At 40.4% G+C, this 72,089-nt stretch overlaps 2 protein-coding genes, 1 long non-coding RNA gene and 1 pseudogene across 8 annotated transcripts in view; 3 read left to right on the top strand and 1 right to left on the bottom strand.

Moving 5' to 3' along the window:
• The first annotated feature begins 6,623 nt into the window (after nt 1–6,623).
• LOC148995884 (uncharacterized) lies at nt 6,624–7,836 on the top strand. Its single transcript, XM_089119163.1, has 4 exons — nt 6,624–7,148; nt 7,263–7,398; nt 7,481–7,713; nt 7,826–7,836. Exons 1-4 carry the CDS (start codon nt 6,998–7,000, stop codon nt 7,834–7,836), a joined length of 531 nt encoding a protein of 176 aa, XP_088975289.1. The 5' UTR covers nt 6,624–6,997.
• Nucleotides 7,837–17,906: 10,070 nt separating this feature from the next.
• Nucleotides 17,907–31,618, top strand: LOC120490937 (NACHT, LRR and PYD domains-containing protein 3). Of its 5 annotated transcripts, none has more exons than XM_089118414.1 (10): nt 17,910–17,973; nt 18,249–18,362; nt 20,364–20,478; nt 20,734–20,988; nt 21,109–21,216; nt 22,459–24,372; nt 25,575–25,748; nt 26,089–26,259; nt 30,041–30,087; nt 30,164–31,618. In XM_089118414.1, exons 4-10 carry the CDS (start codon nt 20,786–20,788, stop codon nt 30,694–30,696), a joined length of 3,150 nt encoding a protein of 1,049 aa, XP_088974540.1. In that variant the 5' UTR covers nt 17,910–17,973; nt 18,249–18,362; nt 20,364–20,478; nt 20,734–20,785; the 3' UTR covers nt 30,697–31,618. The 5 variants fall into 5 exon arrangements, with proteins under 5 accessions (XP_088974519.1, XP_088974540.1, XP_088974517.1 ...); XM_089118391.1 differs by having other exon boundaries at nt 21,106–21,216; XM_089118393.1 differs by lacking the exon at nt 18,249–18,362 and having other exon boundaries at nt 17,907–17,973; nt 21,106–21,216.
• Nucleotides 31,619–34,893: 3,275 nt separating this feature from the next.
• LOC148995883 (methylcrotonoyl-CoA carboxylase subunit alpha, mitochondrial-like) lies at nt 34,894–50,119 on the bottom strand (annotated as a pseudogene). Its single transcript, XR_016146403.1, has 18 exons — nt 49,838–50,119; nt 49,358–49,401; nt 49,144–49,277; nt 48,383–48,478; nt 48,174–48,286; nt 46,871–47,018; nt 46,679–46,801; nt 46,491–46,602; nt 42,954–43,005; nt 42,685–42,812; nt 42,005–42,188; nt 40,072–40,181; nt 38,286–38,452; nt 37,154–37,203; nt 36,864–37,001; nt 36,677–36,784; nt 35,409–35,480; nt 34,894–35,330 (listed from the first exon to the last, which is right to left on the bottom strand). The product of XR_016146403.1 is annotated as a methylcrotonoyl-CoA carboxylase subunit alpha, mitochondrial-like (transcript).
• Nucleotides 50,120–70,661: 20,542 nt separating this feature from the next.
• The window catches only part of LOC120467797 (uncharacterized), a 2,369-nt gene continuing 941 nt past the window's right edge, over nt 70,662–72,089 (top strand). The window contains exons 1-6 of the long non-coding RNA XR_016145972.1: nt 70,662–70,783; nt 71,290–71,344; nt 71,447–71,498; nt 71,598–71,641; nt 71,769–71,829; nt 71,933–72,089. The exon at nt 71,933–72,089 is cut by the window's right edge and continues 941 nt beyond it. This is a non-coding gene — a long non-coding RNA (uncharacterized LOC120467797). The remainder of the gene's footprint in view (nt 70,784–71,289; nt 71,345–71,446; nt 71,499–71,597; nt 71,642–71,768; nt 71,830–71,932) is intronic.

Below are 72,089 nucleotides of genomic sequence, written 5' to 3'. Positions count from 1 at the left end.
TTTTTCTTGAACTCATTAGTTTATTGTACGTACAGTAAAGGAGTTGTTGTCAAAATTTCACCTGAATTAGGTCAGCGTGGTCACTGGGAAAGCACTACAGCCCTTGGAATGGGAAAAAATAGTTCAGCGGAATTACTGTATTTTTTTCTTGAACTCATTAGTTTATTGTACGTACAGTAAAGGGGTTATTGTCAAAATTTCACCTGTAGTAAGTCAGTCTGATCAATAGAAAAGGACTACAGCCTTTGAAACGGGAAAAAATACGTTAGGGGAATTACAGTAATTTTTTCTTTAACTTATTAGTTGATTGTACGTACAGTAAATGAATTATTGTCAAAATTTCACCTGAAGTACGTCAGCGTGGTCACTGGGAAAGCACTACAGCCCTTGGAATGGGAAAAAATAGTTCAGCGGAATTACTGTATTTTTTTCTTGAACTCATTAGTCTATTGTACGTACAGTAAAGGGGTTATTGTCAAAATTTCACCTGTAGTAAGTCAGTCTGATCAATAGAAAAGGACTACAGCCTTTGAAACGTGAAAAAATACGTTAGGGGAATTACAGTAATTTTTTCTTTAACTTATTAGTTGATTGTACGTACAGTAAATGAATTATTGTCAAAATTTCACCTGAAGTACGTCAGCGTGATCACTGGGAAAGCACTACAGCCCTTGGAACGGGAAAAAATTGTTCAGGGGAATTACTGTAATTTTTTCTTGAACTCATTAGTTTATTGTACGTACAGTAAAGGAGTTGTTGTCAAAATTTCACCTGAATTAGGTCAGCGTGGTCACTGGGAAAGCACTACAGCCCTTGGAACGGGAAAAAATTGTTCAGGGGAATTACTGTAATTTTTTCTTGAACTCATTAGTTTATTGTACGTACAGTAAAGGAGTTATTGTGAAAATTTCACCTGAATTAGGTCAGCGTGGTCACTGGGAAAGCACTACAGCCCTTGGAACGGGAAAAAATTGTTCAGCGGAATTACTGTAATTTTTTCTTGAACTCATTAGTTTATTGTACGTACAGTAAAGGAGTTATTGTCAAAATTTCACCTGAATTAGGTCAGCGTGATCACTGGGAAAGCACTACAGCCCTTGGAACGGGAAAAAAATTGTTCAGGGGAATTACTGTAATTTTTTCTTGAACTCATTAGTTTATTGTACGTACAGTAAAGGAGTTATTGTCAAAATTTCACCTGAATTAGGTCAGCGTGGTCACTGGAAAAGCACTACAGCCCTTGGAACAGGAAAAAATTGTTCAGGGGAATTACTGTAATTTTTTCTTGAACTCATTAGTTTATTGTACGTACATTAAAGGAGTTATTGTCAAAATTTCACCTGAAGTACGTCAGCGTGGTCACTGGGAAAGCACTACAGTCCTTGGAACAGGAAAAAATAGTTCAGCGGAATTACAGTTTTTTTTTCTTGAACTTATTAGTTTATTGTACGTACAGTAAAGGGGTTATTGTCCAAATTTCACCTGTAGTAAGTCAGTCTGATCATTAGAAAAGGACTGCAGCCTTTGAAATGGGAAAAAATACGTTAGGGGAATTACAGTAATTTTTTCTTTAACTTATTAGTTTATTGTACGTACAGTAAATGAATTATTGTCCAAATTTCACCTGAAGTACGTCAGCGTGGTCACTGGAAAAGCACTACAGCCCTTGGAACAGGAAAAAATTGTTCAGGGGAATTACTGTAATTTTTTCTTGAACTCATTAGTTTATTGTACGTACAGTAAAGGAGTTATTGTCAAAATTTCACCTGAATTAGGTCAGCGTGGTCACTGGGAAAGCACTACAGCCCTTGGAACGGGAAAAAATTGTTCAGCGGAATTACTGTAATTTTTTCTTGAACTCATTAGTTTATTGTACGTACAGTAAAGGAGTTATTGTGAAAATTTCACCTGAATTAGGTCAGCGTGGTCACTGGGAAAGCACTACAGCCCTTGGAACAGGAAAAAATAGTTCAGCGGAATTACAGTTTTTTTTTCTTGAACTTATTAGTTTATTGTACGTACAGTAAAGGGGTTATTGTCCAAATTTCACCTGTAGTAAGTCAGTCTGATCATTAGAAAAGGACTGCAGCCTTTGAAATGGGAAAAAATACGTTAGGGGAATTACAGTAATTTTTTCTTTAACTTATTAGTTTATTGTACGTACAGTAAATGAATTATTGTCCAAATTTCACCTGAAGTACGTCAGCGTGGTCACTGGAAAAGCACTACAGCCCTTGGAACAGGAAAAAATTGTTCAGGGGAATTACTGTAATTTTTTCTTGAACTCATTAGTTTATTGTACGTACAGTAAAGGAGTTATTGTCAAAATTTCACCTGAAGTACGTCAGCGTGGTCACTGGGAAAGCACTACAGCCCTTGGAACAGGAAAAAGTACTTTAGGGGAATTACTGTAATTTTTTCTTGAACTCATTAGTTTATTGTACGTACAGTAAAGGAGTTATTGTCAAAATTTCACCTGAAGTACGTCAGCGTGGTCACTGGGAAAGCACTACAGCCCTTGGAACAGGAAAAAATAGTTCAGCGGAATTACTGTTTTTTTTCTTGAACTTATTAGTTTATTGTACGTACAGTAAAGGGGTTATTGTCCAAATTTCACCTGTAGTAAGTCAGTCTGATCAGTAGAAAAGACTACAGCCTTTGAAATGGGAAAAAATACGTTAGGGGAATTACAGTAATTTTTTCTTTAACTTATTAGTTTATTGTACGTACAGTAAATGAATTATTGTCCAAATTTCACCTGAAGTACGTCAGCGTGGTCACTGGGAAAGCACTACAGCCCTTGGAACGGGAAAAAATAGTTCAGCGGAATTACTGTTTTTTTTTCTTGAACTTATTAGTTTATTGTACGTACAGTAAAGGGGTTATTGTCCAAATGTCACCTGTAGTAAGTCAGTCTGATCAGTAGAAAAGGACTACAGCCTTTGAAATGGGAAAAAATACGTTAGGGGAATTACAGTAATTTTTTCTTTAACTTATTAGTTTATTGTACGTACAGTAAATGAATTATTGTCCAAATTTCACCTGAAGTACGTCAGCGTGGTCACTGGGAAAGCACTACAGCCCTTGGAACAGGAAAAAATAGTTCAGCGGAATTACTGTTTTTTTTTCTTGAACTCATTAGTTTATTGTACATACAGTAAAGGGTTTATTGTCCAAATTTCACCTGTAGTAGGTCAGTGTGGTCAGTAGGAAACGACTACAGCCTTTAAAACGGGAAAAAGTACTTTAGGGGAATTACAGTAATTTTTTCTTGAACTTATTAGTTTATTGTACATACGGTAAAGGGTTTATTGTCCAAATTTCACCTGTAGTAGGTCAGTCTGATCAGTAGGAAAGGACTACAGCCTTTGGGAACGTGAAAAAATACTTTAGGGGAATTACAGTAATTTTTTCTTGAACTTATTATTTTTATTGTATGTACAGTAAAGGGGTTATTGTCCAAATTTCACCTGTAGTAGGTCAGTGTGGTCAGTAGGAAAGGACTACAGCCTTTAAAACGGGAAAAAATACTTCAGGGGGGATTACAGTAATTTGTTCTTGAACTTATTCGTGTATTGTACGTACAGTAAGGGAGTTATTGTCCAAATTTCACCTGTAGTGAGTCAGTGTGGTCACTAGGAAAGCACTACAGCCTTTGAAACACACAAAAAAGAATACTTTAGGGGAATTACAGTATTTTTTAAATAAACATTTGATAATTGTACGAACAGTAAGGGAGATATATTGTCAAACTGTACTTTTGTTTCAATGTTCTTTTAAAGCAAATCATTCTTCTTTAAATACATCCATGAAGTAGAGAAGTTACTGTTTTCTGCCATTACAGTGATAGATATATTTAGATAATGTAATATTTTTTTGATGGAAGATGTGCTATTGAAGAACCCCATAGGAGTTATACTACTTTTTTAAATGTTCACCTGTTAGGGGCGCACAGTCAAAGACCCAGAACCAGATATGATGAATGAAGAGCAGGAGTCAGAATTATAATAAATTAAAGATTTACTTAAGATAGTTTTTAATTTCAACAACAGAAGTCAGCTTCAAGACTCTCACAGGAGTTTGTAGGCCATTACAAAGATCACAGAACCACTAAATGAGCAAGCACTGTTACTACATTCAGATATCAAATACAGACAAAAAAACATGAAACAAACATTTAAGTAATCATACTGGTAACTTCTATAAGTAAAATCTAATATGCCTATGTAAGTCATTCCAATCATGTGATATTTAGAAGGAAATCTTTGATTATAATCAGTCAAAATATACATGAAGCAGCAGTTTATTCCAAAATCCACACCCTTCACACCCAAAACAACATCATGTTTGCTTTCATGCTTTCCCTTTCTGAGTACTTGTCAATAATCTGATGGATTCAGTACCATGGACAGTGATATTTCTGCAGGACTGTAAACATCAATCAATGCAAACGAATTGTGTTATTGTGAGAGTTTAATGTTAACTGAAGATGCTAAACAACAGGAAAGAATAAAAAACTGTTGGGCTTTTCTTTTTATTCAGCACCTGGAGAACACTGTCACACTGTAAAGTCTTTATTACACTTAAAAACAGAACATCAGAGGTGGATAAAACAGAAAGACATGGGCTGTAGTAGTATGTTCTTTAGGGTCCAGACAAGACGATCCAACTTGCTTAGGACATAGCTGTCAACATTGAACATTGAAAATAAGGGAGTTTTCCCGGAATCCATCCCCAAAATAAGGGATTTTTTTTTTTGCACGATTCTCACCCACAAACTTTAAAAAATAAAGCACAATCCTTAAAAGTCTAAAGGTGTTCATAACTAGCCTATGTGTGAGAGAGAAAGAGACAGTGTCATTTAAAGGGGAAAAAATCTACATTTGGATTAGCATGTGTTGCTCTAGCATTTGGACAACAATTTCAACATTTAGCCTATCACACATCTTCCAAAATCCGCAAAATAGGGAAGTGGGCTGTGTTTATTTTAATTACATTTACACATTTTGTGTAGCTTTAAAGAGCCTATTTAGCCTGATGGTGGACCATCACTCAGAAGACACACTATCTTTATATCCTCCTGAGGCCCAGAACGTTTTTTTTTTTTCAAGTTTTTTTTTCTTCTTCATGTAATCACATTGTTAAGAGCTTAAGAAACAAATGGAAAAAAAGAAAATATATTTTATTCATATATTTGAAAATCTATTTATAATAATTATTATTTGTTTAAATTACATTGATATCTGAATTTATGTAAAAACCTAGACTTTCAAACATCAAAATGTAATGTATTAATATGTATTCGAGTACAAAATTACATTCAGCTAGCCTAAACATCGTTTCCTATTTTTTATTTATTTTTTTTGCCTGAAAACGCAAAGAAATTCCAGGCAAAGATACACGCCTGCCTGTCGCGTGAAAAATAGGCGTCAGTTCTATTTCTAGCATGCACGCGTTTTCTGGAGACGCGCGTGTCACGCAGGCAGCGTGCAAAAAACGGACACACCACGCAGCCAGTGTGTCTCCGGCCAGCGCGCGCGGCACCGCATCCGAGGATAAACGACTTCAAGCCGAATCTGTCCGAGCCCGTACGTCTCACACAATCAGAGAGTAAAAATACGGTATATTTTACGGGAAAATACTCAAACGGGAAGACAGCGGGAAAAGAGCTAAAATACGTGAGAAACCCGGAAAAAACGGGAGGGTTGACAGCTATGGCTTAGGAACAGTCGGCCCATCCTTTCAAAACCTATTGAAATAAATCATATGTTATTATTAAAACCAACACCAACACTGTTCTTGTTCATTTTGATTTCAAATAAATAGATAAACAAAAATTTAAACAGATGTAACATGAAGTGATTAACTATGTTCAGGGGATTACACATGATTTTCCACTTTCTACAGTCTGGATTGTTACCAGATTACAGTTCATGTAGCCGACATGTTCATTCTTTATTATTTCCTAAACACCTTTTTAAACACCATCATTATAATGCAGTTTTATTGTTGCTAAAAGACATTCTGTTGCATTAGAACACATAATGTGAGAGATATTTTCTGGTACATCTGTAGTTGGCTACAATGTAATTGTCTGTTTGCACACAATGAAAAACGATGTTACATTTTTAGACGGTCCCTATCTTGGTTACCACACTACATTGAATATTCGCTAAATTATGCATGCATCAAAAATATACTTGCCCATTTTGTTCGATTGTAGAAAAGGTTGTAGTTCACTATCTTTGTTGTCAATATCATGTAGATGCTTCGAATCTGAAAAAAAATTGCTTCATTGACTATTTAATTGAAAAAGTTCTTTAACGCGAATGTGCGAATGTGTGAATATAAAACCAACTTTACCTAAGTCATTCATTCTATAATTAAGTCAGATTGCAGTCTTTGATTGTTTTATTGTGTTATTGATTATATATGTTAGATTGCAGTCTTCAATTGTATAACTTATTGCTGAATTTTCATGAATGAACACCTTGTAAAAAAAAAACGATTAGCTCACACAATGTAAACAATAATAAACACCTTTGAGGGTGTGTATTACTAATCTAAGAATATGTTTAAGATCTGCTGATCCTACATACTTGTATAATATATCGCATGAAAAATTAAGGTCAACTACACTATATTGGGCATTGAGCATGATGATGTCATCAATTTTTGGGGTTTTATATGTGTGTATGCTTACATAACCTTAGTTATTGTGACCAGGTGATGTGTGTATACAATTGTGGAGGACCATTAATCAAATGATCAAAGTGGGATTAGATTTAGTTGTCATCTCTAAGGCTGTGTTAAGGTCAACACTTTTAAGGACTGTCCACTGAATAAAAACCCTGTAAAATTCAATCATCAGACTAAATTTGGAAGACTTGCAGCATTAGAAAAACATGAGATGTTGCAAACATTACCCTTCTGTTTTATTTTTATTTTTATAACACTTTTAATATACTGTTTTTTATTTTTAACCAGTTAACCAGACATGGATCCCTTATTGTGTATCCTCGACACAAGTGTGCCAAAGGAAAGGCAACAATGCCTTCTTAAGGCAACAAAGGAGGCCAAGGCGTATAAACCGTGCCAAACCACGGACGACCGTGACCTGAGGGATGAAAAGAAGGCTTATAACAAAGGTAATGGATGTTTTTTCCACCTTATATTTCCAACACAGTCATGTTGACCTACTGTTGTGCACTATAGCATATGTGCTTGCGTGTTATCAAAGGCTGCACAATTTCTGTTTTCAGCTAAAGAGAGATGCCGGCTGGTCACATCCACTCCAACGGAGGTGCAGTGTTTGGGTCAGCTAATAATTACGTTTGGGAAATACAACGGGAAATCTTTCAAATGGCTGGTGGAAAATGACGTTGGATACATTAAATAGTAAGCATGTTGCACTAAACAGAATCCAACAATATCCAGTATGTTCTTCATACATTAATTATGCTTAATTATCACATTTTAGTGTCCTTGATCGCCACTTCAAAGAATGCCAGCATCCTGATAATATAGCCATCAATGACCGGTGGATAAAGGACTACCTCCTGAGGTATGTGCAGCTGCTTCCACCGGTATCCTGCCACCTCGAGATGAACGTGGACAAGGCCATTTATGGGCAGGGACGGTTCAGGTCATTCACGTTCATGGAGATGTGGCAGTGGTACAGTCTGCACAAGGTGTTTCAGACTGTCCCACACAGTGGGACAGATCAAGAGCGAAAAAAAGGGCGAAAAAAAGGGTCTGCAGCCAGACCCTATTGAAAATGAATTTTTTTTTTTTTTTAACACAGTTTTTTACTCCTTTTTTACAGTCTATGGTTAAGACTTGTAATGGGATATATGACATGTGCATGTGCATGTGTTCTGTCGTGTGAAAAAATATCTGGGTTAAATTATGTCCCGTTTCGGAGATGCATCTGTCTGTCTGAATCGTATGCCTGTCTGTCTGTCTGTATCAGTATGTCTCTCTGGTAATTGAACTAAAATATAATTTGTCTCAAAAATTAATAAAATATTTGAAATTATTGTAAATAATTTGTGTTCAAGTCATTTGTTTCATCAGGCAGATTTAATTTATTAAAGAATAATTAGACATATATTGATTTAGACTAATAGTTCGCCTTTGAATGTCTAATCAGAAATTTGTGTGTTATACCAGGCATTAAGTTAAGCAATTAAGTGTATTTGTTTAAAACGTAAAATATTTGTGTGTTCCTGATACAAGCACTGTTTTATTTCAGTAAATGAACCTGAAGGCCTGCGAGGCAACAGCCAAAAATAACTAATAAGCAAAAATAATTGGTAACAAAAAACATATATGCGTGTGCACGGGTAAAACTCTTGAGGTGAAACTGCGCATGTGCGGGGTGAAACTGCTGGGGTGAAACTGTGGCTCTTCGGCTCTGCAGACTAATAAGTAAAAATAATTGGTAACAATAACCATTAGATCATTTTAATACTGAACAATATGCGCGGGTAAAACTGCTATATTGAAACTGCGAATGCGCGGGTAGAACTGTTTTGGTGAAACTGCGCGGGGTAAAAGCGCTGTTGTAAACATAGACATCATTATAGGTAGACGCCCTATCGACTGCTACTGCCTATTGATAATAGTAGTACGGTAATGTCAAGACTTACTTGTGAAAAGCCCTATTTTCGGTGGTCCGGCGATTAGAACAGGAAATTGCTCCACAGTGCTCTGGCATCTCATCTGCTGCCACGCAACGAAACGCGCTGCGTTCAAGATGGACCGATACGACCGGTGTTCTGTCGATCTGTCCTACCTTGTCAGATTTTCCTACCGTAGCGCAAAATTATAGCCATATCTATCGGTTCATCCTACCTCGTCGTAAAATCCTACTGAGCGTTTACTTCGCGTCTGTGACTAGTACATCAAATATTTCAGTGTAACTTTGCCGAATTTTCTTATTAGGCTATGTTACGGTGATTTTACAGTGAAAAGTAAGTTACCTCTTCAGATTGTCCTATGAAATAAACGGTAGGATGATTTTACGTTGCAAAATACCTCATCAGATTGTGCTACCAGTATGAAATAAACGAGTAGTATGATTTTACAGTGCAAAATGCCTCATCAGATTGTCCTACCAGTATGAAATAAACGAGTAGTATGATTTTTTCAAGATGGCGACCGCTGGATTCTCGGTATCCAGCGGCCAATAGGGTATCTAGTCTCTATATGATATCTATGGTTGTAAAACTGCTGGGGTGCGGTATTTCCGGTGAAGGTCAAAGGATGCTGATATTACGTGGCTATAATAAAGAAACGTTAGTCACAAAAACAGACAGACATCACTCATTGATTTTATGCTTCTTTTTTAAATTATATTAAATAAACAACTATATATAAAATTACATAAACGTATTAAAGTTTAGTTTCAAAGACGGGAGCACAGTAAATTTGGAAGACTGCCATAATCTCGTTTCCTCGGTTTTCCTCCACTTTAAATCTCCCCGTAAAAGAGCATCCTTGCGTCAAATGCGGGACTTGTGCGTGCATATAGCCCATTGGGTAATACCGGGAAATACACATATGGAAATACAGCCAGACAGAGGTGACCTAAGCCTAGAACGCCCTCTGCTGACGCTATTTTGTAGGCTACATGGGCACATGCTTTTCTTACATTCAAATGGCTAACTTATAACCCAGGGGACAATTCTTGTGTCACAATTGTTGTACACATCAAGACATTTAAAGGAATATAAATAATAATAGAAGTTGTTAAATACACAAGTATGTATGTAATAAGTAAATGAAGAGTTCAGATGCAAAAGCCAAAAGTGCCATTTGAAATTTTCTTCTAGAATGATCATTTTTATCAAGCTTGTATATTTAAATTCAGTAATTTAAGTTAAATTGCAATGAGGATTATCTATTAATTGTCATTTAAGTGAAATTACTGAACTTGAATATATAAGCTTGATAAAAATGATCATTTTAGAAGAAAATTTCAAATGGCATTTAGAGGCTTTTGCATCTGAACTCTTCAAATATAGGCTATAAAATATGAAAAATAATAATAAAGACCTATTGATATGCAGCCTACAAGATTTACAGTACTAGTAAATAAATAGAACCAGACCAGCAGCAAACTATATTGCACACTGAATATTAAAAACAAACAGACAATATTGCACAGAAAGACAATTATTGCACTACAGCGTCCAAGTTTAATAACAAAGGGTCCATCAGTCAGACACTTTACTATCTTGTGGCCACGAGTTACTATCTTGAGGCCACGAGTTACTATCTTGAGGCCACGAGTTACTATCTTGTGGCCACGAGTTACTATCTTGTGGCCACGAGTTACTATCTTGAGGCCACGAGTTACTATCTAGAGGCCACGAGTTAGTATCTTGTGGCCACGAGTTACTATCTTGTGGCCACGAGTTACTATCTTGAGGCCACGAGTTACTATCTCGTGGCCACGAGTTACTATCTAGAGGCCACGAGTTTGTATCTTGTGGCCACGAGTTACTATCTTGAGGCCACAAGATAGTTATAATTAATTTTTTTTACCAAAGTGGGACTAGAGGGGCTCCGTAAATCATAGACCCTAATCATGTTGCATTTGCAAAAATATACTTTGAATCAAAAACCAATAAATCATTAAAACAATCTGTTTGCTGTTAACACAAAAAATCACATCCCTAACGAGAAGAGAAGCTAAATAGCAAGTCAACCTCTACTTGTTACTTTCTACAGGACCGGTTGAGGCTCCAACAGGAAGTGGAGCATAAGTCCTAAGACTGTGATTGACCAGGTCCCCCAGACATATAAGGTGAAGATTTAGACCAAACTTGTAAGACTAGTCTTTATGCAACCGGCCACATGATATTCCAAGTGTTATTGTTAAGTGATTTTGTAAATAAAAGACTGCTGCATTTAAATCCTGCAGTTTTATTTCATCCTTCTTCAAACAAATCGTAAAAGTTATTATTTGCTGAATGCTTTCATAATGTTACTACAAAACGTTCATGGAACATCCTTACAATGTTATTTTTACTTGATGAAGGTTTTTATAACATGTGAAAAGTGTTCTTAGAACAACAAACTATGTGCATAAAACAATTTCAATTAAACTTTCTTGTGTGTTATTTGTCAAAGTAATTTTTTTGTATAAAGCTTTTCACAATAGACATTGTTTCAAAGCAGTTTTAAGACAGTCATTATGACATTAAAAGTCCTTTATTTAGGAGGAGCGTAGCCTGGACCAATGACAATGCAGTGCTGAAGTGCCAACTAGCCTCTCCCTACGGAGGATCCCTTTCCCACTCTACTGATAAAGCGTTGTGAATTTCGTTTCACGTACCTACCTCGAAATAATAGAATAAAACAAAACTCTGTATCAAATTTATAGACAAGACAAGTAGTTTGTTCAGGCATGGTTTTGTAGGGAATTACAAACCTGCGCACATATATTCAAACACACTTAACTATATAATCAATTCTTAATGTGCATGTGAACGCCATCAGTGTTTATCCAACACAGTCTCATGAAGATGCGTATCTATACCACGAGTGTCATTTCTCGTGGCATTTATACGCCAAAAGTGTTTTTTTCGTGTATATGGTACGCACTAAAAAACCCTGGGTTAGGTTTAGGGGGGAGGGGGGTGGGGAGTTCGTGCGTATTATACGCAAAAAAGTGCGTATCATATGTACGCGAAAATCGCGTGCCAAATACACGCAAAAACTGTTTTTGGCGTATAAATGCCACGAGAAATGACATTCGTGCCATAGACACGAACTTTCATGAGATCGGGCTGGTTTATCACAGGTTCAGATTAAAGTCTGTTTAGAGACATTCACATACATTTTTACCTGCCAGAGGAGAACTGCCCCGACTGAGCCTGGGTTCTCCCAAGGTTTTTTTCTCTCCATTGGGTCACAAGGTGGAGTTTTAGGACACCATTGGGTCACCTGATGGAGTTTTAGGACACATTTAGGTCACTTGGTGGAGTTTTAGGACACCGTTGGGTCACCTGATGGAGTTTTAGGACACCTGTAGGTCACCTGATTGAGTTTTAGGACGCCATTGGGTCACCTGAAGGAGTTTTAGGACACCATTTGGGTCACTTGATGGAGTTTTAGGGTCACCTGATGAGTTCCATGGGTCACCTGATGGAGTTTTAGGGCACCATTGGGTCACTTGATGGCAGTGGCGGTTCTACTTTGAATTACACCCAGGGCGAGACCCCCTTCGAGCGCCCCCCCCCCCCCCCCCCCAAAAAAAAAAAAACCAACCAACCAACCAACCAACCAACCAAAAAAAAAAAAAAACACCCCAAAAATAAAATCACATTCCGTTCATTTGAAAAACACAGTTAATAGAATCCAGTTATTTTGCTAGATTAATCTAACTTTAAAGGGAGGAAGTAACCATTAGCGCATTGGTTATTGCTTTGAATTAGGCTATGTGCATGGCACACTTTTAGTTATGACTTGTTAAAGTATACTTTGTCATGAAATGGAGTTTTTAAAAGTAAAAGCGTCAGAGAGACACTTAGGCCTATTTAGTAACACAATACTTATCTCTTAAATAATTTTGAACAGCTATCATATTAACAACTATCCAAACTGTTATAGACCTAAAATAGCTTTTGTAGCCCGGCTATGTCACTCTTAAAATGTCAGAGAAAAGGACAGAATCAGAGATTATTTAGAAAATAGAAAATTGTACTTTGCATATTATAGGCTACTATAAAAACACATAAAGTTGATCATTATGTAAATTATTTTCATTTCATGAATATAGTGACCAACATGATCACATACACAGAATCTTGTTCAAAAAGCCTAATACACAATGAAATCAATTCACCAAGTTAATAACATTAAAGATTTGTTTTTAAGGAGTGTCTTTTATCTTACCTACTAAACTTAAAAAAAAGGTTAACACAAAATATTTAAAAAAATATAAACCTCATATTTCAGCATTCAATCATACCTATAAAAAGAATGAGTCAATAAAGATACATTCCTGACATTTATAATGCACAGTAGCTGATCTTTTATTATTAATAGTAAAATTCGGTCCGATTTTCCCATGGCTGTCGTTGTTATACAACCATGCACTGGGCTCTCCACAATGGCAAAGAAGTTTTAGTAGCTAATGTATTTCCACCACAGAAAAACGCTTACTGAAGCTCTGCTAAAAGATTTCTTTACGGAGAAGAGAAAAAAAACCCAAGTGTTTGGGTGCACGTGCACTCCCATACTGAAAAGATTATGAGCCGCCTCCCGCGAGCGCGTAATGAGCGCGCTTCCCGTGCGCCTAATCGCCTATTTGAAATAACGACCTCAAGCGCGCAAAAGACGCGATAGTGAACTAATCAAGAGACCCCCTTGATATCGCTTCTGTGCACGCCACCTTCTCCGCAAGCAGTGGCGCCATTGCCAATAATTGAATTGAAATGATAAAAAATAGAAAACCTTCGCGGGACAGAGGATTTTTTTAACTGCTCGTGCCGCCCCCCATGTGACATGAAGAGATGCCGCCCCGGGCGACTGCCCGGTTCGCCCGTGCCTAGAACCGCTACTGCTTGATGGGATGCTTATAGGGTCACCTGATGAGTTCCATTGGGTCACCTGATGGAGTTTTAGGACACCATTGGGTCACTTGATGGAGTTTTAGGACACCATTGGGTCACCTGAAGGAGTTTTAGGACACCATTGGGTCACTTGATGGAGTTTTAGGACACCATTGGGTCACCTGATGGAGTTTTAGGACACCTTTAGGTCACCTGATTGAGTTTTAGGACACCATTGGGTCACCTGAAGGAGTTTTAGGACACCATTGGGTCACTTGATGGAGTTTTAGGACACCATTGGGTCACTTGATGGAGTTTTAGGGTCACCTGATGAGTTCCATTGGGTCACCTGATGGAGTTTTAGGACACCATTGGGTCACTTGATGGAGTTTTAGGGAAACCTGATGAGTTCCATTGGGTCACCTGATGGGAGTTTTAGGACACCATTGGGTCACTTGATGGAGTTTTAGGACACCATTGGGTCACCTGAAGGAGTTTTAGGACACCATTGGGTCACTTGATGGAGTTTTAGGGTCACCTGATGGGTTCCATTGGGTTACCTGATGGAGTTTTAGGACACCATTGGGTCACCTGATGGAGTTTTAGGACACCTTTAGGTCACTTGATGAAGTTTTAGGACACCATTGGGTCACCTGATGGAGTTTTAGGACACCTTTAGGTCACCTGATTGAGTTTTAGGACACCATTGGGTCACCTGAAGGAGTTTTAGGACACCATTGGGTCACTTGATGGAGTTTTAGGACACCATTGGGTCACTTGATGGAGTTTTAGGACACCATTGGGTCACTTGATGGAGTTTTAGGGTCACCTGATGAGTTCCATTGGGTCACCTGATGGAGTTTTAGGACACCATTGGGTCACTTAAAGGAGTTTTAGGACACCATTGGGTCACCTGATGGAGTTTTAGGACACCTTTAGGTCACTTGATGGAGTTTTAGGACACCATAGGGTTACCTGATGGAGTTTTAGGACACCTTTAGGTCACTTGTCGGAGTTTTAGGACACCATTGGGTCACCTGATGGAGTTTTAGGACACCTTTAGGTCACTTGATGGAGTTTTAGGACACCATTGGGTCATCTGATGGAGTTTTAGGACACCTTTAGGTCACTTGATGGAGTTTTAGGACACCATTGGGTCACCTGATGGAGTTTTAGGACACCTTTCACCTGATGGAGTTTTAGGACACCATTGGGTCACCTGATTGAGTTTTAGGACACCATTGGGTCACCTGATGGAGTTTTAGGACACCTTTAGGTCACTTGATGGAGTTTTAGGACACCATTGGGTCACCTGATGGAGTTTTAGGACACCTTTAGGTCACTTGATGGAGTTTTAGGACACCATTGGGTCACCTGATGGAGTTTTAGGACACCATTGGGTCACCTAAAGGAGTTTTAGGACACCATTGGGTCACTTGATGGAGTTTTAGGACACCATTGGGTCACCTGATTGAGTTTTAGGACACCATTGGGTAACTTGATGGAGTTTTAGGACACCATTGGGTCACCTGATGGAGTTTTAGGACACCATTGGGTAACTTGATGGAGTTTTAGGACACCTTTAGGTCACTTGATGGAGTTTTAGGACACCATTGGGTCACTTGATGGAGTTTTAGGACACCACTGGGGCACTTGATGGAGTTTTAGGACACCATTGGGTCACCTGATGGAGTTTTAGGACACCATTGGGTCACCTGATGGAGTTTTAGGACACCTTTAGGTCACTTGATGGAGTTTTAGGACACCATTGGGTCACCTGATGGAGTTTTAGGACACCATTGGGTCACCTAAAGGAGTTTTAGGACACCATTGGGTCACTTGATGGAGTTTTAGGACACCATTGGGTCACCTGATTGAGTTTTAGGACACCATTGGGTAACTTGATGGAGTTTTAGGACACCATTGGGTCACCTGATGGAGTTTTAGGACACCATTGGGTCACCTGATGGAGTTTTAGGACACCTTTAGGTCACTTGATGGAGTTTTAGGACACCATTGGGTCACTTGATGGAGTTTTAGGACACCACTGGGGCACTTGATGGAGTTTTAGGACACCATTGGGTCACCTGATGGAGTTTTAGGACACCATTGGGTCACCTGATGGAGTTTTAGGACACCTTTAGGTCACTTGATGGAGTTTTAGGACACCATTGGGTCACCTGATGGAGTTTTAGGACACCATTGGGTCACCTAAAGGAGTTTTAGGACACCATTGGGTCACTTGATGGAGTTTTAGGACACCATTGGGTCACCTGATTGAGTTTTAGGACACCATTGGGTAACTTGATGGAGTTTTAGGACACCATTGGGTCACCTGATGGAGTTTTAGGACACCATTGGGTCACCTGATGGAGTTTTAGGACACCTTTAGGTCACTTGATGGAGTTTTAGGACACCATTGGGTCACTTGATGGAGTTTTAGGACACCACTGGGGCACTTGATGGAGTTTTAGGACACCATTGGGTCACCTGATGGAGTTTTAGGACACCATTGGGTCACCTGATGGTGTTTTAGGACACATTTAGGTCACTTGATGGAGTTTTAGGACACCATTGGGTCACCTGATGGAGTTTTAGGACACCATTGGGTCACTTGATGGAGTTTTAGGACACCATTGGGTCACTTGATGGAGTTTTAGGACACCATTAGGTCACCTGATGGAGTTTAAGGAATGACCCCTGCTTTGGGTGCACGGATAGAATGCTGCCCAGAAGAGGAGGACACCATCAGGTCGGTTATGGACTATAAAGTGCACTCAAAGAGAAAATAACAGAGCCTCATCTCCATTCATCACCATTAACGGATCTCCCTTCTGGACCGAGTCTTCGGGTCTCTGAAATTAAAAAAAATGGTCAGATGGTCCAGTCTGTTGTGATTGATCTACTCTGCTCTGATTGGTCAGACGGCCCAGTGTATTGTGATTGGTCTACTCTGCTCTGATTGGTCAGATGACCCAGTCTGTTGTGATTGGTCTACTCAGCTCTGATTGGTCACAATGGACAGAGCATTACTATGTATTACAGTAAGTGCCTCTAATCAAGTGAATCGAATATTTTACAATAAGGTTTCATTAGTTAACTAAATTAGTTCAATAAAATAAAACACTTTTACACATTTATTAATCTCAGTTAATGGTAATCTCGACACATACTAAAAGTGATTAAAATCAAAAGTTGTATCAGTTAACATTAGCTAATGAACATGAACTAACAACGAACAGTTAGTACTTAAGTACTGTAATGAATGTATTGCTAATTGTTAGTTAATATTAGTTAATGCATTAACTAACCTCAACTCTAGGAACCTTGGTGTAGTCTTACCAATATTTAAAAAAAAACATTAACTATAAATACACAATATACACTTATATGTAATAGCACCCTCTACCACAGAACAGCAAAAACATGAATTGCCGGAAAATTCTGTCAAAGAGTTGATCATGATTAGCAGGAGCTTGACCCCTGACCTTTCCCAAATGTGTGACATTAATCAGAACATGTATAACTAAACCACTGAATAAATCTAAAGTTAAAAAGAATAATATTGCAATATAAACCCTGCAGTATATAACGCTTTTCATTAGCTTGCAGTAACGACTGGCAAGACATGCTAATTATTCAAATATGCAGACTGGAAAATCTCCACAGTAATTACAGAAGTAATATAACAATAATTATTTGTGAAAGTGTGATCTTAATTACTGAACTCATCCTATAAAAATCTACAAGAATGCAGAATATGTGTGGATGACGCTCCTGTAGATTTGTCAGGTGTAACTCTTCTCCTGAAGTGATCGTTCAGAGACAGACCTCTGGTGTGTGTGTGTGTGTGAGTTGTTCCCATGTTAATTTGAAAACAAGATCCTTTGTCTTCAGAGGACACTGGTGGGACTGAGTTCCAGTTTTCCAGTCTTCCAAGTGGAATATCACATGAATATTAGAAATGGGAAATTAAACCAAGAATTGCATGTGTTTCTATGAAAGCACTTAAATTAGATGATTACTAGCAACAATGAAGCTAAGGTTTTACACATCCCTTACAAAGAAATACATGGAAATATGTACTTAAATGTAATATTGGTAAAAGAGCTGGGGTACAGATGATAAATCAAAATATCGAAATCAAGAAGATAACAGAATGCCATACACAAAAATCATTTGTCATCTAAGATTCCTCGTCATACAAAAGAAAAAAAAAACCTGCCATCCTCATCTAGTCTTAAAGCTGAAAATTAATTATTCATGATGGAGGATTGTTTTCGGTTTTCTGGAGTTGAAAAGACCAAGTAACTTGATCCCTATGTACGAAAATGAAAGTAAAAACAAGAAAACAGAGATGCCATTTTAATGCTTTCAACAACAAGAATCTACACGTCCGTATTGTGCGGTAGGTTTAGAAATTAATTTTACATGTTTAGTCATTTAAAAATGGACTGTCACTTTCAGCTTTCAAAGGGAATTTCAAGACTGATGTTTTGTATTATTATTATTATTATTATTAATTCAAACTTTACAAGGTAACCAACTGGAAACGTCAATGGATAGGGATAGGGTGTATTCACACTAGGAAATTCCGATAGTTCACTTGCTTTTGGACCAAATACAATGTTGATTTTTTTATTTGTTTGGTACGGTTCGCATTTACACTGCTCTTTTTTGCAGGTAAACCAACATTTGTGAACAGAACCACACCTGTGCTAAAGTCGTCCAGGAATTCTCAAGCATGGGGAAAAGCAGGAAGTGCAAAAACAACATGTCTCAACATGCAGATATTTTGTAATGCAATATTTCTACTTTTACTGATTTCATTCATTCAAATCATCCAAATAGAGCAGTGTAAAAGCAAACAGTATCAAACAAACAAAAATTAATATTGTATTTGGTCCGGACCAAAGCAAGTGAACTATCGGACTTTCTTGGTGTGAATACACCTTTTAAATTTCCTCAGAAATATACTTTTGTTTAAATGTGTTAAAATTTATGGACAGAAAGCCATAATGTACATTTCTTTATATAATGAAATTTCGTAGATGCTGTTCATTTTGTTATGTAAAAAGAATGACTGAACGTAACGAGAATGACTGGTTTTTCAAGTTTGTCTTCTTAGCATTGTCTTTGAGGGCAGGGTCTTCAAGCTTGATTTGACTTTAGAAACTAGTAGACTAATCGTAAATATAAGTATTTTGGCCTAAGACACGAAACGAGCGGTTTGTGTGAGAAACCGAACAGTATTTATATCGATTTACCTCTTGTAAACACAGCCACGTCCAAGTGATATTAATACTGTTAGTTTTCTCACACAAACCGCTCGTTTCGTGTCTTAGGCCATCAATGTGTACTTACTAGAGTTGAGCCGGATACTCGGCTGAAACGAGTATCCGGTACGGATAAAGCACTTTTGTCGAGTACAAATATTATACGAGTAATACGAGTCAATATCTGTGCTCGGATAAAAAAAAGAAAAAAAAAGTAATGTTGAAATTAGGGCTGAGCGATATATCAATATAAAGAATATATATTTTAAATGTGATATGTAATTAGAGTTTGCGCTGCACGCCTTGCTCCAAGCAAGCTGTTTAGTGCTGACCCAGAGCTCTCTGCACTGCTCCCCGCGCCCCAGTCACTCCTTTTCCACTTTGCGTGCTTGATTAAAGCATGTTATGTTATAACATGAAATAAAGTCTTTCACCTCAGCAAAACGGACTTTGTCCTGTCAGCCGTTATACTGTAACGTTAGTCGTAGCGCACACTCAATTGCACGCGCAAATGCGGCGGCGCGCGCTGGATCGCCTCACTGTATATAAAGTGCAAAAGAAACAACGAGCATGCAACACTGTTGCGTTGTAAATAACACGAAATAAAAACAAAGCAGGTATGCTTTGATTGATGATTTTAATTCTATTCACCAGGAGCAGTTTCAATGTTTCATTAACAGTATTGTCTATTCACCAAGGTAACTGTCATGTCTATATTAACCCCTTAATGCCCCTATTTTTCTTTGTGTTATTTTTTATATTTTTTAAATGAATGTAATGGCTCATACCAACGTTGTATTGACAAAATAAATAAACCAATTAATAAATCACAATTACAATTCCAAGGGAATAATCTGCAATTAAGATTTTTGTCATAATCATGCAGGTGAAGAAACCTGTTAATTATTTATTCATTTGATTTTGCAAATGTTCATGTTTCAATAAAACTACTTGTGACATGTCATATTTGGCTTTGACTGAACATTTGCTCTCACTTTGCAGAAAAAATATCGGGATATATTTTGTATATTGAAATTCAGCCTAAATATATTGGGATATGACTATTGGTCCATATCACCCAGCCCTAGTTGAGATGAAAACTCTTGTTCGTTACATTTTACTTCATATTTGCAACCACATGTGTTGTATTCATTGTTGCAAAACTTGTTCTGTAGTTCGTTGTTATCGTGATCAAAACCATTGATCTGAAGCTCAATGCTGATGCTGTCATGTAAATAGTTTTTTTATCAGCAATAAATATAACAATTTCTGATCAACCCATATCAATTGCATGCTTAAAATAACATACCGGTTAAAGCCCCGCCCATTTCAAGACTACCCGACCCACTTCCGGGTTTAGGCCCCGCCCAGTCCGAGTACAGATACAGATACAGATAATTCATATGGTTATACAGATACAGATACAGATACAGATAATGCTGTACTCGCTCATCCCTAGTACTTACATTTACGAGTCATTAAATCATGTTTAATCTGGACTTCTCTCTGCATGCTCTTTGAGGTGGTGACCATAGACCTCCATTATATGACTGACAGACAAGAACGGTTTGACCTAAAAATATCAAAATTGAAAATACTGCAGAAACAAAGACACCTACATATTGGATGCCCTTGAGGTAAGATAAAACATACCAACAAACATCCCTTTAAAGCGACAATCAAAATAAAGTGAAAACACAATTTTTACTCAATATTTTATCAGTGTGGGCACAAACAACCCTTTCCTTGAAGGTCATACACTTCCAATATTTACTGCAAATCTGTTGTTTTTGTCAATTTTTCAATTTTGATTTTCCTCATTTTCTCCCGATTTCCTTGAGAAATGGAGAAATGTGTTATATCTCTTTTTGTCTCTGTGTTTCCATGATAAGGTGTGAAGTAAGTCTTTAAAAAGTTTGAGGAAGGAAGCTCACTACCCTTAAAATGAATCTAAGTGAGGATACAGAGGAGGAGAACCCTACATCTGATGCACAATTCTCAGATCAAACAGAAGGTTCTGGACCTGATGTGTATCAGATGCCAAGATCAGCTTCTCCGCATCTGAGCAGTGTGTCCATAAAGTCGGAGGAATCGTTTGAGTTTCATAGACCTCTTTTCAGTGAAGGATCTATGACCTCTGAACTCGGGTAACAAATGCATAATTTATGCACTCGGCAGATGTTTTTTATTGATAGTGATTTGCACTGCAGAACAGCAGATTGAATGACAAACATTGTTTACTTGTTTTGTTTTGTCATTATGAGCAGGAGGAAGAGAAAGAGGGACACATCTCCAGGACCTAGCTGGGTGTCTGTGAAGAGTGACGACTCTACGAAGTTCAATCTTTCTGGATTTAGTGATGACTCTGACCCTTTGTTAGTATCAAAATATTGACTCAAGCTAGATAGGCTTAAAATGTGATAAAATTATCTCAAACTTTCTTATTTTTGCACAGCCCAGGCACATTTCCAGAAAAAAAAAATGCAATAAATGCAATTTTGTAAAATGCAATGAAAGCACAAGTCGTATTTGATAATTCTTTTAAACCTTTATTTATCTGACTTAAAAACTGACTTAAATATTAACCAATTTCTAATTTGATGCCTGGAATTCACAGAAAAAAGTTGAGTCAGAGGCAAACTAATGGTGAAGATTTTATAGAATACCAACATTTCTCAATGCAAGATTGCAAAAAATGATAATTTGAAATCTGTTCAGTGAAAAAAATGGACATATTTTATATGTACTTCCGTCAGTTAAAATTAAAGTTGATTTTAATTGTTAAAGACAATTAAAAAATCACAGCATTTTACAAAAAAATCCCATTGTTTCTGTAAACTGAGTTACACTGTAAAACTTTTACGGTAAAAAAACGGCAACTGTGGTTGCCACAACTATACCGTTAAAAATACGGTAGGAACGTAAATGGTTTTACAGACTTAACTTAAAATTTACAGTAATAAATATATCATTTCATTTTCTGAAATCTGTTGATATAGCAACCTTTTGAAAAATTTCTTTCTGTTTTGTACCATTGTAATACAGTTGTTTTCCATTACAAGGTTAATATTTATATCATATAAAGAAGCTGCACAGTGTCATTCACACAAACATTAAACACCATCAAGGTAACACATGTGAAATTAAAAAAACGCATTAAACATTAATTGAACAACATTAAATGTAACATAAAACCCTAATGTACATAACTGATTAGAAAAAAAAACAAGAAAACTATGAGGAAACTTAGTTATTTCAACAAAAACACATCAAATGTGAAGTGTGACACAGCGAATTGTGGGAATGACAAATTACAGTTTTGGAGTTGTTCTTTTTCACTTTCAAAAACTGTAAATTTAATGGTATTTTATAGTAAAATTATATCACAGTTATTTACCGTATATAGTAAGGGAACTTTCTGTTAACCAATTAACAGTTTTGCAATGCAGCATTTTTTACAGTCTTTTACTGTTAAAATTACGATTATTTTTTACAGTGTAAACATATTTGAGAGATATTTTTCTCTTTTGAATTTTCTGATCCAGACATACATGTATTGCATTTGTTATATAAACCTTTAGTATTGTTTCCAACTGTTTTTTTTCCCCCCTTCTCAGTACTGGGGAGATAAATGAACCAATTCCCTCAGTGAAATACCGTCTGACTCACAACAAGAAGCAAAACACAGAATCAGCCAAACAAAAGCTCAAACAGATAGTGGAGCCTGAATACCTTCATCAGGATTCTCACCAACCAGTAGATGCTATTTTTCAGAAAGTGAAAGACCTACACAAAATGTTCATGAAGAACAAGTATGAGAGCTTATTTGAGGGAATCAGACTAGAGGAAAATAAAACCCTCCTGAACAGCATCTACACACAGCTGTACATCATCGAGGGAGAGAATGAAGGAGTGAATGAAGAACATGAGGTGCTACAGATGGAGAAAAACAAAACACAACCCTCACAAGACACTCCGATCTACTGCAATGACATCTTTAAAGCCTCACCTGAACCAGGATGTGAGGAGAAAGACAAAATCAAGACTGTCCTTACTATAGGCATCGCTGGGATTGGAAAAACCGTCTCTGTGCAGAAGTTCATTCTGGACTGGGCCGAGGGAAGAGCCAATCAGGATGTAGATTTCATGTTTGTGCTTTCATTTCGTGAAATGAATTTGATTAAAGATCATCAGTACAGTCTTCACACACTTCTGCTGGACTTTCATCCTGAACTTCATAATCTGGACTCAAAGATTTATGGGGAGGGTAAATTGGTGTTCATCTTTGATGGTCTGGATGAAAACAGGATTCCACAGATCTTTTCAAACACTCATAAAGTTTCTGATGTGACTGAGTCTTCATCAGTGGATGTGTTGATGTCAAACCTCCTGAAAGGAGATCTGCTTCCCTCTGCTCACATCTGGATCACCACCAGACCAGCAGCAGCCAATCAGGTCCCCTCCAAATACATCAACCGTGTGACAGAAATTCAGGGATTCAATGACCCTCAGAAGGAGGAATATTTCAGGAAGAGAATCAGTGATGAGCATCAAGCCAGCAGAATCATCTCTCACATCAGAAAAACAAGAAGCCTCCACATCATGTGCCACATACCCGTCTTCTGCTGGATCTCATCCACTGTGCTTCAAAAGCTCCTGGAAGATCTGAGTACAGAAATCCCTCAAACTCTGACTGAAATGTACATCAACTTTCTGATCATTCAGATCAACATGAGGAATCAGAAGTCTGAAGAGAGAGATCCAGAGAAGCTCCTGCAGTCCAACAGAGAAGTGATTTTGAAACTTGCTGAACTGGCTTTCAAACAGCTGATTAAACACAATGTGATGTTCTATGAGGAGGACCTGATTGAGAGCGGCATAGACGTCACTGACGCCTCGGTGTATTCTGGGATTTGCACTGAGATCTTTAAGGAGGAATCTGTGATTCATCAGAGGAAAGTTTACTGTTTCATACATCTGAGCTTTCAGGAGTTTCTGGCTGCTTTGTTTGTGTTTTACTTTTATATAATAAAAAATGATAACACATTACATTATTTGGATCAAGTTCATAATCTGCATAGGCACACAGTAGATGACGCGCTTCAGTATGAAAATGGACACCTGGATCTTTTCCTGCGATTCCTGCTGGGCATCTCACTGGAGTCTAATCAGAGACTCTTACTGCAACTACTATCACATACAGAGAAAAGTTCAGAGAGCATCAGGAAAACCTCACAGTACATTAAAGACATCATCAAGGCTGAGAAAAATCTCTCCACAGAAAGATCTATCAATCTGTTTCTCTGTCTGCTGGAGATGAAAGATCGGACTCTGTACACAGAGATTCAGGAGTTTATGAAATCAGACACACACTCGGAGAAGAAACTCACTCCTGCTCAATGTTCAGCAATCACCTGCATGCTTCAGATGTCAGATGAGGTGCTGGATGAGCTGGATCTGAAGAAATACAACACATCAGAGGATGGTAGAAGAAGACTGATACCAGCAGTGAGCAACTTCAGAAAAGTTCGGTAAGTAATTATTTTAGATCTTATGTAATTACATTTAAATTGTGCTCTTAATATAACAGATTTTGGAGAGTGATACATACTGTTACAACTTTTTTCCAAATAAAAATGCTAAATATTTATTAACATAAGTATTCACCCTCTTTAATTAAAAGCCTATCAAATAAAAAATGTAAAAAAAACACTTTATTCAGTTACATTTGCATGCAAACATACAAACATGTGTTATCATTTTTTATTATATAAAAGTTGAGTACGAATCACAAAACCATATCCTATCTACTATCCTATTAAATCCCGTACAAAAATATCAATCAAACATATTCGGTGTCATCTTCTAGTAACCCAAATTGATCCATGTTTACATATTAAAGGGTTAGTTCACCCAAAAATGAAAATGAAGTCATTAATTACTCACCCCCATGCTGTACCAACCCCGTAAGACCTTTGTTCGTCTTCGGAACACAAATGAAGATATTTTTGATTCAATTTGAGAGCTGGATCACTGCTACATACATAGGCTCCTAAGGGATAGAAACTTGACGGCCCAGAAAGTCATTGAAGAAAATGTTTAAATATTCCATGTGCCTACAGCGGCTCAACTATAAGTTTATCAAGCGACGAGAATACTTTTTGTGCGAAAAATAACGACTTTATTCGACAATTCCTTTTCTTCCTTGTAGGCCTGCGACGAGAGTTCAAGAGATTTCCTCAACGCATGTGCGAGAACAGAACTGAAGTAGTTGAAGGAGATCACAATTCTCGCGCATGCGTCGTGGAAATCTCTGATTGGCCACAGATCAGAAAACGTTTTTGATTGGTGCCGCGATTTCGACGGATTGGAAATGGGCTTGAATGAGCTCTTTGCCAGACTAACTTTCAGAGCAAATCTAAATTTGCCGGAAGTTGTCTGGGTTTTCCCAGGCTAAGGGTACATGTAAGTTCTCTGAGAAATGGCAAGAGATGAAGAACCTTTTGGAAAATTTGGGTTATGGATAAGGCACAATGAGCTATGTCTTTGACAATCTTTATGCTTTTTAATGAATACATCAAGAAAACACCCCAAAGTGATTAATAGCAAGCAAGTCAAGCTGGACTAGGTGAACGTTTACTATTTAGGAAGATTTGAAACTATAGAGTGAAACTGTGTGGTTCCTTGTTGTATTGTAGGAATGCCTTGAAATTCTGTTTTTTTTCTCTTTCAGTCTTGCTGGCTGTAATCTCATAGGTCACAGCTATGAAATTGTGGTCTCAGCTCTACTGTCTTTAAACTCTCCTCTCAGAGAGCTTGACCTGAGTAACAATGACCTGGAAGACACAGGAGTGAAGGTGCTTTCTGATGCACTGAAGAGTCCAAACTGTCATCTGGAGATACTGCGGTGTGTAAGAATAGAACTACAAAATTATAAATGTTCATTGTCTTTGATTTTGAACATAACTGTGATAGTTGAAAGATCTTGGATAATAAGTTCTCTTGAGGTGCAAGAATTTCTATACAGCATTTCTATAATAGCATTTCTTCAACATTTGAGATTAAATAGTTTGAAGTGGTTGACTGGTAAAAACATGATGACAGTGATACATTATTTAAAAGTAATTCTAAACAATTTAAGCTTTTTAAATTATGTTCAAAGTTGTTTAAACAGGCATATTCATAATCCATAGGCTTTAAACACAGTACATTTAAGGTGTTCAATCTTCAATTTAATTACTTTGTAGATTATCTGGCTGTATGGTAACAGATGTCGGCTGTTGCTATTTGGCTTCATCTCTGAGTGCAGCTTCACGCCTGAAAGAGCTGGATCTAAGCTACAATCACCCAGGGGATTCAGGAGTCAAGCTACTCTCCGAGAGACTCAATGATCCAAACTGTGCACTGGAAAAACTCAAGTATGTTGGATTTAAATTTGTCATGGTATTTATTATTAAAATGTTGCATATGCATATTTGTAAAATAATAAAAATAAAACATTACATGGAACATAAAACAACATGATAGCAATCACTAAATTACGTGGTCTAAATGTATGTATAAATACAGGTGTAGGACCTTAAAATATTCCTCAAGTCATTGCCTTTGGTCAAAATGCAACGATACAATGTCATACCTGCCTGTCAAAAGAAGTATTTCCATGCCTCCACACACACCACATACCATCAACGTGTTTCATGCCATGTAGATTTAGACAGATTTCAAAAAGTTCCTTTTACAGATCCTATTGAACCAAAACAATGAGCTTATGCTTATGTTCAAGCCATAACTACTGTAATTTGGAAACCCATGAAGATATAGTCTGAGCAGTTTGTAAGTTGAATTTATGTGTTTCAATGGCAACACTATCAATGCCGAAATGAATCCGACTGTAACCCTTGTTCCCTGAGAAGGGAACGAGAACTGCGTCAACTGACACTTTGGAGGAACGCCCCTCGGCGTAGCTCCTCTGAAGCATGGATGAAACTAAGCCAATCTCCGATTGGAGCAACGTGATGACGTAATGTGTGACGACACATAGGCGGGTGCTATATAGGGAGACACACATGAGATGTCAGCTTCTGTGATGAAGCAAGCACTCCCAGGCAGGGGAAGGCGTGGCCAAGGGTTCTCGTTCCCTTCTCAGGGAACAAGGGTTACAGTTGTAACCCAAGGATGTTCTCTTTCGAGGGAAACTGCAAACTGCGTCAACTGACACTTTGGGGGAATGAGTACTCACAATGCGCCCTGCCTGCCCTAGTGTGAAGTTGCTCGCAGGCACACTTAGAACGCGAGAACAAGAGAGCCGGGTGTCGACAGAATGTCCAGACTATAAAACCTTATGGCTCATCAACCTGGTGGCCCATCCAGCTGCATTGTAGACCTCCTGGATGGGGGCCCCCGCGAAAAGGGCCCTAGAGGACGCCATGCCTATAGTGGAATGAGCCAAAGGTGAAGGCATACCGCACCGACTCCAGCGGTTCAAAGGGGGCATCAGTCAGCCCCTCGAGAACTACTGCCAGGTTCCATGTGGGAACCCTGGTACGAGTTGCAGGTCTCATCCTCCAAGCCCCACGGAGGAAATGTACAACCAACTGGTGTCTCCCTTAGAGGCCCATCGCTCAGAGGAGTGTGGATAGCCGCAATGGCAGCCATGTACACCTTGAGTGTGGACGGGGTAAGACCAGTGGAGAAGCGATCTTGGAGGAACTCCAAGCACTGAAGCACTGAAGCCACTGGGCAGTTAACTGGGTCCACCTCACACTCCCTACACCAATTGGTGAAGATGTTCCACTTGAAGCCATAATATTTCCTCGTGGAGGGAGCTTTAGGGCTGAGTATGGTCTCCACTACTCCAGCTGATAAGCCGGCCTCTAGGTACTGTGCCCCCTCAGGGCCCAGACCCACAGTTTCCATAGCTCTGGCCGAGGGTGAAACATTGAGCCCTCCGCCTGTGTCAGTAGGTCCCTCCTGAGGAGAATCTCCCACGGAGGTCCATCTAGGACGATATGTATGAGTATGTCCGTCTGAGAACCATACTCGGGCCGGCCACAACGGGGCTACCAAAAATAGACTGATCCCGTCATGACGGACCCTCTCTAGAACTCCTGGGAGCAGAGTGATTGGGGGAAATGCATACAGACGTAGCCTTGGCCACGTCTGCACCATGGCATCCAGCCACAGTGGACAGTGGGTCGTCTCTCAAGATGCGAATAGGTCCACTTCCACTGAGCCGAACCTCTGAGATATTGACTCCACCACCTCGGGGTGAAGTCTCCATTCCCCGGGCCTCAGCCTTTGTCTCGACTGGATGTCTGCTTCCTGATTCTGAAACCCCGGGATGTATGTTGCTCTTAGAGACAACAGTTTCCCCTGGGACCAGTGGAGGATCTGATGTGCCAGTCTGCATAGAGGGCGCAACCTCAAATGCCCCCCTGATGGTTTATATAGGCCACTACCAAAATGTTGTCTGACCTCACAGGGACGTGGTGACCTCTGATGTCCGGCAGGAAGCTCTTCAGAGCCCGGAACACCGCCAACATCTCCAGGCAGTTTATGTGCCAGGAGGAATGATGGTCCTGCCATAGGCCTGTCGTAAAGCGGCTGTCCATGACTGCGCCCCAGCCCGTGAGGGAGGCGTCTGTCGAAACGGTCTTCCGTCGACATGACTCTCCCAACACTGGACCTTGGGACAGAAACCAATCTTTCTTCACCATAGATAGGGAACGAAGGCATCAGCGTGTAACCCTGATCATGCTGAATGGGTTTCCCCTTGGGGGAACCACCACTGAAGGGCCCCCAAGTGCAGTAGGCCAACAGACCCAACAATCTCTGGAAATGCTTGACAGTGATGGCCTGGCCTAACTTTATACCGGCCACTGTGGCCAGAATGGACTGGGAGACAGTCGCATACCGAATCCCACACCATTCCAGGAACGTAGTTCTTTGTGCTGGTTACAACACGCTCTTCTTCGTGTTGAGTCTTAATCCCAGATTTTGGATGTGGCAAGAAGAACATTTCAATGCTGAACCGCCTGCTCTTGCGACTGAGCCAGAATCAGCCAGTCATCTATATAGTTGAGCACCCTGATGCCCCTTTTATTTGGAGCTTCAGAGGTGCTAGAGCTGCATCCATACATTTGGTAAATGTCGGGGGGAGAGAGCTAGGCCGACCGGAAGAATTGATCGGCCTGGCTTTGCCCCCGGAAGCGAACCTCAGGAACTTCCTGTGGGATGGAAGGATGGACATATGGAAGTATGCGTCCTTTAGATCTATTGTGACAAACCAATCCTTAGATTGAATCTGGTTCACGATCGTGGGAATAGTGAGCATTTTGAACCTGAATCTCCTCAAAGAGCGGTTCAGGTGCCTGAGATCTATTATCGGACGCAACCCCCATCCATCTTGGAAACTATGAAGTAGCGGCTGTAAAACCCAGACCCTCTTTCAAGTGGAGGAATACGTTCTATAGCCTTCTTTGCCAGCAGGGAGTTTACTTTCTGTTCCAATGACCGACCCTGCACTGGGTCGACTACAGTCCAGACCACCCCGTTGAATCTTGGTGGGCAGAAACCGAACTGCAGCCTGTACCCATTTTGAATGGTGCGCAGGGTCCAAGGGGTAAATAATCATCAGATTTTTCCCTGAATCGAAATATTTTACCAAAGGAACCAGGCTCTTAAGCCTGGCTTCGGGTATTAATCGGGATTTGTTCATGGTGCTGAAGGCCATTCCCAGGCATGCAAAGGAGCTAATGTTAGACAGTTCTGGCTCCTTTGACAACAAGGACAAGCTTTTGCTAGATCCTCAATCTGCTTTTTGATTTCTGGCCACCAAATAACTACACACAAGGTTCTTCATTTTCACAGTGGCCAAATGTCCTTTGTGCAATGTGTCCAAAATCTTACTGTGCAGTTTGGTGGGAATGACAACTTGGGCTGATGGTCTGTGATCAGGGTAAATCGTTGACCATACAGATAATGATAGAATTTGTACAGACCCAACACAAGGCTAAATGATATACATCTGCACAGTCACACAGAGCTGAAGCACAATATTCTTCCCCAAAATGCACACAGTTGTTATTGCTGTGTTTTTACCACTAGAGGGTCAAAAGTTGCATATTGTACCTTTAAATTCTGAGAATTTGTTGAGAAAAAGTTAAAAGTGCTTGTGTTTTGTTTTTCTTTTCTTTTCAGTGTGGACCATAATGAAGCCTTCAGAATCACACCAGGACTACAAAAATGTAAGTCCGTTCTTAGTTTTTGTTCATTTCTTAAACTTACATGGTTTGTCAAGATTACATTTCTTTTTCTCTTCAGATTTTTGTGATCTCACATTGGATCCAAACACAACACACAACAGCCTCTTAATGGCTGAGAGCAGAATGGTAACACATGTGAAAGAGGATCAATCATACCCTGAACATCCTGAGAGATTTGAACACTATGAACAGGTTATGTGTCAAGAGAGTCTGACTGAACGCTGTTACTGGGAAACTGAATTCAATGGTAATGGTCACGTAGCAGTGACATACAAAAAAGTCAGTAGAAAAGAAGGGATTGATTGTCTTTTTGGACTTAATGAGCATTCCTGGTGTCTTTTCTGGATTAACAGTGGTAAGGTTTGTACTGCCTGGCATGATAACAAGAACACTGATGTATCTGTCCCATCTCAGTCTAAAAGAGTAGGAGCGTACCTAGACTGGTCGGCCGGCACTCTGTCCTTCTACAGCGTCTCTGACACACACACACTCACACACTTATACACATTCAACACCACATTTACTGAACCTCTATATGCTGGATTTCGGCTTTATCCTAGAGCCTCAGTGTCGCTTTGTCATTCTGCTTGAAGATTTCAGGCAAGGAATAACCTAAACAATTCAGTCTAAACAGTTGTATTATCATTTACTGGAGATTTGAATTTGGGAAGGTGACAGGAAATGACAGGAGAGAAGAGTGGGAATAGGGTACCGAAAATACCTTGTGAGCCAGGACTTGAACAAAGATGTATCTGCTTCATATGTCATGATCAGCTCACTAGGCTGAGCTTGGTTGTAGATTAGCTTGAGTTTGAGTACACTATTTTGTAGGGTGTAGGCTAAGGCTTTTTTTTCTGAAAGTTTCAGTTGTCACTTGTCCTTTCACTTTTGTGTTTTGTATTTCATTTTCTGTTTTTCTGTTGTATTTTATTGTTATTGCATAAACTCAGTATATGTCTAATTGCATTAGAAATTCAAAACAAAACCCCTAATATAATAAGAATGTCCATCTAGTATACAGTGGGGCCAAAAAGTATTTAGTCAGCCACTTATTGTGCAAGTTCTCCTACTTAGAATAATGAGAGAGGTCTGTAATTTCATCATAGCTAGACTTCAACTATGAGAGACAAAATGAGAAAAAAAAAATCCAGGAAATCACATTGTAGGATTTTTAAAAATTGTTGGTCCCACTTACCTTTAAACTGTAACTCTATGCTTATTGTGTGTATTTTACTCTTGTAACTTTTCTGGTTGGTTCTATTGGCTTGTCTATATTTTGCAAGTGTACCTTATTTGATGGAGTGTATGTATTAGTTGAGACCAGTGCTGAAACTGGGTGATCGCTTAACCTTAAAACAGAGAGAATCAGTTTTATTACACACATTACATTAGCCAGCAGAGAATAGGGCATGTATGGAAATATTGTACTGACAAGGTGACAGGGAAAAGAGATCCAGGAGAACAAGAAACCATCTAGCTAAAAAAATTAAAAAATAAAAACTTTAAAATGTCATTTTCTCTTGTATCTCATTCCATCACTCTTGGCATCCTTATACTTAATAAAACTGTAGAAACTATTAAATTGATAGATCAGTGGATTCAGCTTTTATTTAAAATGTTTCCCCATCAGTACTGAAGCTCAGCTGATATTACTGTATTGCAACCATTTCTTTTATAATACCTTTTTTATTTTACTTGTGGTAGCACAAATATTGCAGCCAATACAACTTTGAGTTTACCATTGTCTCCCTGTGCTTTGAGTTTTATTTTTATTTTTTATCAATTGCAGGCAGGCAAAAGAGAAAGAGAAAGTCAATGTAATTTTCACATTATATTTACGAGGAATGTTACCATGTCAATGTGTGTGTGAGTGTGTGTTCCCTCTCAAGTCACGCACACGCAGTGAAAAATACATCGCGGGTCAAAGACTAACGTTACACCGAGTGATTACGAGAGAGAGTTCAAAGCAGCTTATTGATGATATGAAACAAAGTCTCAACTTTCAAATATTGTCATTTAAGTAATTTAAACAATACCGTTTTTAAGTTCATGCACCGACGTTACTGACAGCTTTGTTGTCGGACAAAGTTGTTTATTCGGCGTTATGATTGGCCAGGCCACCTGTCAATCAAACCCCAGTGGGCAGCAGGGCAAAATTGAAACGTCAGGTTTTAATTTGATATGACAAATACATTTATTCTATATTTAACTTGTGAACGATCGACCTGCTGCTGCAAGTAGGCCTATAGATTATGGCTGCCTGCGCCTTATTAGAATACATCAACCAATAAATCGCCTTTACTCTTCACTTCATTCTAGTCTATTCTTAAAACACAGCGTCATCATCGACCCCACAAACTTTCAGTAAGTTTGAATATTAACTTGATGGATGTATAATTTTCCTTTTTGTGTTTGATTAACCTCTATATTCGCCTAAAGGACTGGGGATAATATATCCCAACCCGGTATCGCGACAAGACGTGAAATAATCACGTTGGTCCACTTTGGAAAACGTGTAGATGTCACGGTTTAACCCCTTCAAACGTGAAACTTACACGTTTGCGTTATCACATTCCAGTGGAGAGATACCCGGATGTTAACCTATTTTAAATGTATAACATTACAAATGCAGCGAACACACTAATGTCTCCTAATCTGTAAGCACTAAGGTGCTAACGGCACTGAAGTTACAGGAGTTTCTTCCCGTTGCTAAGCAACGGTAGGTCGAGTATTTAAAAGGTTATGGTTAACACGGTTAACGTGGTTTAACGTCGATGTAATTCGTTGTTTTAGCGAACCTTTTGCTTAAACGAGGAGCTGGGGGACGCCGGAAAAATACGTTTTACTCATTTGGCTGCTTCATTAAAACGTGACATTTTGACGTTTTTTTCGGCGTGGATCAAGGCAAATGAATCCTTTTCACCTTGAAAATAATATTTTTTGCATTTTAATTAATAGAACATTTGATCGTCAATAAAACAAAATTCCATTTTTTCTCGGTTTAATGAAAACCAATAGGTCGTTATGGCAGAGGCGATTGCGTGTAGAATACTGCCCTACAAAGCAAAAAGGCAGTAACTGAGAAAAATGACTTTTGCTAGGGCTTTTTGCAGTTACTGTACAAACGACTACCATTTTTCTCTAAAACGACACGCATTTAACATAAGATGTTTCGTCACATAACAAAGGATGCCTTGAATGTCATGAAAATTGTAATAATTAATGCTTTACCAAAACTGCAGTTACTGCCTTTTTGCTTTGTAGGGCAGAATAGGTCAAACGTGTAAGTTTCAAGTTTGGTTAAACCGTGACATCTACACGTTTTCCAAAGTGGACCAACGTGATTATTTCACGTCTTGTCGTGATACCGGGTTGCATATCCGGTAGAAATATTAAAATTTTGCTGCGCATCGATGTAAGTTTATCATTTAAACGCGTTTTTAAACATTGTGGTTTGGATACAAATTATTTCAAACTGCTCAGGCACAGTGAGCAGCGGGAGAGAATTCATTTTGTAAATGCTGGTTTTGAGACCATGGTGAACTTGAGACGGTTTTGCACAGCGCACTTGAATCCGACTCTGAGGTCTCAAAGTGACAGACGCTGCTAATAAAGATGCTGTCGCCATGTGTGTCAATAATGTTAATCAAACATCAGAAAGAAAGTAATTTAACGTTACTGTATTTGACTGAATTACTTTTGCAAAATTAACAAGAAAGAATGTTGAATTTATAGTGAAAACAATGTAGGCTATTGTATATTTGATTACTTTATATAATATAATATTATTCAGTGCTTAAAGTTTTTCATAAGTCGATTTATTGTGCCTTTGTTCTATTTTAATTTGTGACTCTTGTCATCAGTAAGCTTGAGATTATTTTCTTAAGCTACTATTATTTTTTGGTGATATTGAAATTGGTCACAATAATTATGAAATTTTAGTCGCAATACATTTTGATATGATAAAAAAAAATTTGTGTTAAAAGTAACATAACTTAACTGTGAAGTATAACATAGATGGATAAAATGACTCGTATAATAATATAACATTTAGCTCATGTAGTTGGTGACCTAAAGTGGTGGGGGGGCCCTGCAGTAACTCATAGCCCCGGGGCCCAGTGAGCTCTTAATACGGCCCTGCTCGTGAGACCCGCCTGGCTCGTGGCTCGTCACATACTAAAAAAGGCGGGTCTTTGCGAACGTCTCTATTAATGATAATGATTCCATGATAATGCATGGAATATAACAAGGGAAAGTGCCACTAAATAACAGGGCTAATTTGTGGGGGACGTTGCGTGGTAAGGCTTTGGTAATCAGATGGCTTGCAGTATCTGCTCCACAGCCAATCACAGGCCCCCTCCTTGCTTGGGCTCCGGGGCTTTAGCCCCGCCTAGCCCTATGGTTAATGCGGCCGTGCCCTCTCTGCTCTCAACCTTATAAAACTTGCCGTCTTTTATTTGGACCCTGCAGGTAGACACATTTATTTTAATTCACTATTAAGCACATTTCTTATCTATGAAACATTTAAAGGGGTCATGAATTGAGAAGTCTAATTTTCCTTGAGGTTTTGACATATAAGAGTCATTTTAAAAGAATATCCTGAAAGTTTCAGAACAGAAAACTCCCTTGTTAGTCCAAAATATATATAATTTAATACAAATATCATTTAATGAAACTGTTATCAATGTGTAAAACTGAATTTAGCTATCTAAAACTGGGGGGATTTTGCCCTGACTAATTGTGAACTTAAATAATACATCATTTAATTAGAGACTTTAAGAGACTTAATAGAAAAACAAACCGTTTAATGATGAAGGTTAAAAAGAGAAACAGATTCTAGACATTTCCTCCAGTAATCAAACCTACATCAAGGCACCTTATTCACCTCAAATGACAAACATCAATATTCAAATCAAATAAACCAAGGAACTACAGAAACACTGAAGTTATTAGGGAGTGAATTCCACATGAAGAAAGCTACAGGTAACAGGTCTGTGTTTTTGGAGAAGAATCTTCAAAAGATCCAAACTAAAGTGTAGTGCTTGATCTTTGAGTCCAGGTTCGGGACCTCCAGCCGTGTGTGTGTGAGCGTGTCTGTGGGTTTACTCGGCTCCGGCTGCCTCCTCTTCCTCCATCTCCACCAGCGCTGCGTGCCGGTTGGCCTGCGAGCCCTCCTTGAAGAACACCTTCTTGATGACCCCTGCTTTGGGTGCACGGATAGTGTGCTGCCCAGAAGAGGAGGACACCATCAGGTGGGTTATGGACTATAAAGTGCACTCAAAGAGAAAGTGACAGAGCCTCACCTCCATTTTCATGGCATTCATCACCATTAACGGATCTCCCTTCTGGACCGAGTCTCTGGGCTTGACTAGCACCTACAGACACAGCAGAGGCGAGATCCACAAGCATGACGAGAACAAGAACTCTTATATATATTCTAATTTTTTTATTATTTATTTTTTCGAATAATATACATTGCAGAATCAGCTCTTTCTCACAGTATCTGAAATTGAAAAACTGCTCTGATTGGTCAGATGGCCCAGTCTGTTGTGATTGGTCTACTCTGCTCTGATTGGTCAGATGGCCCAGTCTGTTGTGATTGGTCTACTCTGCTCTGATTGGTCAGATGGCCCAGTCTGTTGTGATTGGTCTACTCTGCTCTGATTGGTCAGATGACCCAGTCTGTTGTGATTGGTCTACTCTGCTCTGATTGGTCAGATGACCCAGTCTGCTGTGATTGGTCTACTCTGCTCTGATTGGTCAGATGACCCAGTCTGCTGTGATTGGTCTACTCTGCTCTGATTGGTCAGATGGCCCAGTCTGTTGTGATTGGTCTATTCTGCTCTGATTGGTCAGATGACCCAGTCTGTTGTGATTGGTCTACTCTGCTCTGATTGGTCAGATGGCCCAGTCTGTTGTGATTGGTCTATTCTGTTCTGATTGGTCAGATGACCCAGTCTGTTGTGATTGGTCTACTCTGCTCTGATTGGTCAGATGACCCAGTCTGCTGTGATTGGTCTACTCTGCTCTGATTGGTCAGATGGCCCAGTCTGTTGTGATTGGTCTACTCTGCTCTGATGGGTCAGATGACCCAGTCTGCTGTGATTGGTCTACTCTGCTCTGATTGGTCAGATGGCCCAGTCTGCTGTGATTGGTCTACTCTGCTCTGATGGGTCAGATGACCCAGTCTGCTGTGATTGGTCTACTCTGCTCTGATTGGTCAGATGACCCAGTCTGCTGTGATTGGTTGACCACTTACAGCACATGTCAGAAGTGAAATGCCAATCTGAATTTCAGCTCTGGATCTTCCTCAGTTCTTGTTAGACAGTGATAGAAACAGATGGTGTTTTTTTCACCGTATCAATTCCAGCACGAGTCCTCATCCTCATGAAATGCATTAAAGTGGATTCAGAAGAGCATAATGGGGCACTTTAATTACCATTTTGGCTCTTAATGTGACCTTTTTTACACATTATGTTCAGTATTCTATGATTCTTGACACACTACTCTAGTCTAGCACACTATAGAGGATGTACAGTACACAAACTTCAACCACAGCTGCCTTAAATACCTTTTCGATAGTGCCCGTCATGGGTGCAATAGCGCCACCCTGTGCACTGGCGCCACTAACACCAGCCAGGAACTTGGGCACCGGCACATCCACCTGAGCACTTCCCTCCTAAACGAGAACAAATAAAGATCATACACAACCTTGACATGAAAGCTGAAGTGAAATTCAAAGGGTGAAAGAGACCCACCATTGAAAAGATGTGTACAGTGTTGTCCAGAATGACCAGTTTGGGTCGGGACAGAACCCCATTCACCGAGCAGCACAGGAAGGTCACGCCCTCCTCCAGCTGCAGCTCCCCTGACACCTGGAACACCTCACCTCCAGTCTGACAACCAAACACCACACAGAGACCTTCGTGAAAGGCTTGTTTAGAGCATACTGAGACTGTGAAATCTCGGAAAAAAAACCCTGCTATTCTTTCTGACCTGGGAAAGCAGATGTGCATCAACATCTTTACAGTCTACAAACATCATTTACCTCCATACTGTACGTTCCATCCGGATTGAATGTAACAGCTACTGCCACTTCTGTAAAAGAAATAATAAAATGAGTTAAATCTCATCTGGGTGAATCTCATCAGAGACAAAGGAAATGTCCAGGTCATATTTACCCACAAAATCTAAAATATTATATTTTTCTTAAAGAAAGCTAAGCCTATTTAAGACAATTCGTTTTTTTTTTTTTTTTTTTTTTTGCATATGACATTTACGCATATTTCCTGCTTTACTATGCTTTTAATTATTTTCATTCATAATACTGTAACACACACACAACACAAATAATGTAAACTGTAAAGTATGTATTACTATATATTACAGTAAGTGCCTCTAATCAAGTGAATCGAATATTTTGGTAACACTTTACAATAAGGTTTCATTAGTTAACTAAATTAGTTCAATAAAATAAAACACTTTTACACATTTATTAATCTCAGTTAATGATAATCTCGACACATACTAAAAGTGTTTAAAATCAAAAGTTGTATCAGTTAACATTAGCTAATGAACATGAACTAACAACGAACAGTTAGTACTTTAGTACTAATGAATGTATTGCTAATTGTTAGTTAATATTAGTTAATGCATTAACTAAGCTCAACTTTAGGAACCTTTGTGTAGTCTTACCAATATTTTAAAAACATTAACTATAAATACACAATAAACACACTTATATGTAATAGCACACTCTACCACAGAACAGAGAAAACATGAATTGCCCGAAAATTCTGGCAAAGAGTTGATCATGATTAGCAGGAGCTTGACCCCTGACCTTTCCCATATGTGTGACATTAATCAGAACATGTATAACTAAACCACTGAATAAATCTAAAGTTAAAAAGAATAATATTGCAATATAAACCCTGCATTGTATACAGCTATTCATTACAGGTAGCTTGCAGTAACGACTGGCAAGACTTACATAATAACAACATAGTAATTACAGAAGTAATACAACAATAATTATTTGTGAAAGTGTGATCTTAATTACTGAATTTATCCTATAAAAATCTACAAAAATGCAGAATATGTGTGGATGACGCTCCTGTAGATTTGTCAGGTGTAACTCTTCTCCTGTGTGTGTGTGTGTGTGTGTGAGCATGCACACTCACTGTTGTCCCCCAGCTGCAGTGTCAAGTTCCTACAGTGCAGGACATTGAGTCGTCTCCCGTTACTGGAGGCAAACGGTGAGTACATGTCTGAGGAAGAGGAAGCTCAGGTTAACATGGTGCCCCGAGAGACTCAGCAGGAAGTCGATGTTGGTGTTCAGACCCACAATCTGTCAAACAAACCATTACAGGAAAAAAACATGAACGGAAAAACACATACTTCGCACATGGTTTTGGAACAGTTCCCATGTGATCACAGTTGTTATCACAGAATAAATCCTGATCAGGACAGGTCTTGTGACACCCTGAAGGGGTTTATTCTGCGATAACGACCGACTGCATGTGCATTATCCGGCATATTACACAGCTACTTCCTACTTACTTAAGTCAATAATTGGGCACAAAATGATAAAAGGCTTCCACAAAGAAAAAAAGTTACTAGCAACTGAACATCCTGTGGTGAAATCCAGCTTTTAAATGTTGTTTATGTCTATGTGGTGTTTCAAACATGCTTTAAGGCAAACCATGTGTAAAATTTATAAGTTGATAGCATTGCTGAGTATTTTCTCCTTAAAACTGCAGTGAACCCGTTTATTATTTTATAATCCAATCCTGGCAAGAAGATAAACACAGCAACAATATTACAGTACTATTAATAGTTAAGATTTGTATGAATGGAGGCAGAGCGAGTGAAACGACAGACATGAAATGCATGCAGATACCTGGATGTAATTCAGCGCCACTGTATCAGATATTCCAGAGAGCCGTGTAATATAATAATAATAATCGAGGAATAAACTACACAATGATTTACTGCATTACTCAACTGTTTAGCTTCAGTATTGACAATGAACAATGGACCTTTTTCGCTAATGTGACCAAACCTTATGAACTTTTGAAGAGGGTTATAACAAACACAATTAAAAATTAAAGCTGCAAGCAGCGATGAAAAGGACCCTCGCACCCGTGCCGCCACCACCCGGCGGTTTTAGGAAAACAGAGCACGGTGGGCAGTATGTAATCATAATAAATATAGGAGGACTATGTCAAAGGATTTGTATTTGCAAACTTCCTGCTACCAGCAGGTGGCGCTATTGCTATAAACAAATATGAGCATGGTCATGTGTTCAGGACAAGTGTCTTATCAAACATGTGAAGTTTGGAGCAGTTTGGACATTGTATGCCTGAGTAACTGCAGGCTGTCTGTGGACATCGGAACTGCAAGCAATATTGACCTATATGACACATTCATGCACAAATCACCAAAAGGCTGAAATTGGGCACACCCTTCGACGGAAACTCAAGATCTTCGCAATTTAACGTCGCAAAGGCCTTAAGATTACACTCACCATTTGATTTATAGAGGATCAGATCAAAATTGTAGGAGGAGATCGTTAAAGTACAACATCAGGAAATTACGAAAAGTGCACAAAATCTAGGAGGAAGTTCAAAATAGCTGACTTCCTGTTGTGTTTAGGGCTATGCTCCAAAGACTTTTTTGTAGGTATTGGATTATATTACATGTATGTACCAAATTTCATATCTGTATGTGAAACGTAGAGCCGGGGCAAAAAAATTACATTTTGAAAACCATATCACACGTAAATTTTCACCACTTCTGAAGCGTGTGCAAAGTTCCATGAGTTTTCAAGCATGTTTAAAAAAAAAAAAGTAAAAAAAACATTAGGGTCCGGTCCTCTCACCATTGGTACTCGGACCATAAAAATTGTTACTTAAAATAGATACTAAAGCTAGTAAAATATGATTGTGGATGAGAATGTATGTTTACGTTGTATTGTCGAAGACAGTATCTGAGTCTCTTCAGGGCAGCCGAGCGATCTTCTCCCCAAACCACCAGTTTCGCGATCATGGGGTCATAATGAGCCGACACTTCATCGCCTGAGACATTATGAACAGACATACAGCGTTACCAACCAATTGCCAACCAACCAATTGGTTACATTTATGAATGAAAATCATTAACTAATAATACCTTTATTGTAGAATAAATATGAGTACTAAGAATAAATATAAGTCACTATCAAGGGCAACACACAGCACTGTCAATTTAACACGTTAATTTAAAAAAATTAGTTAAATTAAAGAGAAAAAAAACTACATTAAAATAATGACCGCATCCTTCCCACCCCAGAATAAACAAGCCAAAAGCGCGTCAGACGCATATACGATGGAGACGCTCGCGTTCGCTCTAGGAAGATTGCCAACTCGTGGCTCAGGGAAACAGTTAAATGCATTCCTAATATATTGGAATTTTAAGGTGGCCTATTTAACCTGTTCAGACATGCATTCACAAGAGCTGTGTTTGTGGAGTTTTGCACAGGTTGTCTGTAGATGTGCTTTATTTTTGTAATTCTGCTACAGTAGGTGCCATACTTCACCTTTAAAAAGATAGCTCACCTAAAAACAAGCAGTCTGTCATCGTTTAATCACCTTCATTTCAAACTTGTATACTTCAAAATATGAAAAATGAAAAAAAAGAAGACTTAACTATGACAGCATTTTCATTTTTGGGTGAGCTATCCCTTTAACATGTTAACTGTCAATCCGCTTTTTTTAAGACATGGAAATGCTCATTTCGAACTTAAATGGTTGTAATTGGAATATAGACGTAAGGTGGTCTCGTTTTAAAGAAGACATGGCAGATTTTTGTCGAAGTTAAATAAATTAAGAAAGTGAAACGTAGAAGTTTGAGTTTATGGAAATGTATAATGTAAAAAAATTAATTCTTCATATTTTATATAATATATATATTTTCAAAACCTGGGCTACTCTAAAACTGCAGAAAAATCAAAGCCAAAAATCTGAACAAGTTGTGTTTCAAATTTTAGGTTGATATCTCAAAAAATGAGCTTTCTGTGAGATTTTGTTTGGGCGCAGTACCGAACGCTTCCACTAGGGCACAACCAGACTCCATTACTGCCCATATAAGGGCGCTTGCATTTCCATATGCGTTTTGAGTGATCTGAACCATCATTTACACAATTTTTATACAATTTATGAAGTAGACATCCTATTCAGAAGTAGTATGGGAAGTTTGACAGATTTTGAACCTCTAAGAAACACATAAAAGAACACACATGTGCGTTATAGCTTCCTGCCACATCACAAATGGTGATTTTTTTTCTAAATATTTAAAACATTTTCAGACCTTTTTTCTAAAATAATTGAATGGATGCAATCTTTTGAACTCTTGGCATGAAAACAAACTGAGGTTTCTACCTTTTTTCATGTTTATTGATATTTCAAAATAAAGGTCTGAACACGCTTTATGAGTATGCCAATTTTCTTGTTGCAAAGTGATAAATTACGGCTCCTGTGTAATTTTTGTTTTGTAAATCAGTCACCAAATATTAAAACTAGAGATTGTAAGCTTTCAAATGATATATAGTTTGTCACTATTACTTAAGGTCTTTTCTAAGATATTATTGTTTTAAAAATATAATGGCAAGCCTCCTACCTGTGGGACGGTGACAGTTAAGGGGTTAAGAGTGAATTTTACGAACCGACTCTTACAGTGCAACCCAATTAATAATTATTTGGATTATGACAATATGCACACACTCCCAAAAATATCATTACCATGATACAAAAACAACAGCAAAACAAATTCCACTATTTTTAAGGAGGGAAAGCAATGCTATTTAAACTATAAAAGAAAAGCCATCTAAATGCATTAAGTGACTATGGTGAGGGTGACGCACCTTCTCGGACGCCGGTCTCTATGCGTGTGCACGGGTCCCCCGGCGGCGTGGACAGGTCCCGCAGCGGCCCCGCTCCGGGCAGGAAGTCGTTACTGGGGTCTTCAGCGTAGATTCTGGCTTCAAAAGAGTGACCCCACAACACGATCTGCTCCTGCGTGAGGGGCAACTTCTCCCCCGCTGCCACCTGAGCGACAACACGTGTTATTTGCAGACACTAACTAGCGAAGCAATCAGGCGTCACTGTGACCCCTTGTGGACACAATCTGCAATGACTGCATTCTATTACTTGTGAAAGATGTGATCCTGAACCACTAAACCAGTCACATGGGTCAAGTTTTTCATACTGAGATGTATACATCACCTGAAAGCTGAATAAATACACTTTCAATTGATGTTTGGTTTGTTAGGATGTTTATTTGGACGAAAAAACTGCAAAAAAAATCAAAACATTGAAAAAAAAAATCTCCTTTAAAGTTGTGCATTTATGCTCGTGATTGAGCTGCATCCACTCACACAAATACATTTTTTATATATTTACGGTAGGAAATGATCTTCACTGAATATCCCAATGATTTTTGGCATGGATGAAAAATGGATAATTTTGACCCATGCGATGGTTGGCTATTGGTTTTGTGGTCCAGGGTCACGTGTGTGAATATCTTGAGCGTTTGGAGTCTCACACGCAGCTGCCACTCCACCAGGTCTGTTCCCGTGATCATCTCCGAGACGGGGTGCTCCACCTGCAGACGCGTGTTCATCTCCATGAAGTAGAAGTTGTGCTGCGCGTCCATGATGAACTCCACAGTTCCTGCTCAGCCACAAATGAAAATTATGTCATCTTATGGTCAATAAAACCGGTTATTTCCTTTAAAGAGGCCATCATCAGTCAGTCATGATTTTACTATAACTAGTTTCCCTGCTTGAATAGTTATATTCTGTAGAGAAACACTGACACTGATATAGAGAGTAACTCCCACAGGAGGGACGGATTCATGCTCAAACTGCAACATTACACACTAAAGACAGATGAACAGGGACAAATCCATAATGGGTCTTTAAATAATTAGATTTTACTAAAGGGATAGTTCACTTTGAAATGAATTTTTGGTATGTTTTATCTTACCTCAAGGGCGTCCAAGATGTAGGTGTCTTTGTTTCCACAGTATTTTCAATTTTGATATTTTTAGGTCAAACCGTTCTTGTCTGTCAGTCATATAATGGAGGTCTATGGTCACCACCTCAAAGAGCATGCACAGAGAAGTCCAAATTAAACATGATTTAATGACTCGTAAATGTAAGTACACATTGTAAGTACACAAACGAGCGGTTTGTGTGAGAAAACTAACAGTATTTATATCGTTTTTTCCTCTTGTAACCACAGCCACAAAGCGCCCGTGCCTTCAGATCACTTGGACGTGGCTGTGGTTACAAGAGGTAAAAACAATATAAATACTGTTCGTTTTCTCACACAAACCGCTCGTTTCGTGTCTTATGTGTCCTTACATTTACGAGTCATTAAATCATGTTTAATTTGGACTTCTCTGTGCATGCTCTTTGAGGTGGTGACCATAGACCTCCATTATATGACTGACAGACAAGAACGGTTTGACCTAAAAATGTCAAAATTGAAAATACTGTGGAAACAAAGACACCTACATCTTGGATGCCCTTGAGGTATGATAAATATGATTATGATTTACTTATGATTTACTCTCCCTAGCCATCCTGCACTTTTATCATGGACAGATGTACTTTTACCATGGATAGATGCACTTTTATCATGGATAGATGCACTTTTATCATGGATAGATGCACTTTTATCATGGATAGATGTACTTTTATCATGGATAGATGCACTTTTATCATGGATAGATGTACTTTTATCATGGATAGATGCACTTTTATCATGGATAGATGCACTTTTATCATGAATAGATGCACTTTTATGATGGATAGATGCACTTTTATCATGGATAGATGCACTTTTATCATGAATAGATGCACTTTTATGATGGATAGATGCACTTTTATCATGGATAGATGCACTTTTATGATGGATAGATGCACTTTTATGATGGATAGATGCACTTTTATGATGGATAGATGCACTTTTATCATGAATAGATGCACTTTTATGATGGATAGATGCACTTTTATCATGGATAGATGCACTTTTATCATGAATAGATGCACTTTTATGATGGATAGATGCACTTTTATCATGGATAGATGCACTTTTATCATGAATAGATGCACTTTTATCATGGATAGATGCACTTTTGTCATGGATAGATGCACTTTTATCATGGATAGATGCACTTCTATCATGGATAGATGCACTTTTATGATGGATAGATGCACTTTTATCACGGATGGATGCACTTTTATCATTGATAGATGCACTTTTATCATTGATAGATGCACTTTTATCACGGATAGATGCACTTTTATCACGGATAGATGCACTTTTATCATGGATAGATGCACTTTTATCATGAATAGATGCACTTTTATGATGGATAGATGCACTTTTATCATGGATAGATGCACTTTTATCATGGATAGATGCACTTTTATCATGAATAGATGCACTTTTATGATGGATAGATGCACTTTTATCATGCATAGATGCACTTTTATCATGGATAGATGCACTTTTATCATGGATAGATGCACTTTTATCATGAATAGATGCACTTTTATGATGGATAGATGCACTTTTATCATGGATAGATGCACTTTTATCATGAATAGATGCACTTTTATGATGGATAGATGCACTTTTATCATGGATAGATGCACTTTTATCATGGATAGATGCACTTTTATCATGGATAGATGCACTTTTATGATGGATAGATGCACTTTTATCATGCATAGATGCACTTTTATCATGGATAGATGCACTTTTATCATGGATAGATGCACTTTTATCATGAATAGATGCACTTTTATGATGGATAGATGCACTTTTATCATGGATAGATGCACTTTTATCATGAATAGATGCACTTTTATGATGGATAGATGCACTTTTATCATGGATAGATGCACTTTTATCATGAATAGATGCACTTTTATGATGGATAGATGCACTTTTATCATGGATAGATGCACTTTTATCATGAATAGATGCACTTTTATCATGGATAGATGCACTTTTATCATGGATAGATGCACTTTTATCACGGATGGATGCATTTTTATCATGGATGGATGCACTTTTATCATGAATAGATGCACTTTTATGATGGATAGATGCACTTTTATCATGGATAGATGCTCTTTTATCATGAATAGATGCACTTTTATGATGGATAGATGCACTTTTATCATGGATAGATGCACTTTTATCATGAATAGATGCACTTTTATGATGGATAGATGCACATTTATCATGGATAGATGCACTTTTATCATGAATAGATGCACTTTTATGATGGATAGATGCACTTTTATCATGGATAGATGCACTTTTATCATGAATAGATGCACTTTTATCATGGATAGATGCACTTTTATCATGGATAGATGCACTTTTATCATGGATAAATGCACTTTTATCACGGATGGATGCATTTTTATCATGGATGGATGCACTTTTATCATGAATAGATGCACTTTTATGATGGATAGATGCACTTTTATCATGGATAGATGCACTTTTATCATGAATAGATGCACTTTTATGATGGATAGATGCACTTTTATCATGGATAGATGCACTTTTATCATGGATAGATGCACTTTTATCATGGATAGATGCACTTTTATCACGGATGGATGCATTTTTATCATGGATGGATGCACTTTTATCATGAATAGATGCACTTTTATCATTGATAGATGCACTTTTATCACGGACAGATGCACTTTTATCATGGATAGATGCACTTTTATCATGGATAGATGCACTTTTATCATGAATAGATGCACTTTTATGATGGATAGATGCACTTTTATCATGGATAGATGCACTTTTATCATGGATAGATGCACTTTTATCATGAATAGATGCACTTTTATGATGGATAGATGCACTTTTATCATGCATAGATGCACTTTTATCATGGATAGATGCACTTTTATCATGGATAGATGCACTTTTATCATGAATAGATGCACTTTTATGATGGATAGATGCACTTTTATGATGGATAGACGCACTTTTATCATGAATAGATGCACTTTTATCATGCATAGATGCACTTTTATCATGGATAGATGCACTTTTATGGACTTTAAAACCGAAACGTCCATTCACTGCCATTATAAAGCTTGGAAGAGCCTGGACATTTTTAATATAACTCTGATTGTATTCGTCTGAAAGAAGAATGTCAAATACCTAGGATGGCTTCAGGGTGAGTAAATCATGGGCTAATTTGCATTTTTGGGGTGAAGTATCCCTTTAACACCACCAGCATATATCATACCCATACAGGATCCGACGGCAGATGCTGAATGAGTGAATGAGTGCGACTCTTACCCCGGGAGCTTCCTCTATGATCTTCGGATGTCGTCTCTGGACGCTACAGTCTCTCTCGAACAGATAGACCGCATCACCACACTGATCTCCGAACACCTGCACCTCCACGTGTCTAACGCAACAACACACACATCACATCACACACATCGAACTATGTGAGTGACGCACACTGGATAAACCAAACAGACCTGGGGTTCTCCACAAACTTCTCGACCAGCATGACGTCGTCGTTGAAGGACTTTGCGAGCCTCTCTCCGAGCGGACTCCAGCTGCTCCAGGAACTCTGCTTCTGAGTGTGCGATTCGCATTCCCTGTGGGATCAAGCAGCGGTTTCAGACAAGCGTAACGCTACACAATCCTTCAATGAAAACACACGCCACCTTTCCTCCGCCGCCGCGCACTGCTTTGATCATCACAGGGTAACCAATCCTGGCCGCCTCGCTCTGAAGCCGCGCGTCTGATTGGTCCTCGCCATGGTAACCCTCAACGATTGGCACGCCTGCAGCTGACATGATGTGTTTAGATGTGCTAAAACACAACAAACAAAGATGTGTTTCTATTGCATAAATTAAAAACAAGACACTTTAATGTTGGTTAGAAAAGTGCTGCTTCTGAAAGTTTAGCATACTTTTTATTTCAGAAATAATATACCTTAAAATAATATATTAAGCGTGAAGAATGTACTATTAAATGTAATTAGAGTGCTTTTGACCCATTTGAGCAGGACTTAAAAACATTTCATTTCATTTCATGATTCTATATTGTCTTTGAAATACATTTAAAAGGTTGCGGACTAAGAATTTAAGCATTATTTAGAATTTTGTGAAACAAAAAAGTAGATTTTTAACATATTTTATAGAGCTGGGCAATGATTAATCGCGATTAATCGCATCCAAAATAAAAGTTTGTGTTTACATAATATATGTGGGTGCACTGTGTATAATTATTTAGTATATATAAAATACACACACATGCATGTATATATTTAAGAATTATGTGCATGTATATATTGTATGTAAATTTATACAAAATTTATATTATATATAAATATTAATATTTTATATATAAATAATAAATTTCTCTGAAATCTATACATGCATGTGTGTGTATTTATATATACAAAACAATTATCCGCAGTACATACATGTATTATATAAACACAAACTTGTATTTTGGATGCGATTAATCTCAATTAATCATTGCCCAGCACTAATATTTTAATATAATTTCTATACAAATTTGTGCGTCATCTTTTTGTAATTTAGTACATTTAAAATACATTACCTTTAAAAAGTATTATTGAATAAAACACAACAGTTAAAATTATAATCAAGTAATTCACATTCTAGTACATTAAGCACTTCTTTAAAGCATGTAAAAAGATTAAAACAATGAGTTAAAATGTACTTTACACTCAAACCTTTTTTTTGAGTGCACTTTTTAAGAGTACTTAAGTGTGTTCAGAAACAGTTTTGAGAGTGTACTTTATGTAAGTTGAATATTTCAGTAATATTATTTTATCTGCAAGTACCTTTTAAAAATATACATTTTAAGATTTGAAGTACACTACAAGTGCACATTTAACACAATTAAACATACTAATCTTTCAAAAGAACTTTTTCTAGGGTGCAGTTATTACACATCAAATATTTTTGCACGTTATTATGATCAAAATAACTGTACCTTTTGTCCCGAATGGCTGATGACGGTGGCCCGATGAAGATGATGCCTTCTTGTTTGCACCGTTCAGCAAACTCTGTATTTTCCGACAGGAAACCATATCCAGGATGGACCGCCTTCCCAAAACAATAATAAAAAAAGAGAGATTATCATATGATATATACATATAATGAATATCTAGTTGAGAAAGGTGTGTGTTGAGGTCAGCACACCTGTGCGCAGGATCTCTTGGCCACGTCCAGAATCTTGTCCATGCACAGGTAACTCTGCTGGGACGCCGCTGGCCCGATGTGATACGCCTCGTCCGCCTGAGTCACAGAGGACACCGCTGACATCACCGCTTCGAGACATTACTACTGTTTCGTGTGTTTGAAGGAGGTCACCCAGGCTACATTTATTAAATATAAAAAGTATTCTCATCGCTTGACAAACTTAAGGTTGAGCCACTGTAGCAACTCGGACTATTTTAACGATGTCTTTAATAACTTTTCTGCATGAGCCCGCCAGTTTCAATTCAATTACAATAGAAGTCTATGGAGGAGTGATCCAGCTCTCAGATTTAATCAGAAATATCTTAATTTGTCTTCTGAAGACGAACTAATGTCAGTTGGAACAACATGAGGGAGAGTAATTACTGACAGAGTTTTCATTTTTGAGTGAACTATCCCTTTAAGGTACGAATAAGAAATAAAAATGAGAAGAAAATGCTTAAATATGTCATTTTGGTGATCAAATATGAGTTTTAAAGGAATAAGTGTATTATTTTCTGTGATTATTTTCTACTGTTATGATAAGGAAAATACATTTGAATTCAGAAGTTAAAAATGTACTTATCATGAACAGGTCAATGTATGTAATGTGAAAATTGCATTTTTTATTTTTGGAAACGCATATCATTGACTCCTTCATCCACACACCCATCAACCGCTTGTGAGGTGTGTGTAGTGTGTGTTAGTACGCAGGGTTTGCTCACCATGGCCACATGCATGGCCTGTCTGTCTGCATCACTGTACACGGCCACAGAGCGGACACCCATCTTCCTCGCTGTCCGCATCACACGGCACGCGATCTCCCCTCTATTGGCGATGAGGACCTTCTCAATCCGGCCTGTGAGAGAGAAACACCACTGGAAATAATAATCATAATCATAATAATCTTAATAACAGCATCCATGACGGGTGTCTTACCCACAGATGCATGTCTGAAGGATCCTTTGGTCCAGATCAGAGTCCTGCAATCAAAAGGGCAAGACATCATGAGCACTGGGTTTAGTAAACAGTGACAAGTGCAAACACGTCCACAGAGGTCATGACCTCTCTGTATAAGGTCAAACATGCAGATATATCACTTAATAATACTGCAAAACACTATTGATAACTGTTCACTATAAGCTCATCTTCAGTCACCTTGAACAAAATACACATTCATAAACAATCACACGTTATTTTGACCCATAACGTTACATGACTTTACGGCAGAATTTAGTCAAAGATATTAGTGCAATGAATATTAGTGCATTAACGTTATTTTAGAAGAGAAATGTAACGTTAGCTACTTTACTTCAAGTTTGAATGTCATACTTCTCGACTGATGCAGACACAACTTTAACGAACACCTAACGTTATATTTGCTCTTAAAATGATATAACAAAGAAGCTTGTGACTTACAGCAGATGTTTGTTTATATCTCTGTTGATGTGAGTTTTCAGAAACACTGCAGCCATGTTTATTGTTAGCGAATGACAAATGTAACTAACAGTTACTCGACTCCTGCCCCAAAACAGCGCATTTATTTCATATATTTCATGGGTTTTACAGCTCCATAATAACATTCATGGAATATTTCCAAACATGAATACTCTGATAAACTAATCCGTGTGAAATGGCATTTAAACGATCATAATCATCATATAAGTGATGCTACGTGTAGCGGGAGCAATAGCGAACACATTAAGTTTGTCCTCTTTATGTTACCGTACTAACAGCAGCCAATCAGAAGCGAGAGATTGGAGGCGGGGACTGACGTATGTTTAGGGATTATGGGATATGAAGTCAAAACAAAAAGAGGTTTCATCGTTTCATTCAACATAGGGCAACTTGAGAGCATAATGATTTTATATTCACCACCACAGATTTAAAGCCAATATATATATATTGGCTTTAAGTGTTCATTGAATAAATACATTATATAGAAATTGTCTTGTTGCAAAAGTAAGTGTCTATGTGTGAGATGATGATAAAATAAATAAATTTGAATAAAAATGTTTGTGTGTGTGTATATATTTGTAGCCTAAATGCATTTTTATTTGCATTACTAATGAGTTCACCGACGACAGTAATATATTTAACATAAAATAATTTATAACTTATAACCAAACCTTTTACAGTTTTTGAACTGTGTTATTATTATTATTATTATTTTCGCTTATTATAGTACTGAGCTTTTTCCTCTAAAAATTTACTTTAAAGATAAAAGTATCCTAAATGTATTTATTTTTTTCAATGCAAGAAATTGTCCATTTTAAAAAAGGATTTTAAAAACAATGCAATGCATCCCGCATCTAAACAGTAGTTGAATCATGCGGCACACTCGACGGGCCACAAACCCGTGAGTAAGGATTATAAACCCATACGGATTGCGAAAGCGTGGGCACGGTTTATGAATTTGTGGGTACAGATTGCAAAAACTGAGGGCACGGTTTACAAATCTGAGAGCACGGATTAGGAACTGTGGGTACGGTTTATTAATCCGTTGTGATAAAGTGCAGTTATGTTTCTAACGTTAGTGTTTTTGGAGCAACTGAATGCCTTCAAACAAAAGCTAGGAATCGTCAAGAAAAGTAAAGGCCAGTTTTAAAGTTTTACAAAAAATAAACCATGTTCAATTTGTAGCCTATAGCCCAGTGGCGGCTGGTGAAAAATCTTTGAGGGGGGGCTGAATAAGAGGGGGGTCTGGGGGTCCCCCCCCATAAAATTTTGAATTTAGTAGATGTGATTTCCTGCATTCTGGTGCATTTTAGGCCTTAGGCCATGCCCTTACCTATAGGGCATTTCAGAATGTTTGTAAACAATAGGCACCGCGATACTTCCGGGTGGCAGAACGCGAGCGGCTTCTATTGACTAACTGAAGAGATCCAGCCGGCAACTGAACAGTTACACAGTTAAAATCATCGTTGTTGATCAAAGTTGAATCTATGGCGAAAATATGTTGTGTTTGGGGTTGCGCCACCAGATATACAGCAAAAGGTGTAGGTTTTTTTTATCGATTTCCTTCAGAAAAAAGTAAATCTATCCAGCAGAACCTGTGGGTGAGGAGGTTAAAGCGAGTGGACGTCGTCAAAAGTGCATGTCGTCTTCTAATTATGAGCCTGAGCCCGATTTAAATCCAACCATTTTAATACGTGGGTCGTTATATAACTGACGTTCTCAACTAACTTAGTTATTTCTATTACTTTCCATGTTACTTTCTTTTGAGCGGTGAGTAAATGCTTCTTCATCGTAAATGCTTCTGATTGGCCAATGCGTCCAATAAATCAACACATATGTCTGTGATTGGCTACATCGCTCATCGCTGCAGTCACGTTATAAAATTAAACTCTGCCATGTAACTGTTAAGTCATTTCTATTTTGTTTTAGTTGTTCTTGTTGCTTTTCTGCAACAGATGAATACAAATGTATTAGTTTTTATTTGTTTTATTCATAGATATTTCTAGTTGGCGGGAGTCCCGCGAATCGTTTTATTCTCCTGCAATCCGCACACACAGAGAGTGCATTACCGCCCGCACTCGGCCATCAGATCTATTCCCGCGCCGCGGTCTAGTGCGTTGGGAGTGCACGTCTCTAGATCAAAAAAATCTAAGCTTTAATGATCATGTTAACTATGTCTGAATTTCCACCACGTCTGTTCTTGAATCAACTGTTGAAATGTAGATTAGGCTTCTGCCGGCGGTGTGTCTCCCTCCATGCAATTTACTAGTGTTGCCATAGGGACGCTTCGGCTTTTGCCACCCGGAAGAACGTCTTTTATTGTTGTGACGTCATGGTGAATTGTCGTATACCAATAAAATAACTTAAACCAGTCAATACCAATGGTCAAATAATACAATAATAATAATAATAACAGTTTGACAGTTAATGATAATGAACAAGTTGCATGTTTATTATGCTCTGTGTGCTGACAGAAAAAGTGCAAACGCATAATATTAATAAATTATAATATAGGTAATACAAAAAATAATAGGTAATACAACAATCTAGTTTAATCAATCCCCACACTGTAAAAAAAATCCGTAAAAATACGGTACAATGTACCATATAAATTTGAAGGATTTTTCCGTATTTGTCTTTTACAGGTCTTTTACCCTTATTTTAAATTACGCGTTGCATTGTGGGAACAAGATCCTGGCGCCGCGAAAATTTTAAGATGCAACCGCCATTACACACGCAGATGACCGCGGGCAAAGTTGCTTTTTAAAGTCGGATTTCGGGAGTGTGGAAGCCATTCTGACACTGATGTGGTAAAACTTAAATTTAAAAACTAAAATTATGTTTTGCTAAATGTCAAAAAAGCCGTTAACGTAACGTTATTTTTAGTGACCATCTGGCATGTTAGGCAAATGAATGTCGGAGCCGTCACGTTTATCATTTTATGCATATCGTCACACATTGAAAGATTTATTTAAGACTTGTGGAGGTTCTCGATTGTAGTGTCCTCGTTGTTATTGGCTTATTTACTTTTATTTGTCGTGATGCGGTTTATTTCTTGCCGAGCGCATCTGTTAACCAGTTGTGATAAAGGTCAGTTCTAACGTTAGTGTTTTACTTAGGTAAAGTTGGTTTTATATTCGCATATTCGCACATTCGCGGACTTCCGCGTTCAATAACTCGTGAACTAAACGTTGTTGCTAGACACAACACATATCACAGATAACTACAGATAAAACACCACAAGCTACAACTTATGTCACGGGTGACAAAATCGCTTGGCGATCGGAACCCTCCTCAGAGTCGCAAGTTCCCTAGGGGAACGGATTGTGTGCAACACACCACTGCAGCTCCGGGCGTGATGGAATCATGCCCGCACTGATTAGCGCTAATGCACTGCAGGTGCGAGAGAGAGAGGAGCGGCACTCACACAGGTTTCCTGTTTGACGAGTCAAGATAAACAAGATAAAAGGACACAGACAGAAGGGAGAGGAGGGCTCAGACGGGGAAGACACAGATGGAGGAGGCTCAGATGGAGGACCCACTGACAAGGAAGGGACAGGGGAAAGGGAGAGACGCCCATTTAAGCTTGCTGGATCAGAGTGATTGTTTGTAGGAAGCCTGCTGGGCTGAGCTATCGACTGGATCTGTGCTGGGAAAGGAAAGAGCAAAGATAAGTGAACTGATTTTTACTTATGAACATTTAAACCGCTTGAAGAGGATACAGTGAGTGTGGATCTGACTGTTGGAGGAGCTATGTGTTTCAGAGTGTGTGGAGGAGGAATTGAAAGTGAAACCCCATGTAAAGTGAGCACAACAAACAGAGCGAGGCCTCTGATCAGCCCTACCGTGTGAGTGAATTGCAGTGCTTTTGCCTTATTGATACACATTGATTTATTGCTGTGGAATTGAAGTGAACACAAGTGTGCTGTGTCTTTGTTGAGAAGTGGCCCTCATCAATGCTTACACGTTCGTGGAAAGTTATTATATCTGCCCCCGTCAGAAGCCCAGAGTGATACAGTGAACTGAAGAGAGAGTACTTTGTACTGTGAAGATCCTCACCTGTTCTACTTGCTGTTTGAGTCCAGAAGCATACAGCACCACTGGTAAAGTAACCTTATGACTCACTGTCTCCCTACTGTGAACTGAGGAGAGAGTACTTTGTACTGTGGAGATCCCCACCTGTTCTACTTGCTGTTTGAGTCCAGAAGCATACAGCACCACTGGTAAAGTAACCTTATGACTCACTGTCTCCCTATTGTGAACTGAAGAGAGAGTACTGTGTACTGTGAATGTCCTCACGTGTTCTATCCACTGTTTGAGCCCAGAAGCACACAGCATCGCTGGTAAAGTAACATTATGACTCACTGTCTCCCTATTGTGAATTGAAGAGAGAGTACTGTGTACTGTGAATGTCCTCACCTGTTCTACTTACTGTTTGAGCCCAGAAGTATACAGCAATGCTGATAAAGTAATCGTTTAACCCACTGTCGCCCTACTGTGAACTGAAGAGAGAGAGAGTACCCTGTACTGTGAAGAATCCTTACCTGCCATAGTCTGGAAGTCTGCAGCACCGCTGGGGGAAAAGTACGCTTTTAATCCACTGCTTCATTGCCGTGCACCAACGAGAATACCCTGTACTGTGAAGAATCCTTACCTGCCATGAGTCTGGAAGTCTGCAGCACCGCTGGGGGAAAAGTAAGCTTTTAATCCACTGCTTCATTACTGTGCACCAACGAGAGTACCCTGTACTGTGAAGAATCCTTACCTGAGAAGTAAGCTGCAACCCCCTGCTCCATTATCATGCATTCATGAGAGTATTTTAAACCGTGAGAAACCCTTGGTTCAATAAAGATTGTTACTCCTTTGAAACTTATCTCTGTCTCTGTGGTCCTCTGTTGTGTGCCTGTGGTGTCGGCTCCTCACGGTGGTGACTCGGTTAGAGGGGGGGTGGTTGGTCACCCGAGCGTTCCTCCCCTCGACCTGTGACATAAAAAGTGGCGTAATCGGCAGGGTACACACCGTGAGTTGTAGCGGCCACAGGTACGCGATGGGGGACGAAGAGGTACCCAGGGTGGGCTGTGGTCCCAAGGGACCTCGAAGTGAAGTAAGAGCGGCTCCGCCCTCGCCACCCCGACAACCTCAGTGGGATACCCGAGGACAGCCACTGGAGAGATATGGCAAATGGAATTGAGGAACGTCGGTTCTAGGGACTAGAACCGATTGGCAAGGGGGGATGTCACGGGTGACAAAATCGCTTGGCGATCGGAACCCTCCTCAGAGTCGCAAGTTCCCTAGGGGAACGGATTGTGTGCAACACACCACTGCAGCTCCGGGCGTGATGGAATCATGCCCGCACTGATTAGCGCTAATGCACTGCAGGTGCGAGAGAGAGAGGAGCGGCACTCACACAGGTTTCCTGTTTGACGAGTCAAGATAAACAAGATAAAAGGACACAGACAGAAGGGAGAGGAGGGCTCAGACGGGGAAGACACAGATGGAGGAGGCTCAGATGGAGGACCCACTGACAAGGAAGGGACAGGGGAAAGGGAGAGACGCCCATTTAAGCTTGCTGGATCAGAGTGATTGTTTGTAGGAAGCCTGCTGGGCTGAGCTATCGACTGGATCTGTGCTGGGAAAGGAAAGAGCAAAGATAAGTGAACTGATTTTTACTTATGAACATTTAAACCGCTTGAAGAGGATACAGTGAGTGTGGATCTGACTGTTGGAGGAGCTATGTGTTTCAGAGTGTGTGGAGGAGGAATTGAAAGTGAAACCCCATGTAAAGTGAGCACAACAAACAGAGCGAGGCCTCTGATCAGCCCTACCGTGTGAGTGAATTGCAGTGCTTTTGCCTTATTGATACACATTGATTTATTGCTGTGGAATTGAAGTGAACACAAGTGTGCTGTGTCTTTGTTGAGAAGTGGCCCTCATCAATGCTTACACGTTCGTGGAAAGTTATTATATCTGCCCCCGTCAGAAGCCCAGAGTGATACAGTGAACTGAAGAGAGAGTACTTTGTACTGTGAAGATCCTCACCTGTTCTACTTGCTGTTTGAGTCCAGAAGCATACAGCACCACTGGTAAAGTAACCTTATGACTCACTGTCTCCCTACTGTGAACTGAGGAGAGAGTACTTTGTACTGTGGAGATCCCCACCTGTTCTACTTGCTGTTTGAGTCCAGAAGCATACAGCACCACTGGTAAAGTAACCTTATGACTCACTGTCTCCCTATTGTGAACTGAAGAGAGAGTACTGTGTACTGTGAATGTCCTCACGTGTTCTATCCACTGTTTGAGCCCAGAAGCACACAGCATCGCTGGTAAAGTAATTGTCTAACCCACTGTCGCCCTACTGTGAACTGAGGAGAGAGTACTTTGTACTGTGAAGATCCCCAGCTGTTCTACTTGCTGTTTGAGCCCAGAAGCACACAGCATCGCTGGTAAAGTAACATTATGACTCACTGTCTCCCTATTGTGAATTGAAGAGAGAGTACTGTGTACTGTGAATGTCCTCACCTGTTCTACTTACTGTTTGAGCCCAGAAGTATACAGCAATGCTGATAAAGTAATCGTTTAACCCACTGTCGCCCTACTGTGAACTGAAGAGAGAGAGAGTACCCTGTACTGTGAAGAATCCTTACCTGCCATAGTCTGGAAGTCTGCAGCACCGCTGGGGGAAAAGTACGCTTTTAATCCACTGCTTCATTGCCGTGCACCAACGAGAATACCCTGTACTGTGAAGAATCCTTACCTGCCATGAGTCTGGAAGTCTGCAGCACCGCTGGGGGAAAAGTAAGCTTTTAATCCACTGCTTCATTACTGTGCACCAACGAGAGTACCCTGTACTGTGAAGAATCCTTACCTGAGAAGTAAGCTGCAACCCCCTGCTCCATTATCATGCATTCATGAGAGTATTTTAAACCGTGAGAAACCCTTGGTTCAATAAAGATTGTTACTCCTTTGAAACTTATCTCTGTCTCTGTGGTCCTCTGTTGTGTGCCTGTGGTGTCGGCTCCTCACGGTGGTGACTCGGTTAGAGGGGGGGTGGTTGGTCACCCGAGCGTTCCTCCCCTCGACCTGTGACATCCACTTTTGATGTCACAGGTCGAGGGGAGGAACGCTCGGGTGACCAACCACCCCCCCTCTAACTGAGTCACCACCGTGAGGAGCCGACACCACAGGCACACAACAGAGGACCCGGAGACAGAGATAAATTTCAAAGGAGTAACAATCTTTATTAAGCCAAAGGTTTCTCACAGTTCAAGAGACTCTCGTCGATGTATGATGATGGAGCAGGGGGGTTGAAGCTTACTTCTCCCCAGCGGTGCTGCAGACTTCCAGACCCAAGAGAAAGTATGTCAGGTAAGGATTCTTCACGGTACAAAGTACTCTCGTTGGTGCACAGTAATGAAGCAGTGGATTAGAAGCTTACTCTTCCCCAGCGGTGCTGCAGACTTCCAGACTCAGACAGTAAGTATGGCGGGTAAGGATTCTTCACAGTACAGAGTACTCTCGTTGGTGCACGATAATAAAGCAGTGGATTAAAAGCTTACTTTTCCCCCAGCGGTGCTGCAGACTTCCAGACTCAGACAGTAAGTATGGCAGGTAAGGATTCTTCACAGTACAGAGTACTCTCGTTGGTGCACGATAATAAAGCAGTGGATTAAAAGCTTACTTTCCCCCCAGCGGTGCTGCAGACTTCCAGACTCGGACAGTAAGTATGGCGGGTAAGGATTCTTCACAGTACAGAGTACTCTCGTTGGTGCACGATAATAAAACAGTGGATTAAAAGCTTCCCTTTCCCCCAGCGGTGCTGCAGACTTCCAGACTCAGACAGTAAGTATGGCGGGTAAGGATTCTTCACAGTACAGAGTACTCTCGTTGGTGCACGATAATAAAGCAGTGGATTAAAAGCTTACTTTTTCCCCAGCGGTGCTGCAGACTTCCAGACTCAGACGGTAAGTATGGCAGGTAAGGATTCTTCACAGTACAGGGTACTCTCGTGGGTGCACGGTAATGAAGCAGTGGATTAAACGATTACTTTATCAGCGTTGCTGTATACTTCTGGGCTCAAACAGTAAGTAGAACAGGTGAGGATATTCACAGTACTCTCTCTTCAGTTCACAATAGGGGGACAGTGAGTCATAAAGTTACTTTACCAGTGGTGCTGTATGCTTCTGGGCTCAAACAGCAAGTAGAACAGGTGTGGATCTTCACAGTACAAAGTACTCTCTCTTCAGTTCACAATAGGGAGACAGTGAGTCATAAGGTTACTTTACCAGTGGTGCTGTATGCTTCTGGGCTCAAACAGCAAGTAGAACAGGTGTGGATCTTCACAGTACAAAGTACTCTCTCCTCAGTTCACCGTAGGGCGACAGTGGGTTAAACGATTACTTTATCAGCGTTGCTGTATACTTCTGGGCTCAAACAGTAAGTAGAACAGGTGAGGATAGTCACAGTACACAGTACTCTCTCTTCAGTTCACAATAGGGGGACAGTGAGTCATAAAGTTACTTTACCAGTGGTGCTGTATGCTTCTGGGCTCAAACAGCAAGTAGAACAGGTGGAGATCTTCACAGTACAAAGTATTCTCTCCTCAGTTCACAGTAGGGCGACAGTGGGTTAAACGATTACTTTATCAGCGTTGCTGTATACTTCTGGGCTCAAACAGTAAGTAGAACAGGTGAGGATAGTCACAGTACACAGTACTCTCTCTTCAGTTCACAATGGGGAGACAGTGAGTCATAAGGTTACTTTACCAGTGGTGCTGTATACTTCTAGGCTCAAACAGCAAGTAGAACAGGTGGGGATCTTCACAGTACAAAGTACTCTCTCTTCAGTTCACTGTATCACTCTGGGCTTCTGACGGGGGCAGATATAATAACCTTCCACGAACGTGTAAGCATGGATGGGGGCCACTTCTCAACAAAGACACAGCACACTTGTGTTCACTTCAATTCCACAGCAATAAATCAATGTGTATCAATAAGGCAAAAGCACTGCAATTCACTCACACGATAGGGTTGGACAGAGGCCCCACTCCGGCCGTTGCGCTCGTTTACAGGGTTTTCACTTTTAATTCCTCCTCATCACACTCTGAAACACATAGCTCCTCCAACAGTCAGATCCACATTCACTGTATCCTCTTCAAGTGGTTCAAATGTTCATAAGATGAAAACAATTCACTTATCTTTCCTCTCTCCTTCCACAGCACAGATCCAGCCCTAGCTCGGTCCAGCAGTCTTCCCACAAACGATCAATCTGACCCAGCAAACTCGAATGGGCGATCTCCACACTCCAACGATTTTTCCAAGGAAGCCTGTATCCAGCACTGCCCAGAGTCAACCCTTTGGAATCTTGACACACTGTACACCCACCAACCGCGCTGCAAACACTCTCTAAATGCTCCTTTTATATTGTGGCTTATGAAACAGGAAGCCTGTGTGAGCGCCGCTCCTCTCTCTCTCACACCTGCAATGCATTAGCGCTAATCAGTACGGGCATGTTTCCATCACACCCGGAACCGTAGTGGAGTGTTGCACCCAATACGTTCCCCTAGGAAACTCAGGACTCTCAAGAAGGTTCCGCTACTGAGCGATTTTGTCACCCGTGACATCCCCCCTTGCCAATCGGTTCCAGTCCCTGGAACTGGCGTCCCTCAATTCCATTCGCCGTACCTCTCAGGTGGTTGTCCTCGGGTGTTCCGTTGAGATCGTCGGGGTGGCGAGGGCAGAGCCGCTCTGGCTTCAACCTCAGGGCCCCTCGGGACCACAGCCCACCCTATCATAGGTGCCTCTAAGGCGGGTGGTGCACTTGGAGCCTCAGCCGCTAGTTGCGGGTAATTCGGACAGGGACGGAGCAGGTTTCGATGGAGCACCCGTATTGGTCCGGGCTTCCCTTCGGGCCGTACAGAGTAGACGGGGGCATCAGGCCCTTGTCGTTGTTCCACCACATATGGCGTTGACTCCCAGCGGGCACTGAGCTTCCCTTTCCCTGGGCGCCGGTTGTCCCATACCAGCACTCGCTCCCCAGGTAACAAAGGGGCCTCTCGGGCAGTCCGGTCGTATAGTCTCTTATTCTTGGTGGCTGCTGCACTCAGATGGTCTGAGACTCGTCGGTAGGCATTGAGCAGTTGGTGGTGGTGCCGATTTACCCAGTCAGTGGTACTATACCCTCTTTCTGCAGCCTCGGTCCCCATGAGCAAGTCCACAGGCAAGCGGAGATGGCGCCCAAACATAAGGTAGGAAGGAGCGTACCCGGTGACACTGTGCACACTGTTGTTGTATGCTTGTAACAGCGAGGGAAGACTCTCGGCCCATTGGCCCTGTTGTTCACTCTCTAGGGTCCCCAGCAACCCCAGCAAGGTCTGGTTGAATCTTTCGCACCCTCCGTTACCCTGAGGGTGGTATGAGGTCGTATGGGTCTTTCGGCAGCCATAGAGGCGGCTCAGCTCTTGGATGACCCGGGACTCGAAATTTGAACCTTGGTCCGAGTGTAGGGTTTCTGGGCAGCCAAAAGGTTGTATCACGGTTCTCCAAAGGGCATTGGCTGTGGTAACTGCCGTTTGATCGATGGTGGGGACGGCCCAGGCATATTTAGTAAATAGGTCCGTCATGACCAGAATATTCTGGAATCGGTCTGTTGGTCGACCCAGAGTCAGGAAATCTATCCCTACGATATGCAGAGGTGCTTTCGGTCGCAGGGGGACCAATGGGGCTCGGACCTCCTTCCTGCGTTTGAACAAGGTACACCGTGGGCAGCTCTGAACAAATTCCTCAACTTTCTTTTCCATCCTAGGCCAGTGGAAATACCTCCTCAGCAGGGACAGTGTCCTCTCTTGGCCCTGATGACCAGTATGGGTGTGATAGGCATTCAACAGCTCCGAAACTTGGCCCTCTGGTACAACAACTTGGTGTACAGTCTCCTGTGTGCGGGGATCCCGTCTTGAACGACAAATTACTCCTTCTCGGAGTTGCAGCCTCTTCCACTGTCTCAGAAGCTGTCGTACCCCCACCGTCTGAGACCGTCTTTCCTCTGCCCTCGGCATGTTTCCCTGTCGGAGGTACAACAGGAGCTGACCCAAATCCGTATCTCTCTGCTGCAGCTCTCTCCACCGTCCGGGGTCCCACCCCCAACTAGATGGAACAGACTCCGGGGCCCCGGGAGCTTCCACCACGGCCACCAGCAGCTCATCTTCGGTACCAAGGGCACCGAGGGGTGCTTGATCGTCCCTCTGGGTGGCTGGGAGTCTGGACAGGGCATCTGCATTTACGTGCTCTCTGCCGGGACGGTATTTTAGCTGGTAATCATAATTTGCTAGCTGTGCCACCCAGCGCTGCTCCACTGCCCCCAATTTAGCGGATTGCAAGTGTACTAAGGGATTGTTGTCTGTAATCACCGTTACCTTGGCTCCCCACAAGTAGTCTTTAAACTTCTCCGTCATGGCCCACTTCATCGCCAGTAGTTCGATTTTAAAGGAGCTATAGTTTGCAGCGTTTCGCTCGGCGGGATGTAAACTTCGACTTGCGTAAGCTATCACTCTCTCCACTCCTTGATGCTCTTGGGCCAGCACGGCCCCCAATCCTGCATTGCTGGCGTCAGTGTACAGGAGAAACGGCTGGGTGAAATCTGCATAGGCTAAGATTGGGGCCTTCAGGAGTTCCTGTTTAAGGTTCTGGAAAGCGGTCTCACAGGTTGAATCCCAGTGTACTGAGGGGGAGCCTTTACCACGGGCACGTCCAGTGCCAGCCAAGAGTTGGTTCAGTGGCTTAGCAAGCCCAGAGAATCCCTTTATAAAGCGACGATAATATCCCACAAAGCCCAGGAACGACCGCACCTGTCTTACTGTCCGGGGTGGCTCCCATCCTTGGACCGCCGCCACCTTCTCTGGGTCCGGGGAGATCCCTACAGCACTGACACGATGTCCCAAGAACTGCACCTCTTTCCGTAGTAACTGGCATTTTTCCGGCCTAAGCTTCAGCCCATATTTCTCCATGGCCCTGAAAACTCCTTCCAGATGATGCAGGTGAGTGTGGAAATCAGGGGAGAAGACGATCACATCGTCTAGGTAGACCAGCGTTGAGTCGACTAATTGTCCTCCTAGGCAGCGCTGCATCAGGCGTTGGAAAGTCGCAGGAGCGTTGCACAGACCGAACGGCATACGGTCCCATTCAAATAACCCAAACGGGGTGGTGAAAGCTGTCTTCTCCCTATCTCGGTCATCCACCTGCACCTGCCAGTATCCACTTGCCAGGTCCAATGTCGAGTACCATGCCGCTTGGGTAAGACTGGTGAGTGAGTCTTCAATCCGTGGCAACGGGAATGCATCTTTCTTCGTTACACTGTTAAGTTTGCGATAGTCGACGCAAAACCTCCAGGCTCCCGTCTTCTTCTGCACCAGAACAATGGGCGCAGCCCAAGGACTACTGCTTTCTCGGATGATTCCTCCCTCCAGCATACCTTTCAACAGGGTGCGGACCTCGGTATAAAGAGTGGGGGGCACCGGACGGTACCGCTCTCGACTAGGCGTCGCCTCACCAGTGGGTATTTGATGCTTCACCACCCCTGTGCAGCCATAGTCCTCTTCATGTTTTGAAAACACATGTTGCCACTTCCTCAAAAGCTCCTGAAGCTGTACCACTTGCTCCTCTTCCAGATTCTCACCCTTCAGGGACTCTCCCATCAGATGGGCCGGCATCCCTCCTCCAACCGAACCCAGTTCTACCTCGACAGGGCGGACGGCAACTTCCACCACCGCAGGGCTCACCTGTCTGAAGCAGACAGCTTGGTGCTCGTGCACCTGGGCAGGACGTACCGAGGAAACTCGGGCCAGACGTTGGTGTCGACGAAGGAGCACTGGGTAAGGATTTGTGTTCCGTACTTTTACTGAGACTCGCCCCCGATGGACAACCGCCAGTCCGTGAGCCACTTCAACTGGCTGACAATCTTCGTGAGGCTCTACCAGGACACAGGTGCCTGACCCACGGGGTCTTGCGGGTACTCGGACCCAAAGAACGGTCTCACTCTGAGCTGGGATGGACAGAGCATACCTACAGGCAACTCGACCAATGTCTTCCCTCTCTTCTATGTGATTAGCTGCGTGCACTCTTTTACAATCGGCCAGAATTCGGTCCCAGTCCTGTTTGGCCGGTGACGGAGACATCCGAGCCGGCGGCCCCCGAAACAATTCTTCCCAGCAATCCAGTATAACGTTCATCCCTAAAAGTGCTCGATGATTTCCCAAGCAATGATCTCGGACAATAACTACCCCTTTTTGTTGGACGGGGACCCCTTGGACAAGAAAGTCTACCACGATGTACCCTGTGTAGGGGATGTCCAAACCATTAGCCCCCCGTAGGGTCAGCCTGGAAGCTTCAGTTGCTTGGAGCCGATGATCTGCGAACAACTCCTGGGCCAGGCTCTCCGAGAATAGCGTAACTTGAGACCCTGTGTCAACCAAACAGTCTATCGTGACTCCATTAGCTTGAACCTCCACGGTAGGGCAATGTCCCACCCAGTCATCTCGTGCAACAGGAACAGAAAGAGGGTCACACAAAGGGGTCCCGGCCACTTGACCCACAGTGGCCGGTGGAACTAAAAACCCCCTTGAGAACCCCGACGAAGCCCACACTGGCGACTGATATGTCCAGGATCTCCACAATTTATACAAATGGGCCTTCCTTGGTCGTCCCACTGGAACCGGCCCACAGGACATAGGGGGCGGCGCAGAGGACCTCGCCCTTCCTCTGAATACGACCTCTCTCGCCCCACTGCTCCGCCTTCAACTCGTCCTCGACGAAGCTCGCCCAGCAGGTTCCGGGATAATTCCGCCATCTGTCCCTTGACATCCTCCAACAGTTCGGCCCTCAGTTTCTGCTTCCAATCGCTCGGTTCGACAGGAGCAGGTCCACTGGCACTACTTGCTGCCACACAGACTGGTGTGCGAGTTACCTCTCCCTGGTCCAGTTCTAACGCCAAGGCCTCTTGTCGCAGAGCCTCAAAGGTCATAGTGGGGTCTCGTCGAAGCTGGAGTCGTATGCCCTGACGTACTGGCCCTTCACGCAGCCCCAAGACGAATTGATCTCGTAACAAGTCATCCCCTTCACCCAGTCCATGATCCGGCCGCCCCTTCAGCCAGCCAAACTGCTCCCGCAACTTCAAGGAGTATGCCCGCAGTGTCTGCGTAGGCCCCTGTTTATAGTTAAAGAACTGGGCACGAAGAGTGGCCACTGGGGTGGAGTCTCCATATAATCCGAACAAGAAATCGAAGATAGTTTTTGCGGTAGCACGTGTGGCTTCCGATGCAGCCAGAACTTCCCTTTTGGCTTCTCCTTCCAGCGACCCCAACACAAACTGTACTCTCTGTGCTGCACTCAGTCCTTGAAGTCCAGCCAGATACTCCGTCTGCGCCTTCCAATCCTGTAAGCTTAACTCCGATCCCGGTCCTCCATAGCGCTGCGCCCAGGGAGCTCCCATGAAGATCGGCATGACTTGAGGACGAGCCGCAGGTGCCTCTTCGTCCGCCATCGCGTACCTGTGGCCGCTACAACTCACGGTGTGTACCCTGCCGACTACGCCACTTTTGATGTCACAGGTCGAGGGGAGGAACGCTCGGGTGACCAACCACCCCCCCTCTAACTGAGTCACCACCGTGAGGAGCCGACACCACAGGCACACAACAGAGGACCCGGAGACAGAGATAAATTTCAAAGGAGTAACAATCTTTATTAAGCCAAAGGTTTCTCACAGTTCAAGAGACTCTCGTCGATGTATGATGATGGAGCAGGGGGGTTGAAGCTTACTTCTCCCCAGCGGTGCTGCAGACTTCCAGACCCAAGAGAAAGTATGTCAGGTAAGGATTCTTCACGGTACAAAGTACTCTCGTTGGTGCACAGTAATGAAGCAGTGGATTAGAAGCTTACTCTTCCCCAGCGGTGCTGCAGACTTCCAGACTCAGACAGTAAGTATGGCGGGTAAGGATTCTTCACAGTACAGAGTACTCTCGTTGGTGCACGATAATAAAGCAGTGGATTAAAAGCTTACTTTTCCCCCAGCGGTGCTGCAGACTTCCAGACTCAGACAGTAAGTATGGCAGGTAAGGATTCTTCACAGTACAGAGTACTCTCGTTGGTGCACGATAATAAAGCAGTGGATTAAAAGCTTACTTTTCCCCCAGCGGTGCTGCAGACTTCCAGACTCGGACAGTAAGTATGGCGGGTAAGGATTCTTCACAGTACAGAGTACTCTCGTTGGTGCACGATAATAAAACAGTGGATTAAAAGCTTCCCTTTCCCCCAGCGGTGCTGCAGACTTCCAGACTCAGACAGTAAGTATGGCGGGTAAGGATTCTTCACAGTACAGAGTACTCTCGTTGGTGCACGATAATAAAGCAGTGGATTAAAAGCTTACTTTTTCCCCAGCGGTGCTGCAGACTTCCAGACTCAGACGGTAAGTATGGCAGGTAAGGATTCTTCACAGTACAGGGTACTCTCGTGGGTGCACGGTAATGAAGCAGTGGATTAAACGATTACTTTATCAGCGTTGCTGTATACTTCTGGGCTCAAACAGTAAGTAGAACAGGTGAGGATATTCACAGTACTCTCTCTTCAGTTCACAATAGGGGGACAGTGAGTCATAAAGTTACTTTACCAGTGGTGCTGTATGCTTCTGGGCTCAAACAGCAAGTAGAACAGGTGTGGATCTTCACAGTACAAAGTACTCTCTCTTCAGTTCACAATAGGGAGACAGTGAGTCATAAGGTTACTTTACCAGTGGTGCTGTATGCTTCTGGGCTCAAACAGCAAGTAGAACAGGTGTGGATCTTCACAGTACAAAGTACTCTCTCCTCAGTTCACAGTAGGGCGACAGTGGGTTAAACGATTACTTTATCAGCGTTGCTGTATACTTCTGGGCTCAAACAGTAAGTAGAACAGGTGAGGATAGTCACAGTACACAGTACTCTCTCTTCAGTTCACAATAGGGGGACAGTGAGTCATAAAGTTACTTTACCAGTGGTGCTGTATGCTTCTGGGCTCAAACAGCAAGTAGAACAGGTGGAGATCTTCACAGTACAAAGTATTCTCTCCTCAGTTCACAGTAGGGCGACAGTGGGTTAAACGATTACTTTATCAGCGTTGCTGTATACTTCTGGGCTCAAACAGTAAGTAGAACAGGTGAGGATAGTCACAGTACACAGTACTCTCTCTTCAGTTCACAATGGGGAGACAGTGAGTCATAAGGTTACTTTACCAGTGGTGCTGTATACTTCTAGGCTCAAACAGCAAGTAGAACAGGTGGGGATCTTCACAGTACAAAGTACTCTCTCTTCAGTTCACTGTATCACTCTGGGCTTCTGACGGGGGCAGATATAATAACCTTCCACGAACGTGTAAGCATGGATGGGGGCCACTTCTCAACAAAGACACAGCACACTTGTGTTCACTTCAATTCCACAGCAATAAATCAATGTGTATCAATAAGGCAAAAGCACTGCAATTCACTCACACGATAGGGTTGGACAGAGGCCCCACTCCGGCCGTTGCGCTCGTTTACAGGGTTTTCACTTTTAATTCCTCCTCATCACACTCTGAAACACATAGCTCCTCCAACAGTCAGATCCACATTCACTGTATCCTCTTCAAGTGGTTCAAATGTTCATAAGATGAAAACAATTCACTTATCTTTCCTCTCTCCTTCCACAGCACAGATCCAGCCCTAGCTCGGTCCAGCAGTCTTCCCACAAACGATCAATCTGACCCAGCAAACTCGAATGGGCGATCTCCACACTCCAACGATTTTTCCAAGGAAGCCTGTATCCAGCACTGCCCAGAGTCAACCCTTTGGAATCTTGACACACTGTACACCCACCAACCGCGCTGCAAACACTCTCTAAATGCTCCTTTTATATTGTGGCTTATGAAACAGGAAGCCTGTGTGAGCGCCGCTCCTCTCTCTCTCACACCTGCAATGCATTAGCGCTAATCAGTACGGGCATGTTTCCATCACACCCGGAACCGTAGTGGAGTGTTGCACCCAATACGTTCCCCTAGGAAACTCAGGACTCTCAAGAAGGTTCCGCTACTGAGCGATTTTGTCACCCGTGACACTTACATTTCATCAAAACGATCTTTCCTTCGGACAGGACAAAATACATTGATCTCTATGCGCAGGCTGTTAAAAAGGGACCATCTACAAAGTGCAAACCCGAAGGAAAAGTTGTTTTGTGGAGATAAAAAATGTTATTTGTGTAGTAACAATATTCAACTCACGAGATATTGAACGCGGAACTCCGAAAATATGCAAAGCGAATATAAAACACAAAACAAAACAAAAAAATCTACCCAAGTTGCAGACTTGATCATGTTGGACCTTCAGGACCACATAGTTCGTGGACAGCACCATGAACATAGTCAAGTAAAAAACAAAAAAACAAACAAAACAAAAAAACAGGGTGAAAATAGTTTCATGTTTTATATTTGCCGAGTATTCACCTAGATCACGACTGCTTTAGTGCACTTTTGCGTAGGCTATTGTACATAGGCTACAGTACACAAAAAGTGTTAAAACTTAGAGTAATTCACCAAACACATTTTTTATGTTCCAAAAGTTGTAGTATGTACCTACTGACCAGACTGAGGTGGAATTTTGACAGTAGGCTACCTCCCTTACTGTAGGCCTATGTACTGAAGGGTTGGGGTCAGAATCCTGTCTCTTCAATTTAATTATATATCCTTTTATAAATATTTATCCTTTGGAATGATTAATTTATTATTAAAAAAAAAAACAACAATCAAGTATTTATTGTAATCATTTCTTTATTCATTTTCTTTTAGGTGCATTCCAGTGTGTGCCCTTGGGTTGTATTCACATGCAAGGCGCCTTTTGATTATAATTGTCTTGGGATTCAGAGAGCAGCGAGAGAGAGACATACATACATTCAGTTTTTTACAGCCAATTGGTCAAACACACAATCTTGAACTGTCATTATTTGTAGAAGAGCCCTTAGGACCTTTGCATATAAAAGTATACATCCCTTTGTCCTCTTTTTCTGGACCTTTTCATCATCACTGTATCTTCTGTATCTCGTCCGCAACATATAGACGGTAATGATGGCATTCTTCTCCTTTCTTTTACAAAGCTCTTTCTAATTAATGTTTAATTCCTCTCTACTCTGTCACCATCATCTGCTCAATAAATGCTTACAACATTCAGTGTGCTATGTTTTTCTTTATAAACCATTTTCATAATACAAATATTTAGAAAACAAGTTACAGTGTTTTCATTAATAAACCAGCATCATAATAAAAATCATTATAAAACAAGTTGAGGTGTTTTTCTTAATAAACTATTTTCTGGTTACAATGATTATTAATACAAGTGTTTTACAGTAAACGCTTTCTTAATAAATTGTTTAACAACTAATTAGGATACTTTTCATTGCACTTTTTATTGGTGACAATTGTGGCTTGTAAGCCATAAACACTTCATATACCAAAAGCCATGATTATAATATAATAATTGCATATTTCATAACAATATCACATATCTTGTCATAGTTGACTTGTATAACTTTGAAGGTCAATTTATACATAATTTCACCTTTTTTCCATCAAGAGAACATCTCATGTGTATTTCTTTAGGGAGTGGAGTAAAGGGGCATAATATTATCGTTCCTGCTTTCCTGGAGTGAAATGTTTAATCATCCTGTTAAGATGGACTGCTCTTCTGAGCTCAGGCCTTCTTCAGCCTCGAAGATAAATGTTTTTTGTCAGTGTTGTGTGTGCGTTTGATATTCTTTTGAGGTTCTAAACTTTGTGATAATACAACATTCTCCTACCCTGGAAGAAGGTCACCACAGACTTAAATCTCAGAAATGGACGACAAAAAATCTGATTATTGGCTATATAGCCACTTTTCTATCAAAAATGTATAATTGTTTAGACTTTATGTTGTCCTATCAGAAGTAAACGATTATGCAATGGATGTTCCTACACTGGCTCTACTAATGTAACTAGTAATTATTCTTCAGTAAAATTTTACTTATTTGATTGAATTTCATTACTCCTGGTCTTCTTTCAGCATGTCTGGTCCTAGGCCTTACAACTGTACACCCCCCACACCCCCCGCCCCCAAAACAGTACAATAATCGAATCATTTTTTCCATTCAAAGATTTTAGTGCTTTCCCAGTGATCACGCTGACGTACTTCAGGTGAAATTTTGACAATAACTCCTTTACTGTACGTACAATAAACTAATGAGTTCAAGAAACAAATACAATAATTCCGCTGAACAATTTTTCCCCTTTCCAAGGGCTGTAGTGCTTTCCCAGTGACCACGCTGACGTACTTCAGGTGAAATTTTGCCAATAATTCATTTACTGTACGTACAATAAACTAATAAGTTAAAGAAAAAAATACTGTAATTCCCCTAACGTATTTTTTCCCGTTTCAAAGGCTGTAGTCCTTTTCTACTGATCAGACTGACTTACTACAGGTGAAATTTGGACAATAACCCCTTTACTGTACGTACAATAAACTAATAAGTTCAAGAATAAAATACAGTAATTCTGCTGAACTATTTTTTCCCGTTCCAAGGGCTGTAGTGCTTTCCCAATGACCACGCTGACGTACTTCAGGTGAAATTTTGACAATAACTCCTTTACTGTACGTACAATAACACTGCATGAAAAGTGGGATTTTCGTCAGTAAGCGGCTCTGTAGATTGTCGTGGAAGTTCAGGTTTACGACTGCACACGGCAATTTACAGGTAACACTCAAAACTGCCGTGAATTGCCGGAAATTGACGTGGGCCTTGCTTGGCAGTTGTCCCCCCATTGTCCCCCCTTCTCCTAAATCTAGTGGAGGCTTTGACATGTAAATGAAAATGCTGTGAGCTATACACATGCAAATAAGGGTAGGGGAGTTTCACCCCAGGTAACATTTTTTCTGAAAGGAACTTCATTCTAAGACAATCTCTGGTAGAAATAGATCAGGCTCAGTATAACCTAATTACCGTGTTTTTTTGTTTTTGTTTTTTTTTTGTTTTTTAACATTGCAACATGACATCCAAAAAGATAACAATCAACAAATAATCATTTCACAATAAATAAGAAACAAATAAAAATAGGACAGAATTGAACAAATGAAATAAAAACAGGAAAGGGACTATCTCTATTGTGTATAATATTATGATTTAAGAGAAAGTTAGAAACCAGTAATTTGTACTATTTAAAGAAAGAAAATAGCATACACATAAATTCACTTTTCAATTAGCTTCAATATTCTTTAGCAAATACAATTGTATCACTACATTTTTATCGATACATTTGAGAGACTCAATATACTGAAAACTGAAAATCAGACCCAAAAAAAAAAAAAAACTTCAAACAAGGTTTAGAATTATTCATTTTACTCTTGAATATGAAATTTTCCTAATAGAATTACAAGATTCATCATAACATTTACAGAAGTAGTTTTCAAAATATATGATAACATCTTTGGATGTTAATTCACAGTTATAAACAGATGTTTTTTTGTTTTTGTTTTTTACACAATTTTTTACTGGTTTATTTATTTTAAGAAGCCTAATAAAGTTATTTATTTATGCATATATGTATTTTTACATTTCATGGTAGCCTATTTGGGTATATCCACCTTATTCCTAATTTAAAATGAACAGCAGCAGAAAAGTCGACAGCCTTTCAACCTGAGTCAAAAACCAGTGAACGTAACTCTGATTGAGGCAGCATATCATCATAATCCAACCTGTAACGTCAGCCACTCTGATTGGCTGAGGCAACGTGCCAGGCATGTGGCGTGTTATTCAAGCAGAAATAACGGCACAGATATTCAGCCTGCTTCGCCGTCATGATCGCTGGTGAACCCATCTTTTCCTCTAAATTGAAGGTAAGTTCGTCCAACTTAGTGAATTCTATGTCCATGTGTACTTATAGTGTTTGGTAGTCTAGCGTTATTGTCTTAAACTTCACAAATCTGCTGTGATTACTGCCGCGAATGTCCAAGGGTGTTAACCTAACGGAACAGTTTTTTGTTTTGCGTTAGCAGTGCTAGCTTGCTGCTCTTAATTCTTTTTTTGTTTCGTTTCAATTTTGAACAATTTGGGAAACTAAACTGTACGTTAGGTTGCACTTTGTTATCTGGCTGCAAGCTAGCTACCATTCTTTGCTAGTAATCAAACTAACTCGTACTGAGTGTTCAATTGGCTTTTCCCAATGCGTTTACTGTGAATATCGTCAGAAATTATGAAAAAATAATAAGTGCCAGGGTCATAAAACATAAAGCGCGTAATGTGCTTGTATGCTCTAGTGTAGGCTATCCTTGTTTGTAAAATTGCATCACTTTGTGTGATGGAGTGAAATCTTCAGGTGTTTGTGATTTGTTTTGTCTCTCAGGGGCTGTTAGGAGTGAGGTGTCCGTCGCTGATAGGAGAAAAAACACCTAAACAAGGTAACGTTACGTGTTGTGATCTCATCTTCTTTTCTTTTGAACAGGCCCCAGTCAAATAAAAAGTAAAACTAAACTAATTTGTATTAACGTTTGTGTTTATAGATGACTTTGAGCGTGAGACAGTGGTGAAAACGCCAAAGAGAACTGGAACATGGCATGTTATAAATGTTTGACCAAGTTATTAAATATCGTATAAATCTGTTCAGTTTCATCATTTGATAATAACTTTATAACACATTTTTTTGTGTTATAGATGCAGTGACTGAGACTGGGAGATGCAGTGACTGAAACCTGGTGGTAAGTATTGATCTATTGGCAGTGGAGAAGACACTTTTAATAGACACCTTCTCCCTTGTGAGCTATCAAACTTTGTTATTCTAATTAGAGTATTGTAAACATCACCAAATGTGTTTGTTTACTTCAGTGTTCCAGAAAAAGGTCCTGAAACTACTGGTCGACATCCGCCATCGCCTGAAGGAAACCAGGTAGTGGATGCAGAAGAAACATATATTTTTGCTTACAAATGTGGGGACTTGGGGCAGATTGCCTTTGCATACATCTAAATCATTGTCTTTTTCAACTTTGCAGAAGGGGTCATGAAATTCGGTTCCACAGCCACTGAGGTGTATGTACATCAAGGTGAACCTCAAGCACGCGTCGCAAAGACTTGGATTCACTTCGCCCTGATGAGCCAAGCCTACAGGACTTGAATTAAGAGTTTTAAAGGGATACTTTACTTGAAATA

Source organism: Pimephales promelas, chromosome 2 (genome assembly GCF_988280905.1).
Source record: "Pimephales promelas chromosome 2, fPimPro1.hap1.1, whole genome shotgun sequence".
Classification (NCBI taxonomy): Eukaryota; Metazoa; Chordata; class Actinopteri; order Cypriniformes; family Leuciscidae; genus Pimephales; species Pimephales promelas.
The sequence above is the reverse complement of the archived record's forward strand: the minus strand, read 5'-3'. Positions and strand labels throughout refer to the sequence as shown.

Excerpts from the sequence above, each read along its gene's own strand:
- LOC148995884 (XM_089119163.1), top strand. The coding sequence starts at position 6,998 with ATGGATCCCTTATTGTGTATCCTCGACACAAGTGTGCCAAAGGAAAGG. Across the intron at positions 7,149-7,262 it reads AAAGAAGGCTTATAACAAAG|CTAAAGAGAGATGCCGGCTG; the intron begins GTAATGGATGTT and ends TTCTGTTTTCAG. Across the intron at positions 7,399-7,480 it reads GACGTTGGATACATTAAATA|TGTCCTTGATCGCCACTTCA; the intron begins GTAAGCATGTTG and ends ATCACATTTTAG.
- LOC120490937 (XM_089118393.1), top strand. The coding sequence starts at position 20,786 with ATGAATCTAAGTGAGGATACAGAGGAGGAGAACCCTACATCTGATGCA. Across the intron at positions 21,217-22,458 it reads AGTGATGACTCTGACCCTTT|TACTGGGGAGATAAATGAAC; the intron begins GTTAGTATCAAA and ends CCCCCTTCTCAG. Across the intron at positions 24,373-25,574 it reads AGCAACTTCAGAAAAGTTCG|TCTTGCTGGCTGTAATCTCA; the intron begins GTAAGTAATTAT and ends TTTCTCTTTCAG.